The sequence below is a fragment of the Pleurodeles waltl genome, chromosome 1_1, assembly GCF_031143425.1.
Source record: "Pleurodeles waltl isolate 20211129_DDA chromosome 1_1, aPleWal1.hap1.20221129, whole genome shotgun sequence".
Lineage (NCBI taxonomy): Eukaryota > Metazoa > Chordata > Amphibia > Caudata > Salamandridae > Pleurodeles > Pleurodeles waltl.
The window spans coordinates 360,794,156-360,866,244 of NC_090436.1; positions in this window are offsets into that span (position 1 = coordinate 360,794,156).

Here is a 72,089-nt window from a genome sequence, read left to right on the forward strand (position 1 = left end):
TTACAGTGACGTCTTCTGTGTTTAAAATGTGGCAGTCACACCAATTAAACATCCACTTTAGGCAGAAGTGTGTTGGTGGATGAATGTTCTCTTGTCTCATAATTAATTTGAAGTCAACTCATTTTGGGAAAACTGAAAAATGGAAAATCGTTGTCAGGAATAAAGCAGTGCGCGGTCCAGGTCCCTCCCGAAACTCCGCTGCGCACCACTTGTCATCCTCTCTTGTTCTAAAAGTGGTCATCAGTGTCGCCTGCCCTGTGGTAAAGCTCATGTAGCTGCAGGGTCAGGACATTGGTGGACAAGATGCACTTATCAGTGCCATTTGAAGAATGGACTACAATTCCCAGGTTTCTAGAGGCAGCAGCCATCTTGAGGTGTGGCAGGCCTATAAAGCCCAGCCACACCCAAGCACATTGCTCACTATTTTGAAGACTTCGATGCAGTCAGACCTCGTGGGGGTTCCTCTGAAGAAGAGCAGATTTCCTGCATGGCAGATTGACAGTAAATCGGAGTATCCTTGTTTCCATGGTGAATTCAGATACGAGTAGGTCGTACTCGTAGCGGTAAGGTCTTGATGAGCCCAATCTTGAAGGGGGTTGTTACTTCCAAAAGTAAAGTGCCCCTTAGCACAACGAGCAAAGCGTTTTCAGTTCAAAGAGTAAAGCAGCCTTGGCGCGACGATCAAAACGCTTCAGATCACAGGAGTAAAGAGCCTCTTAGCACAACGAGCAAATCGCTTCAGGCCACACTTGTAAAGAGCCCTTGGCACAGCAATCAAAGCGCTTCAGCTCACATGAGTAAAGCGCCCTTGGCACGGCAATCAAAGTGCTTCAGTCAACATGAGTAAAGCGCCCTTGGCACGGGAATCAAAGCGCTTTAGTCCACATGAGTAGAGCACCCTTGGCACGGCAATACAAGCGCTTCAGTCCACATGAGTAAATCGCCCTTGGCATGGCAATCAGAGCGCTTCAGTCCACATGAGTAAAGCACCCTTGACACAGCAATCAAAGCGCTTCAGTCCACATGAGTGAATCGCCAGTGGCACGGCAATTAAAGCTCTTCAGGCCACATAAGTAAAGCGCCCCTTAGCATAACGAGCGTAGCGATTCAAACAAAGCAAGTAAAAGCGCTCTCTGGCATATTGAACAAAGCGCTTCATGTATAACAAGCAAGGCTCTTCGGCACAACAAACAAAGTGCTTCAAGTTCATTGAGTAAAACTTTCAGGCCTAGGTAGTCAATGTGAAAATGTTTCGGAGATAAGCAAATTATAGTTTCATTGTTTTTTGGGAAGCATAATATGTGAGATACATATTTAAGTCTTTGAGAATATGTGAGATACATATTTAAGTCTTTGAGAATTTCTAGGCTGAGATCAACCGTTTATGTTTATGAATGTATAGTGGTTACTTGATTGATATTCAGAGTATGTCCATAGTCCAAGGCTCTGGCCATCTCTAGGTTCAGAGGTTGCAGTTTGTTCTTGTTCCATAATTCAAAGAAGGGGCTACGCCCAATTCACAAATGGTCTCAATCTGTTATCACGGAAACGCCTTTATTCAAGAGTCTATTGGTGAGTTATTCTGTTATGAATGAGTATATGCATATTTGTTCTAACCTTTTCTTTTCAGATCTCTCTCCCTGCAGTTCCCTAACCGAATTCCCTTCCCCCAACCTGGCTTCGTCATAACTCTGTGCTACAATAGCTTTCTGAGTTGGTGACGCCGGGAGGTGGGCCTTTTGTTCAGCAGCGTGCAGATCCCGAGGAAAGGGCACAGTGACAATCGTATAATCAATAATTGATTTCCTACCTATCACAGTAAAGGTGTAATTTGCATGACAATCATGTCTAAATCTGCCATCTAGGTGTCTGAAGCCAAGGGCTGAGAAAAAGAAGTCTGCAGAACCTTTAGAATTATTGTTTTTGCAGCACAAAAATATCCTGTTATTATTACTGTAGGGTTTCCTGAAAATTGTACTATCTGTTACAGCTGATCTAAGATGCATATGAGGATTGGTGACAGAATGTATACATTTACTAAAAGCAATTCTGTTTTGTTCTCAAATTTTAATAAAATAGCTAGTGTATGTTGGATTTTAAAATAAGTTTTGTATTTTTTATCCAGTGTACTGATGATTAGGATGGCGAGTCCACTTCTTTGTCCACTCATACCGCTTTTTGTAGCCCATCTTTCCACTGTAAAATTTGAACTGGGACTTCCTGTTGATTTCCAAGTTTCCTTTGAGCAAGTTATATGACATCCACAAAACTTAGTTGGTGATCCATTCCTGTTGCAGGTAGATGTTTAAATTTAAAAGCACATCTGAAGTGGATCAGAATGGAAACTGTGGGGTTTCGATGAACTATCAGGAGTTATGTTGTTCATAAGGACTCTCTTTGGCTAACCAACATCCCTCGTCTCTCAGGTTTTATGACTGTGATTGTTCTGTTCCTGGTAATGGTATAGATCGCTTTTCTTCTCTGCTGCTTATGAGTCGTATTTTTAAAAAATTTCACTTCATTGGATTCAAGAGCATCCGGTCCTTTGAAAACATGAGATTGATAGTATTCTAGATGCCCAGGAAAGCTCTTCATATCTGACTTACGCTACATGAAAATGTTTGGGTACTTTATATTTAGGATACATTAATGGTATACCCCAAATTACCTGACCATGTTTCCTTCCCCGTACTGGGCTAAAAGTCTGCTTCATTTGATGTTTTTACTGACATTGTAACTAGTGATGAATTTATTAATTATTCATTTGGTACTTAATTTTGCCTATTCCATAGAAAGAATGAAGAATTATGTCCTTCCCATCTATGAGAAGAGCATAAATTAATTGTTTGCAGGTTTATATTATCTTGCTGTTGACTTCTGCCATGTGATTGATGTTTTTATTATTGATGTACACTACATCTGTTTTAAATGGAAAGTTAGGTTTTTCCTGGTCAGTCAACTTTATCACTTTGCTTCCTATATCCATTGTTTTTCTTGTATTTCTTCCTTCTTTATCGTCATTCATACATTTGGTGTTTGAGTATGTGGTTTTGCTTTGAGACTATTTACAATTACAAAAAATCTTTCTACAATTCCTTGTAGTAATTTGTTTCTGCAGGATTCATTTACTATACTTATAGGGCCTTATTACGAGCGTGGCGGTCTATAGACTGCTACACTCGCAGTGGCGGTCTGGACCACCGTTAATGCAGTGGCCCGAGCGCCACATAATAACCCTGATGGCCGGACCGGCCGGTAACTGCCAGCTCTGCCGGGGTCATTGATCCTGCCAGTGGTGGAGATCCTAATCCGCAGGGCAATGATACAAGCAGTGCTGCAGTGGGGATTACAACCTCGTTCTCCGCCAGCAGATTCATTGAGGTAGCACCGCCATGAAACGGCTGGCGAAGAACAGGTGCAGAGGGCCACAGGGGGGCCCCTGCACTGCCCATGCACTTGTCATGGACAGTGCATGGACCCACCTGGCCAGCACCATTGCAATGTTGACTGTCTGTTTTGCACACAGTGAACATTGTGAGGGTGCTGTTGCACCCTGCAGGCGACAGCATTGCGCCGGCTTGATTATGAGCCAGAGACAATGCTGTAGCCTGTTTCCCGTTAGGTGACAAATTAGGTTTCTGCCCGCCTTGCAGGAAACCCACAATAGCTCCAGCACAGAGGTCACCGGGTAGGCGGCAGCCACCCTGTCGGGAGTTTGGCAGAGTTTTTCATCCACCAAATTTATAATGGGGCCCATAATGTCACTATCGTCCAAGTAGATTTCCAGTCTTATATAGTTATCCTGATTTGTTTGTTGATTTACAATACGTGCTTCATTATTTTTTTGGTTTCTTTTGCTGATACTTTGCTTTGTGTGCAATAGAACTCAATTGTCCTTTGTGATGGTCTACTTCTATTAGACACACTTCCAAAAAGGATATTATCATTGTTATCCTGCGGGCTTCCCAAACTTGCATTAATTTCCTGACTTTTTTGTAGGTTTATAATTAGTGTACATAGTCAATGAGTAAATGTGTTTGAAATTTGGCCGTATAAGATTCAGGTTTGGTTTTGGTTGTAGTTTTCCTCTGTAGCCCTTATTTCCAAGGAGATACCCTTTAGAAATATTACTTGTTTGACTGGTTAATAATTGGATCCAGTATTTGATTTAAAGTAGTGCTGATTGCACTCATTGCTTTTAGAATTCAATAGGAGGAACGAGCATTATCAGCCTTGTTATTGTCCTTTTTACCTAATTCCATACTGTTGGTTTGTGTGTCAATATATTTTGTCCGATTGCTTGCACTGACAACGCTATCTCTAATTAGTGTACCAGCCAAGGGCATTGGAAATATGCAACAGAGGAGATCCAAATTATGCTTCAGGTTTGACTAATTTAAGTTGCTATAAAATACAAATTGTGTGGCGTAGTGCAGCATGTTTTGTGATAGAAAAAATACATTATTTTTTTAATTTCTTCACTATTCTTGGCAAAGGTTTCACTTAATTAATTACATATTAACACCTAAAACAGCAATAAGCAACAGAAAGCTTACCAGTCAGCCTTTATGAAGGACCTTCCACTATGCAGCAACATGTGTTGCTGCATTTTTAGTGATGTTTGACATATTTGCGGTAGAGACAAAGGGGGTCATTCCGAGTATGGCGGTAACTGAACCGCCACGCCGGCGGAGGTGCAGACTGCCATATAACAAGTGTGGCTGTTTGGCTTGTGGCAAAACTGCCATTTACCCGTTCCTACCACCAGGGTGGTTGGACCAGCTGGCCTGGAGACGAGCATCTCTGACCCGGTGGGCCATCAAATATGCCGCTGGTATTCCGAGTCCTTTTTCCGTGGCAGTAGCACTGCCCCGAAATCCCTGGTGGAAAGGCTACTAGCAACAGGATTTGCATTCCTGTTGCAGGTAGATGACTTCCCTCCCACTCCCAGCAGTGACCCCCCCGGATCCCTGTACTTAAACCCACCCCCTTCTCCCAGTAGTGACACCCCCACCCCCGATCTCCATACTTAACCCCGCCCCCCACATACACACACACACACACAGACACGCACACACTCAACACCCTTACACTCATGCGCGCACACACGCATCACCATCACCACATTTACACACAGACACACACACGCACAAACATTCCCATCCCCCCATTCATGACATGCATACACACACTCACACACACCCATTCACACATCCCACCCCATTCCCCGACCGCCAAAGTCGGAATAAGCCCCAAAATCTTTTTGTGCTAAAATCTTCAGATTATGCAGCAGAAGATTGATAATATGGCAAATGCAGCAAATACATAATTATGTGAATAAAGCTGCAGAATCACATAATGGTAACAGCTCAGAGTCATCTAGTGTGTCCTTTAATGCTGGGACACTAGTGCTGTATGTATTGGTTGGTGTTAAGTCCCTTCCTTAGATCAGTTCCTTATCAAAATCAGAGTTCATGTCATATTTATTCACAGTTCAAAGTGTAGCTTTATTGTTTATTTTAGCAACTACTGTCATTTTATGGGTAAAATTAGGATTTGTACTGATATTGTCACAATCAAATTCAGATCAAGGTGGGAAATCTAATATAATTACCCAGTGAGAGTTTGTTTTTCCCTGCAGACCTTTGGGTGACAAATTTTGAGTAAGTACTAATTCCCTTGAAATTGCTCTTCCAATGTCAAGTATTCTAGTGTCCTCCGCTTGGTTCGCTACTTCGATTCCATTATCCTTATTCCTTCAGGAGCATGTTATCATTCAAGCCATACTGCCTGAAGCTGAGTTGGTCAGATTCTATAAGAACAAAATCCAAATCCAGATCCTGTCTTAAGTATAATGTTCTAGATTTTGGTAATTCCAGAACGTATGGTCAGGTATTAATATGCTTAATATAGAAAAGCTGGATAACCAATTCATATTAATTAATTATGAGTAATGAACTGTGTAGAATGGTTCTAAAAGAATGTCTCCTCATTGTCATCCTGCTTATGCAATAAGTATTAATTACATTTGTGAGACTGTATTTAGATGTTTGCCTTGTTGCTTGCGAAAGTGATGCTGCTGTGTTAATGGATGTAACACAACCACCTTAGCAGTGGCAGTTCTGGTTTGCAGACCCTTCACCTGTTACTGCTTAGAGCCAATACTTTGTGGCAACAGTAATTAGAGGTCTTTCTGCTGGGCATGGATGTAAAAAGATTAATTCCACTTCTCGTGAAATTGCGGGGGATGCCGAAGTTGCACAGAAATGCACCGAAGTGCTGGGGTTCCAAGTGGGGCAAATAAGGGACCTGCTCACCTTAGTAGCTGGTTCCCTTCAAATTTAAAACTATGAGCAACTATATAATGATTCTGGTTGGAACCTGCACAATGAGCATCAATTTTCTGGATGCAGAATATTATTGATTTTCTTACTGAGGTTTTTGGAACTTTTTCAAATTGTGAAGCTAGCAGGAACTATTCAGCGGTAAATCACACTGAATATGGCAACCACCTCCAGGGATGATTCCAGGCTAACGCCAACCCAACACTGGTATCGGGCTGTGGCCTTCACTGTCTCCAGCTACCATCCTAGCTCCTGCACACCCTCATCTACTCATGACTTGTGCTACCTGCCACCCAGCTTTCCAGATAGTGGGGTTTACTTACTGAAAGACCAACCAGGGTGAAGAGGTTCATGAGCAAAGTTGTAAATCAGACCTAAGTCCACCAGAGATAGCACAGTGTATGGGGAGTCTAGTAGCTCTCAGCACCACAGCTCGTAACTCATATTTGAAACTGTGGGTCTGGGAGCAGACACAGGCAGGAGCACGTCTGGTTACTTTCATGATGTTCTCACTCCTGTGCCAAGATTTCCGTATCCAACAACCAAGACCATCTTATTAATGAATTTAATGGGATTTACACAAGTGAAAAGAGTGTTGTACCAGAATATCATCATCAGAATATTGTCTGAAATTGAGAGTACTACCCCATTAGAGTTAATAATCTAAACTCTAGACCAAATGGGACTATATTCTTGTAAATAATATGTAGAACACAAACTTTATGTCAAATGGCATTTCTTTATACAATATTCTGATATACCACCATTAAAAACAGCAATTGATAATCTCCTACATATTGCTACAACTTTCTTATCCATTTGTTAGGTTTGCCAGGTTGTGTTCCACATAGAACATAGCATTGTTGTACCTTTTTAATTTAGAGGAACTGTGGATCATGCTTCTCAAATTGGTTACAGCACCTTGACAAAAATGCTGCAAATTGTGATTTTGGAAGAGAGAAAGTCTTTTTTACCAGTGTCCTAAAAGTTAGAAGCAGGATGACATGTGGCTATGTCTGCATGTTTGGGAAAAGCCATACATGTTCTGAGGCCTTAAGGCCCTGTGCCCTACATAGAGTTAACAGGGACAGGTGCTTTAGTGGGGAATAGTTCCTCTGTTAAGGGTAGCAATGTGTTTGTGTGAGGAAAACAGTTTCCACACATCAAATACCTTATAACACACCTTAGCAAAGGGTGTGTATATGGTTAGAGATGCCGCATTGTGTAATGTAGGTGTTTGTTAATATAGTAGGTCATTTGCTATAAGAATTCCAGGAATAATGTATTTTAGTGTGTAGGAGAAGAGATTAGGTGAGCTTTGTTTTGTGACATTGTGAAAATCCATGCTATAAGCAAACTAACATAAGTGTGGCTTCCAAGATGAAATGGGGAAAATCACCTGTACGACATTTCGATGGTCTTCAGAAAGGTCCTGAAAGGTGCTGCTTGCTCCTAGCTATTTTACCTGCCTGGCAGCCAATTAACATTGTCTACACCCAAAAACAAAAAGGGCTTTGAGCTGCTGTTTACTGTTTCTAATTGTACCTAACTTCACTTAAAACTCCGGGGGGAGATTTACTAACATTTCAAGCAATGCAGTCCAGCAAGTTAACGCAAGGCAACACAAGCCCTTAGTAAATGTATGTATATGTGTATGTGAATATTAACCTATAGTTTCTTAATATTGTTGATCTAAATATTCGAAGAATGTCTTTTCCTGCTGTTTTTACATGTGTTATGTAATATTATGAGAGGGTCTGGCTGGCTGACAAATGCAGAATGCTTACTATTCTATGGAGGAGATGTCAGAGGTTTAAGGAAGGGTTTAGGAACGGCTAGGGAGGGTGTTAGAGAGGGACAGACACCTGCCCACAAGAGAGTAAGTCCATTCTTATTCACTAACTGCCCTTCTGAAATTGTTAGAGCTAAGAAGGACCCAAACCAATAGTAAATATTCCCCAACTCAGTGGATGGGTGTAGCGCATAACCACAACATACAATTGACTCAATCATAGTAATTTATTTGTGTAACCTTTACTGAGTAAACAACAATTTTTCATGAAACTTGCAATAGCAGAACCATTTTTCATTGTTTCTAAAATGTAAGTACTTTCTGTTTTTGCTGATAGCATAAACTTGCTAATATTATTAACAATTGTTGCATTACATTCATCGTAAAAATTACTTGTTTACATATGAATGATATTTCCAATGGCTTGAAGAATCTTTTGCATTTAAAACTACAGATTATTCCTAAATATTGCATTGAATACAGAATTTCCCATACATATTTCAAGAACGAGTTCTTTTGTTTTATGTACCATCCTGGGTGTGTATAAGACCTTCAAATTGTAAAATATTGATAGGTGTCATAATAAATCCATGTAACTAACCCATAAAAATTGAGTATATGGTAATAATTCAAACTCCTGTGCTAAGTATAGATTATATGTCAAATCTCACTTTCTTAAATTTTTTTGATGATTGCTTTAGATTATATAGATGAAATATTTCAACAGCATTATCTTGATTTCACGGAACTCTGAATGATTTTAACTCTTGCAAACAAGTCTTGCGCACATGCCTTTAAATTGTTATCTGCATATTCAAACTTTCTATATAATGTATAATTGAAATATTAACTGAAATTGAATTTATATTTTCGTCATTATCATTTCTAAATCATTGTCTATTACTTTAAATGTTCCTTGAATGTTTTCTTCATTTATTTCTCCTAATTTCTTAAGAATTTCTGGAGCAGTTTCCTGTGGTATAGCCAAAGCAGTTAAAGTAAACAAGTCATCTTTCATTCTTTCTTACCATTTGGACCCTTAGGAAAAGCACAAACCTTACAATTTCCATGCAATGTGTTTATGTGTTGTTTCACAGCTTTTAATAAAAATTCATTCACCCAGCCTTAACATAGTGCACCTATGCTATAAAGGCCAATTTGTACTCTGATATACATGGTCCGCTTTATTTGCAAATGGACTTGCTGCCAACTTAACAAATCTGTTATAACATTCATTTGCAAACTAGAAGCACATGTTCTCCTAGATTCATGACATACATTTTCAAAGTAGCATTAATCAGTACATCAGTATGTTTTTCACATTTTCTCTGTCCCATTCATTAGCAAAAATGCTTGTAGGCAAGATGTCATCTAAATCAAGATGAAAAGTGTGTGGAACATGGACAGTTTCTGTTGGTCTAGAACCTGATGCTCCAATTCTTCCCAGTAGACACCATCTAGCAGCAGGGTGATTATAATTTACCCTTGAGATGTGTCTCTGGTGATCTACGTATTTCGTTTTGCTTGTTTAGCTTTTTAGGCATTGCAAATGGATGCTCCACATCTGGAATTAATTTTCCATGTATTGTCCTCACAAAGAATACCACCATTATGAAATCATCTGTAAAATTGATGAGCCAGATGAAGGTGGTTTCATATAATCTTCAATATTTATCTTTAAACATCTTATATTGTGCAAAGCAGGCGTCATTAGCCTGTTCTAATTGACTAGATATACTCTTCAGCATTCATTAAAGTAATTGAATGAAATTGTCACATTCCCCTGTGCTTGAATCTTAGGCAATACAGATACTGGAAATTTCAGAATTTTCAGCTGACTCAGTTTGAAATGGTAGAAGTGGTGCATTTGGAAATATTTCATTATCAACTGTTTTTTCAGTGCTTATGGCTTGTTGATCTATACTTTGGAATGATCTTCAATTTTGTGAAGGAAATTTGACTGGGACACAAAATGGTTTCATGGTGTCCACTGACTCTAGTCTTATCTGTTCTGTTTCTTTCATCCCCAGCACTGATACAGGATCTTTATAGGTTTGAACAAACTCTTCCTTTAATTCCAGAGTCTCTACCATCAGCTCACTTGCCCTTGGTAATCAGTTAGCCACTGGATAGAGCACTAGAGTTGTAATCTGGCTCAGACCATCCAAGGCTTGCTGAAAATCTTGTAGCAAAGTAAAAAAATTATTGATCACGGGGATCTTCCCGTCCCGGAAATTCTGTACATAAAGTTTGACTCTGTACAGCATCTCATGCGCGTTCCGTTAGAAAGTACGTGTCTTGACATATGATTTAAATCTCTCTGTGCACTGTGAATTTTCTGGACCCATGGCTCATCATTGTCTAAGACCCTCACAGTCAAGGCTTGTTTTGCCATACAATTCACTCTACTGGCTACCTCATATGGATTGATCCTAAAGTGGTGTGAAAATAGTAATCTTACTCCCACCTCAGCAGGTGCCTCTGTTATTATTCTAAAAGTAAAAGCTTGTTCCTGATCTGAGTGAAACGTATGAAATCTACATATCACCACTAATTTTAACAAGCCTTTTGTGACTGAAAGACCTGTGACCTAACAATGTGGCCACACCCACATAAAAAACGTGTGTATGAATTAATCATTACCACTATCTAGCTTCTCACGGAAATGGATAACATTGTCCAAGTACACTATTTGGAAGGGATCACTCATATAATATAGGAAAAATATTGTGAACAAAAATATAGGGCCTCATTAGGATCCTCGCAGTCTAATGATCGCCGCCAAGTGGCGGTTCGACCACCACATTACAACCGGGGCGGTAGCGCCGCGGACAGATGACCAGCACCGCCATATACTCTTCAGCATTCATTAAAGTAATTGAATGAAATTGTCACATTCCCCTGTGCTTGAATCTTAGGCAATACAGATACTGGAAATTTCAGAATTTTCAGCTGACTCAGTTTGAAATGGTAGAAGTGGTGCATTTGGAAATATTTCATTATCAACTGTTTTTTCAGTGCTTATGGCTTGTTGATCTATACTTTGGAATGATCTTCAATTTTGTGAAGGAAATTTGACTGGGACACAAAATGGTTTCATGGTGTCCACTGACTCTAGTCTTATCTTTTCTGTTTCTTTCATCCCCAGCACTGATACAGGATCTTTATAGGTTTGAACAAACTCTTCCTTTAATTCCAGAGTCTCTACCATCAGCTCACTTGCCCTTGGTAATCAGTTAGCCACTGGATAGAACACTAGAGTTGTAATCTGGCTCAGACCATCCAAGGCTTGCTGAAAATCTTGTAGCAAAGTAAAAAAATGATTGATCACGGGGATCTTCCCGTCCCGGAAATTCTGATACATAAATGTTGACTCTGAACAGCATCTCATGCGCGTTCTGTTAGAAAGTACGTGTCTTGACATATGATTTAAATCTCTCTGTGCACTGTGAATTTTCTGGACCCATGGCTCATCATTGTCTAAGACCCTCACAGTCAAGGCTTGTTTTGCCATACAATTCACTCTACTGGCTACCTCATATGGATTGATCCTAAAGTGGTGTGAAAATAGTAATCTTACTCCCACCTCAGCAGGTGCCTCTGTTATTATTCTAAAAGTAAAAGCTTGTTCCTGATCTGAGTGAAACGTATGAAATCTGTCTATCACCACTAATTTTAACAAGCCTTTTGTGACTGAAAGACCTGTGACCTAACAATGTGGCCACACCCACATAAAAAACGTGTGTATGAATTAATCATTACCACTATCTAGCTTCTCACGGAAATGGATAACATTGTCCAAGTACACTATTTGGAAGGGATCACTCATATAATATAGGAAAAATATTGTGAACAAAAATATAGGGCCTCATTAGGATCCTCGCAGTCTAATGATCACCGCCAAGTGGCGGTTCGACCACCACATTACAACCGGGGCGGTAGCGCCGCGGACAGATGACCAGCACCGCCATCGGTCTGGTGGTGCTGGCAGTCGTAACCGCCAATGCAGCACCATCCAGGGGAATACGACCCCCTTCTTCACCAGTGGTTTCATATCGGTAGCACCCCCATGAAAAGCTTGGCCCAGACGGGGTTCAGGGTGCCCCAGGAGGGCCACTGCACTGCCCATGACCTTGGCATGGGCAGTGCAGGGGTCTCCCTGGCCAGCCCCATTGCAAAGTTCACTGTCTGCAATGCAGACAGTGAGCTTTGCGACGGGTGCTAGTGCATCCTAAGAACTGCAGCATTGCCACCGGCTCGATTACGAGCTGGAGACAATGCTGTAGGCTGTTTCCCGCTGGCCCAATGGGTGGAAACTTTTTTTCCACCTTCTGACCCAGGGGAAAATTTGTAATGGCTCCGGTGGGGAGGCAACCACATTGGCAGAAACCTTCCCATCGGAACTTCGGAGGATGGGATTGTCCATCCGCCAAAGTTGTAATTAGACCCTCTGTGTCAAAAATATTGATTACAAAAATATTGTTTTCCTATACTTATAAAGGTAAGTACAAAAACAGCACAAAAGTTTGTTTTACACTGATAACTTTAAAAACATACAAAAAAAACTTTTTTTCATACATATAGTTTAAAATAGTAAATCTTAAATATTTCAACATATAACATTAGTATGATGTCAATTAAATAAATGGTACTAATATTTAATACTATATTTATTGATTTCAGAGTTTTATATAGTGCTGACAAGACCCAAAGGTTTCAGAGTGCTATACAACATTGTCATGGCGATAACAGCACCAATTAGTTTAAGAAAACATCTGTGTCGAGAGTCGAACCAGGGACTGACCTAGAGAGAAACACAGAAAAAAGTAAAAAAATTACAGGGTGGTGAAAGCCTATAGTGCTAGGTGATTGTTATCCAGCATATACTTATATAAACACACACATACATACATATGTGCGCGTGTGTGTAAATTCATATGTACACATATAAAAGTAACACTAGTTTTAAAAACATATTTTGACATTATATTACATTTTTAAAGTTATTTTTAGTATACTGTTATAAAAATATATATATATATATATGCATGTGTGTGTGTGTGTGTGTGTGTATATCATAGGTAGGTACATATAGTTAGGATCTAGGGCTAGATGTATCACATAACAAAGCTGTTTGCATTAGCAAACGTTACGAATCACAAAATTCTACCATTTGCAAATGCAAGAATGCCTTTCAAGATTTATGAAAGGCATCCGCAGTGCAATTTCAAGGAATCGCTAAAATAGCGATTCCCTGAAATTGCGACTCCATTTAGGGAATTGCAAATTGTGATTCTCTAAATAGGAAATCGCAAATAGGGAATTCCTATTTGCGGTTTCCAAAGCACATGTATCATGCATTTCCTAAACGCGAATTGGGCATTTAGGAAATGCAATTACCACCAAATCCAATTTGGTGGTAGCCATGTGCAATTTTTAAAATGCATTAAAAATGCATTTTTAAAAATGACATGTATTCACGTGTCCACTGATATTTTTTTGGGGTGCATCAAAGGGGGCCTCAGTCCCCCAGCACCCTGGGATTTACATTACCTAATTTGCGAATTCCTAACAGGAATTCATAAATTTGGAAATGCAAAACCATTCGCACCTATGAATGGAGTCTCATTCCCTAATTGCGATTCGGTAATAGCGATTGCGACTTTTAAGAAATCGCTATTACCGAATCGCAATTTTCATACAGCCCATTTAGCATTTCTTAAATAGCGATTCCTTAAAAATTGCTATTTAGGAAATGCATACCGGGATAATGATACATCTAGCCCCCAGTTTCCGTAGAAAAAGCGTTTCTTGACTTGTCTATATCTTTGGCACTGTTTGACGAATCTTCACAAAATGTTCCCAAAAAAGTGCTCTCTAGAATCTTGTTGTGCATGGAACGTTTCAGGGTGATCCATCAAGTGGGTCCGAGAAAAAGGGAGGGGGGTCAAAAATTATTTTACTCATGTTAATTCCCATAGACTCTTTACACATGCATGCAGTCCGAACCGCTGAATGGAATTAAACCAAATTTGGCAGAAACATAGCTTTCGGTCCACAGATGTGTTTTTTTTATATTTGGTGTAAATCAATTCAGTACTTTAGAAGGAATTAAAGGAAATGCACATTTGTATATCTAGGGTTGTGACAAATTTGTGAACACTGCCGATCTTGTGCAGAGATCTAATTGGCTGCCCACACTTTAACCAGGAAGTGTCTGTAGCCATTTTGAGACTCAGCTTCAGCCGGGTCTAAAACAAAATGAAACAAAAAAGAAAAGGAGACAGGGTACTCTTACCCTAACCCTTTAGCCCCCAGGGATAAAGAGCATTTTTTTAAAATCCACAGTGAAAATCGCATATATTTACTATTTTTGCTGTGATTTAAAAAAAACAAATCACCCAAACCCAGGACATAGCTATTTGCTTTTGCTTGGCTGGAGCTTTGACAGATCCCACCAAGCAAAAGCAAACACTCCGGTTCCAACGGTCGGGAGCTGTCAAAATGCTCCCTCCTGCTCGAATAGGAGGTTTCATTTCTTTCCCTTACGGTCCCGATCCTCCACACTGAGTGCCAAAGGGCACCCGGGAGACATTGCCAGGCCCCAGGGGATGGGGTAGAGGGGACAGAAATCAGCCTCTGGAAGAGGGGCATGCGGCCCCTTTCCCCCATTAAGTGCGTTTTCTCAGCGATTCCATATTGGAAAATTATCTGAACTCCTTTGTGGAGATAAATGCATCATTGATCCATTGAAGCACAATCTGTCTTAGACTGTGACGAGTGGGTTCTTTCTTGTCCTCTCCTGGTGAGAGCAGAGTCCATGGTTCTCTTTTTAAATTGCTATGAGTATGCAAATGTGCAAAATGCCTGTGGACAGCTTAGCAAAGGGACCCCAGTGCATTTTCCACTGTTTTGGTGGCACGTTCTTGATGCTGAGGAATACTAGGACATCTCCACAAAACAAAGATGCACTTACGTTATATAGATAATAGGAAGGGCCCTGGTTTTGGTGGAGATTTATGTCATTGGCCTCTCGATACGAGGATTCCTGTTATCACATATTTCTGGGTGAACATGCACCAGGAACAATCATATTGCCAAAACGCACACAAGGTCACTTGTGCTCCTTTACACAACTGTAGTGTAGAATACATACTGGAAATTTACCCAAGGAGAGCAGAGAGAACTCTTCTTGGGTAGATATTTTGTGCAAAACTGTGAACTCTTGTTGGATAAAAAGGCAGGTGAGGTTATTTTGTGGCGAATCACTCACAAAGCTACTGACATACCCACACCGACATTCACACCCACTCACAGATGCTCTCAGACACTCACACACCCACTGACGGCCGGCTCATACATTCACGCACCCACTCATAGATGCACTTAGAGATTCACCACCCACTCACAAACCCACTCAGAGACTCATGCACTCACACACAGACACACTCAGAAACTCATGCACTCACTCACAGATGCCCTCAGAGACTCAGTACCCACTTACAGACCTACTCAGACATGCATGCACCCACTCACAGACCCACTTAGACACTCACACACCCACTCACAGACCGACTCAGAGACTCATAGACCCACTCACAGACCCACCCAAAGACTCACTCACTCATAGACCCACTCAGAGACTCATGCATTGAATCATAGACTTAATCAAACAATCAAGTATCTACTCACAGACCCAATTAGACAGTCATGCATCCACTCACACATCAACTCAGAGACGCATGCATCCACTCACAGACTCACTCAGAGACTTATGCATGCAGAGTTTGGTGGTTGTAGGGGGTTGGTCTCAGGCCAGGCCCTGTGGCCAACCCCCACTGTGCATGGCCAAAGGGCATGAGTGGCGCGAGGTTGGGTGGTGATAGGGTGGTGGCCAAAGGCTGTGTGTGGTGCGGGGGATGAATAATTATAGTGGGTTGGCTGCAAGGCCTGGCCACATGCCAGGCCATGTAGCCAACCCCCACCATGCACAGCCAAAGGCCATGCATGGCATTGGTTGAATTAACGTATACCAATTAAAATTACTTTACGCTTACAAAAACATAGAAATTCACTGAAAAAACTAAAGGTTATAGGGACGTTATAGTTAGGACCTGAATTTACTTGCACAAAACCACAGAAATTCAGCAGTTATAGTTATGGTTAACTCAAGTAACTATAACTCGTGTCCTAAGATAACTATAACTCGGCATCCACTGCTAATTACCCCACATATCACATCACACATGACATCTTTGATAACATCATTGATAATATCAAAGTAACAATTATAGTAAAATTATTTAAGAGAAATCTTCAGGGCGTGGACGTGAGTTCAAAAACCAATCTGTACAACAGTATGGAAAGTACTGGAATTCGGTAGGATTACATTTCCTATTACCACTCCTGTCTGTGCAACAGTAGGGAAAGCACTGGACTTCAGAGGGGTTAAATTTACTATTACCACTGCAGGCCATGCAAAGGTAAGGAGGTTGTTGGACTTTGGAGGAGTAAGATTTAGTATTCCCACTCCAGTCTGGGCAACAGTAGGGAAAGCGTTGGACTTCGGAGGGCTAAAGTTTACTTTTCCCACTCCAGTCTGTGCAACGGTAGGGAAGGTGTCGGACTTCAGACGGGTCAAATTTACTACTCCCAATCCAGTCTATGCAACAGTAAAGAAATTACTTCACTTTAAACTCAAAACATATCTAAATAACCCTATTAGTTTACAACTAATATAAAACTCTTAATAGGAAAATTATCAATCAACGAAAAAATTAACTGTATATAAAAATACAGAAAACATGTATATGATTATTAATTAATAATTGCTTGAATAATTATAAATGACTTGATCATTAATTGTTAATTATTACTTAACATCTCAATGTATAACCCTACAAACCCAGCAACCTGCACCTAATATATAATTTTTTTTAAAAATTACACAATTAACATAATTATTAATCAATTGAATAATTAATAATTAAGTAACATGAATTGTTAGTTAATTAGGCTGAATTAACCTCCCATCCTACAATCCTACACAACTACCAACCCACGGAGGACACTATAAATTACTATTAGCAATTAAGTTAAAAAATGTAAATTACAAACTATGTTTAAAATTATGATTTTACAACAATATTAACACATACAATTTATGTAGGAACTAAAACACATAAATATAATTAGAAAATTATATTGTTGACAACTATGCTATTGAAAACGTTACTAACAACAAAGATATTCCTGAAAATGATATTAATGACCTAAAAAATGATATTCTTGACAACAATATTTATTCATCAGGTAGTTTTGTATTAAAATATTTTTTCCAATATTTCTGCAACTCGATATTTACAACTCAATATTTTGTCAAAACACTATTTGGAAGTGATGCACTGCTTTCTTCAACTGAATTTGGGGAGGTAATGCAATTGTAGTTTTTTTTTTTTTTGACAAATTTCACATTTTAGTACATGCAGCTTGGCTTGCTCCTGAACTAATGGCCACCAGTGATACTCATGTAGGATATGCAATGTTCCATACACCCCAGCATTCACAGTGCCTGTTTCTTCGTGAGTGGCTTTTATTAGGTTTAATTGAGTAGTTATGTAGTGTTCCCCTGCTTTAGGTATGCTAACTGTAGGAAGCTTATCCTGTCCTGGAAATAACTGCACTTCTCCGAAAAATCAAGCCCGGTCGATCATCGTTTTTGACTTGGTGATCGCTGTAACCTCCATCGGCATGGCAGATTTTGCAGCCTGGTCAGTGGCATAAATGACTTTAGAATAATCTCCCTCACTTTGGCCTGCCAGTGTGTGCTGGACCTCCATCAGTGGAAGCTGTTGTCAGAAAGAAGCTGTACAAGCCCAAAGCTGCTTTGATTCTATTGTATTTTTCTGCGAGTTATATAATCATTGATCTTCGAGTGCTTTAAGTCAGCATTGCATCTCAGCAAACACAATGATGAATCAGAAATGATTAGGTAGGAAATGATTTGTCAGCTTTCTGCAATGTCAAAAGAAGTGCATTTAATTTTGTAATCTGTGCGGTTGAGTCACCCAAGGGATTCACATATATGAGTTCAATTTTAAATTCTGAGCCCTCAAATTTTCCCTGCACTGCTGCATAAGCAGCAGAATATCACTATTTCATGCTTGTTGTTGACAAAGCTGACCCATGATACTCATGCAACAGTATCACAGGCAGAGGAGCCTTTTCACAGACTGCATTTTGTAGTACCTTATGTAGAACTACAACAGTAATCGTAGTGTACTGCCAAACTGTATTCACAAACCTATGTGCAGATGTTTCCTCTCTGCCTTTCCTCTTTTTCTGTGTGCCTCTCTCTTTAACGACTGTGGAGTCTCTGCACACCTAAATAGATGTTTTAGTAATAAAAGTGGAAGGCACAGAGATCGGTGGCTGGAAAGTGAGAAATACTTACTATTAAAGGAAAGGCATTAGTGAAGAAGTAAGAAGGGGTTACAAGGGACTAGGGATCGGTCTAAGGCGGGACATACACCCACCCACCGACCATGGAGTAAGCCCATTCATTTTGCAAACTGCACTTCTAAAGTTACTAGCCAAATAAGTTCCAAACCAGTAGTAAATGTAATAATAATCTAAAACACTGGAGCACACTAAACTTTTGTTTCTTAATAATAATGTTCCGAAAATATACTACATGTGTTTTCTTTTTCCTTACCACTTCAGTTAATGTGGATGGTCTTCTTTGGCCAATACAATTCGATATCTGACAGCCAGATGCAGTGTGCTCCAGTGTCTTAGAATATTATTGCTCACAGCCATCTACAGAAACTTCCAGCCCCAACCCACCAACATCGACCACCTCCTGGCCCTGACAAACGACTACCCCAACCACCTGATTATCGACTGGAAGACACTTTCCATCCAGGACACAGCAGCCTTTATGTGTGGGACCTACTCCGTCTCACACGGTGACCCATGCCCCCACTACATCTCCAACCTGGGCCAGAAGGAAATCAGTATTGTCCTCTCCCCAAACCTCAACACCTCCATCAGGACAACCATTATTCCTCCTGAAGCATGGAAGCGAGCAGAGATCATCCCACTCCTCAAGAAAACCTCCGCCAACCCCAGCAAGCTAAAAAATGACTGCCTTATTTGCCTGTTTCCCTTCCCAGCCAAGGCCCTAGGAAGAGCCATCAATCAACAGCTCTCCAAACACCTGAAAAAACACAACCTTGCGGACCCCTCCTAATGCAGTTTCCGCACCAACTACAGCACAGAAACTGCCCTCATCATTACAATGGATGACATCTGGACCCTCCTCGACTACAGAGAAAAGGCCACCCTTATCCTCCTGGACCTCTTTGCCATGTTCAACACCATTTCCCACTACACCCTCACCTCCAGACTCCACCACATCAGGATCCGAGGCAACGCTCTCAAATGGATACACGCCTTCCTAATGGGATGCACCCAGAAAGTCCACCTCCCACCCTCGGCCATTGGCGAGGTGATCATCTTCTGAAACAACACATCCTCCTGGAATGATTCCTGGTGGTCCTCCAGACTCAGACAACTCTCTACCCCATCGGACTACGCCCCCAACCTCGGCATCATCATCGACAGCAAACTCACATTCAAGCGCCAGATAAACTCAGTGGCCTCCACCAGTTTCCGCAATCTCCGCTTGCTACGCAAGATCTTCAGATGGATCCCCACTGAATCCAGAAAGACTGTGACACAAGCGATGATCACCAGCTGATTAGACTACAGAAACACCCTCTATTTCGGACTCCCTGCCCAGCTCCTCCACCACCTCCAGACTATCACAAATGCAGCAGCAAGACTCGCCCCGGACCTCCCCAGGTAGATCAGCAATACCCTCCAACTCAGAAGTCTCCACTGGCTGCCCGTTCGCAAGAGGTGCAAATTAAAGGTTCTCATCCTCGCATACAAGGCCCTCTGTAACATCAAACCCAATCTCATCAACCACAGACTCTCCTTCCACCGGCCCACTAGGGAACTCCGATCCTCCTCCCTTGCCCTTGCTCAAGTTCCAAGAGTCCGTCAGAGCCGCTACAGTGGACGCAACTTCTTCCACCTCGCTGCCAAGCTCTGGAATTACTTCCCCCTGCCTGTGTAGCACCCACAACCTCCTCAACTTCAGGAGGAAGTTCAAGGCCTGACTCTTCGACAAGTAGCCACCAATGCACTGCAACCTCCTACAGGTCCTGGTTACCCTCCTGGGTGAGAATTCGCACTTTACAAATCCCTTTATTGATTGATTGATTGTGTTTTGGTTGTGGTATACAATTAAGTATACAACTCAAGTGGTAGTGGGATGTACTGACACTGTTGTTAGCACCTGACATTTATTACATTTTTCTGAATGTTGGACTTTGCGTTAGAATTGGATTCACTTAACTCTTTACTCATCAGATGTGTGATTGTTTTGAACTTCGGCTACTGATAAATGTGTGATTTTTCCCTCAGTAGTAAAAGTACTCCAGCTCAGAGCTCGACTAATTTTAGTACCATACATGCCCAACCACTGGTACTGCAACACCCTCATATAGAAAATAGTGGAAATAGGGAGTTAAAATGAAACATTATAGGTAACAATGTCAAATTAAATAAAGGGTGTCAGAGCACTTTATAATAGAAATTTGGATAACTGACAGTAAAAAGCAAGGGTAACGAGAAATGATCATAGACAATACAGAACAGAAGTAACCACATTACAACAAAGTAGTGATGGTAAAACAACTTCAGAACAAAGTCTCTTTAAAAGCACTGGAGAAAGATGGAGGGTAAATAGAAATAGAAACTTCATGAAGCAATTGACGATTGGACCGCCGCACTCCAGGTGGTCCGACCATCCAATTACAACCCTGGTGGACGGATCCACCAGGGGACCGCCGTCCCCGCCAGGAACATACATGACAGCAGTCAGAGTTGTACACAGTCAGGGTGGCACTGAACTCAGCGCCGCCTGGCTGATTACAACTCACCTCACTGCCAGCCTTTCCATGGTGGTCTGACCGGCATGGAAAGGCTGGTGGTGACAGTGTGCTGGGGGCCACAGGGGGGCCCCTGCACTTCCCATGCCCATGGCCCTGCTGCCTACCTCCATTAGAATGTGCACTCTGCTTTGCAGATAGTGCGCATTCTAAGGGTGCGCATTCCGAGGGTGCTGGTCGGCCCCCTCTGTGCTATGAGATAGCACCCCGCTGTGCTATGAGATAGGATTTGGCTCCTTTAAGGGAGCCGAGTGCTACCTAGTAGTACTGTTCCTGCCAGTGTGACCAGTGGGAATGCTCTATTACAATGTTGCCAACGGTCAGACCGGCAGAAACATTGTAATAGGGCAGGGGGGGTATGCCACCATCATGGCGATGGCGTCCTCCCCACGAATTTGGCAGTCCCACGGTGGGACCGCCAAACTCTTAGTGAGACTCTAAGTAATCCACAGTGCCTTTATGAAGGACTTTGTGTGTGATGTAAGCAACTTTGAAGATGCCTTCAACTTTTGTGGGGAGCCAGTTGAGGGTGATGAGCACTAGAGAGATGCTATTACATCATCTTGCACTTGTGATGAGTCTAGCCACAGAGTTCAGGGCTGAGCTCAGGGAACTAGATGGGTCTTGAGGCGTCCAGTGAGTAAAATATTCCCATAGATCATTCTAGAGATAACAAGTGATCACACTACTTTTATGAAGTCAGAAATAAAAGGTTTAGGGCCAGATGTAGCAAGCCGTCTGCATGTCGCAAACTGCGAAAATCGCAGTTTGCGCCATGCAAACGGCCTCCCGCGATGCACATTCACAAATTGCGAGTCGGTACCGACTCGCAATTTGTGAATGCGACTCGCAAATAGGAAGGGGTGTTCCCTTCCTATTTGCGACTCGCATCGCAATTCAGAATTGCTTTGTGACCGCGAATGCGGTCGCAAAGCAACTCGCAGTTACCACCAGTGTCACACTGGTGGTAACTCATTCGCAAAAGGGAAGGGGACCCCATGGGACCCCTTCCCCTTTGTGAATGTCGACAAAAATATTTTTTCAGAACAGGCAGTGGTCCTATGGACCACTGCCTACTCTGAAAAAAACGAAACCAAATGGTTTCGGTATTTTTTTCATTTTGCAACTCGTTTTCCTTTAAGGAAAACTGGCTGCAAAATGAAAAAAAAAACTGCTTTATTTAAAAAGCAGTCACAGACATGGAGGTCTGCTGACTTCAGCAGGCCACCATCCCTGTGAGTGCAGGGACTCGCTATGGGGTCGCAAAATGCGACCCACCTCATGAATATTGATGAGGTGGGTCTTTGCGACCCCATAGCGAGTCGCAGAAGGTGTCTGAGACACCATTCTGCATATGCTTTTGCGATTCTGAAATTGCGAGTCGCACCGACTCGCAATTTCAGAATCGCAAAAGCATATCTTGCTACATCTGGCCCTAAATTCTTCACAGCAGAACAAGCTTGACCAGGACATTCTTCATTAAGTTGTTAACGTGTGTTTGGTGGTTAAGGTTCTTGTGGAGGATTGTCCCAAGGGATTTTGAGCAAGCAATGATTCTGGGGTGCAGTCTACTTAGTTTAACAAGTTAAGGCATTTTTGCCCTGGGGAAAAGCATTGGATGGTGAGATGAGGAGGCATTCTGTCTTGAGATGATTAATCTCAAGGTGTTTAAGGTGGAGCCAAGCCTGGATGTCTACAAGGGTGTTGTTCAGTTGATGAATACTCTCTGGAGACTGCCACTTTGAGATAGAGCTGTGTCATCTGCATAGAGATTATAAGAGATGTTTGCCTATTTTAGGATGGTTTTTAGAGGTTCCATGTACAGACCAAAGAGAAATGGTGAGAGAATGGTGCCTTTTGGTTCTCTCTGTGTATTGGTTGTAGAGTCAGCTAGGTACCTGTCCCTTCTGACTTGCTGCTGTCAGTTGTCTAGGTAGGAGGAAGAGCAGCTAAGTACTATTCCATTTAGCCCCATTCTCTCCTCTAGGGCATGAAGGGGAATTTTTAAAGTAAAATGTAAAACCTGACTGATATAGAGCTTGTAGATTGTGCTTCTCAATGTGTTGTCTAAGTTGGTCTGTGATACAGCTTTCAAGTGTTTTAGCTAGGAATGGGAGGTTATCAGAACGAAATTGTTGAAATCCTCCAATTTGGCTCCTGTGTTTTTTCTGAATTGAAGAAAATTGACCCAATTTCATGCACTCAGAAACTTCATCCTGTGCAAGTGTTAATAGGCTGAACCAAGTGGGGACCCTCCTCAATCTTCCCTGCGCTCTCCCTCCTCCTCATGACTGTGTCTGAGGCCAACTGATGCATATAGGTGACCTACACACCATCAATGCTTGCATACAAAAGGCACATATAATGTGTGATGTGACAAAAGGAGAGTGTGGCAGAGTTGCAGTGTTGACTGGCAACCCTGCATTGGTGTGGGTGATGACGGAGGTGTTGATGTCTCTGCATATGCTTCCTCTTCCTGGATCTGATCCCAGGACACTCCCAGGCTGAGTGAAGTATTCTGTCTGATTATCGCGGAAAAGTAGACATCCCTTTCCCTACACTCACACAGCCTGTGATTACACACTTTGAATAGAGAGCATACTGCAATTATCATTGTACTCAGAATATGGAGATGCTGTATGCTACTATCAGATGTTTTGTTCCTTTGGCTAGCTGTCTAAAATGTTAATAAAGGCATACTTAAATAAAAAATAAGCTGAATCAAGTAACCTGTGTTGTAGCTGAATTATTTGACTACGAGGAGGAATAATGGGTCTGCAAGGTGGGTAGATGGTTTAGTGCTTCTAATGGTCAAGCAAACTCTCTTTCCTGAACTGGTCTGAAACTTTCCAGAACATGTTGGTTTTTGGAGTCAGGAGAATGGTTTATTAGAGCAGGGCTTCTATGTACAGAAAGCTCCTTGCTTTTGTTTTAAGAAGGACCGGCTTTGAGTTTCATCATGGGGGTTGGGTTGAAAATGATATCATAAAGTTTTTTTGTCTTATTCTCTCTTGGTCTACTTATGACCTGAAAATTGAAGCTTTGGTTTAGAAAATGTTGGCTTTGTACCTGCTATATTGTGTTATAGTTTCATATATCTATATATATATATATGTATATATATATATACATATATATATATATATATATGTGTAAGGAAATACCTCCTTGGCATGGTTACCCCCTGACTTTTTGCCTTTGCTGATGCCAAGTTATGATTTGAAAGTGTGCTGAGGCCTGCTAACCAGGCCCCAGCACCAGTGTTCTTTCCCTAACCTGTACCTTTGTTTCCACAATTGGCACACCCTGGCATCCAGGTAAGTCCCTTGTAACTGGTACCCCTGGTACCAAGGGCCCTGATGCCAGGGAAGGTCTCTAAGGGCTGCAGCATGTCTTATGCCACCCTGGAGACCCCTCACTCAGCACAGACATACTGCTTGCCAGATTGTGTGTGCTGGTGGGGAGAAAATGACTAAGTCGACATGGCACTCCCCTCAGGGTGCCATGCCAACCTCACACTGCCTATGGCATAGATAAGTCACCCCTCTAGCAGGCCTTACAGCTCTAAGGCAGGGTGCACTATACCATAGGTGAGGGCATAGGTGCATGAGCACTATGCCCCTACAGTGTCTAAGCAAAACCTTAGACATTGTAAGTGCAGGGTAGCCATAATAGTATATGGTCTGGGAGTCTGTCATACACGAACTCCACAGCACCATAATGGCTACACTGAAAACTGGGAAGTTTGGTATCAAACTTCTCAGCACAATATATGCACACTGATGCCAGTGTACATTTTATTGTGCCATACACCCCAGAGGGCATCTTAGAGATGCCCCCTGAAAACATACCCGACTTCCAGTGTGGGCTGACTAGTTTTGCCAGCCTGCCACACACCAGACATGTTGCTGGCCACATGGGGAGAGTGCCTTTGTCACTCTGTGGCTAGTAACAAAGCCTGTACTGGGTGGAGGTGCTTCTCACCTCCCCCTGCAGGAACTGTAACACCTGGCGGTGAGCCTCAAAGGCTCATCCCCTTTGTTACAGCGCCCCAGGGCACTCCAGCTAGTGGAGATGCCCGCCCCCTCCGGCCACGGCCCCACTTTTGTCGGCAAGGCCGGAGGAGATAGTGAGAAAAACAAGGAGGAGTCACTGGCCAGTCAGGACAGCCCCTAAGGTGTCCTGAGCTGAGGTGACTCTGACTTTTAGAAATCCTCCATCTTGCAGATGGAGGATTCGCCCAATAGGATTAGGGATGTGCTCCCCTCCCCTCAGGGAGGAGGCACAAAGAGGGAGTAGCCACCCTCAGGGCTAGTAGCCATTGGCTACTAACCCCCCCAGACCTAAACACACCCCTAAATTGAGTATTTAGGGGCTCCCAGAACCTAGCAAGATAGATTCCTGCAACCTAAGATGAAGAAGGACTGCTGACCTGAAAGCCCTGCAGAGAAGACGGAGACACCAACTGCTTTGGCCCCAGCTCTACCGGCCTGTCTCCCCACTTCAAGAAAAACTGCAACAGCGACGCGTTCCACAGGGTCCAGCGACCTCTGAAGCCTCAGAGGACTACCCTGCATCTAAAAGGACCAAGAACTCCCGAGGACAGCGGCTCTGCTCCAAAGAAGAAACATCTTTGCAACAAAGAAGCAACTTTTAAAAGACCACACATATCCCGCCGGAAGCGTGAGACTTTATACTCTGCACCCGACGCCCCCGGCTCGATCTGCAGAGAAACAACACTACAGGGAGGACTCCCCAGCAACTGCGACCCTGTGAGTAGCCAGAGTTGACCCCCCTGAGCCCTCCCCAGCGACGCCTGCAGAGGGAATCCAGAGGCTCCCACTGACCGCGACTGCCTGCTTCAAAGAACCCGACGCCTGGTAAAGACACTGCACCCGCAGCCCCCAGGACCTGAAGGATCCGACCTCCAGTGCAAAAGCGACCCCCAGGTGGACCTCCCCCTGCCCAGGTGGTGGCTACCCCGAGGAGCCCCCCCCTTGCCTCCCTGCTTCGCTGAAGAGACCCCTGGGTCTCCCATTGAAACCTATTGCAAACCCGACGCCTGTTTGCACTCTACACCCGGCCGCCCCGTGCCGCTGAGGGTGTACTTTTTGTGCTGACTTGTGTCCCCCCGGTGCCCTACAAAACCCCCCTTGTCTGCCCTCCGAAGTCATGGGTACTTACCTGCTGACAGACTGGAACCGGGGCACCCCCTTCTCCATTGAAGCCTATGTGTTTTGGGCACCACTTTGACCTCTGCACATGACTGGCCTTGAGCTGCTGGTGTGGTAACTTTGGGATTGCCCTGAACCCCCAACAATGGGCTACCTTGGACCCAACTTTGAACCCTGTAGGTGGTTTACTTACCTGCAAAACTAACAAACACTTACCTCCCCCAGGAACTGTTGAAAATTGCACTGTGTCTAGTTTTAAAATAGCTTATTGCCATTTTTGTGAAAACTGTACATGCTATTTTGCTAATTCAAAGTTCCTAAAGTACCTAAGGGAAATACCTTTCATTTGAAGTATTACTTGTAAATCTTGAACCTGTGGTTCTTAAAATAAACTAAGAAAATATATTTGTCTATACAAAAACCTATTGGCCTGGAATTGTCTTTGAGTGTGTGTTCCTCATGTATTGCCTGTGTGTGTACAACAAATGCTTAACACTACCCTCTGATAAGCCTATTGCTCGACCACACTACCACAAAATAGAGCATTAGAATTATCTCTTTTTGCCACTATCTTACCTCTAAGGGGAACCCTTGGACTCTGTGCATGCTATTTCTTACTTTGAAATAGTACATACAGAGCCAACTTCCTACATTGGTGGATCAGCGGTGGGGTACAAGACTTTGCATTTGCTGGACTACTCAGCCAATACCTGATCACACAACTAAATTCCAAAAATTGTCATTAGAAACTGATTTTTGAAATTTGAGCTATTTTTCTAAATTTTTAAAAGTCCAGCTAGGGCCTTGTGTTAGTCCCTGTTAGCATTTCTTTTAGAGTTTAAAAGTTTTGTAAAAGTTTGGATTAAGTTCTAGAGATAGTTTTAGATTCTTAAAAAGTATTCCAACTTTTAGAAACATAGGGGGTCATTCTGACCCTGGCGGTAATTACCGCCATGGCGGAGGTCGGCGGTAGCACCGCCAACAGGCTGGCGGTGCACCGCTGGGCATTCTGACCGCGGCGGTTCAGCCACGGCCAGAAACGGAAAGTCGGCGGTGTACCGCCGACTTCCCGCTGCCCTTGAGAATCCTCCATGGCGGCGCAGCACGCTCCGCCGCCATGGGGATTCTGACACCCCCTACCGCCATCCTGTTCCTGGCGGGTCTCCCGCCAGGAACAAGAAGGCGGTAGGGGGTGCCGCGGGGCCCCCGTAAGAGGGCCCCACGAAGAATTTCAGTGTCTGCTTTGCAGACACTGAAATTCGCGATGGGTGCAACTGCACCCGTCGCACCTTCCCACTCCGCCGGCTCCATTCTGAGCCGGCGTCCTCGTGAGAAGGGTGTTTCCCGCTGGGCTGGCGGGCGGACTTTCGGCGGTCGCCCGCCAGCCCAGTGGGAAAGCCAGATTGACCGCCGCGGTCTTTTGGCGGGAACCGCTTGGCGGGCGGCGACCGCCGTCCGCCGCGGTCAGAATCACCCCCATAATGTCTACTGCAGAAGAGATAGTGATGGAACTCAACCTCACCCCTTACCTGCATCTTAGGATGTCAGAGTTAAGGTCTCTCTGCAAAATAAAAAAGATAAAGACTGGTTCAAACCCTACCAAAGTACAGCTCCAGGAGCTTTTGGCAGAGTTTTCTAAAAACAACCCCTCTGAGGATACCTTCCCAGAGGGGGAAGCTAGTGATGTGGAGGATTTCCCACCTCCAGTCCTAGATAGGGAGCCCAGGGACCCTCAAACCCTGTCTCCACAAGTGATAGTCAGAGATGCTGCTTCTCTCACAGGAGAGTCCAGCAACTCTGGAAGCATTGAGAGCAGCCTCAATGAAGATGACCTCCTGTTAGCCAGGATGGTCAAAAGATTGGCTTTGGAAAGACAGATCCTAGCCATAGAAAGGGAAAGACAAGAGATGGGCCTAGGTCCCATCAATGGTGGCAGCAACATTAATAGGGTCAGAGATTCTCCTGACATGTTGAAAATCCCTCAAGGGATTGTAACTAAATATGAAGATGGTGATGACATCACCAAATGGTTCACAGCTTTTGAGAGGGCTTGTGCAACCAGAAAAGTAAACAGATCTCACTGGGGTGCTCTCCTTTGGGAAATGTTCACTGGAAAGTGTAGGGATAGACTCCTCACACTCTCTGGAAAAGATGCAGAATCCTATGACCTCATGAAGGCTACCCTGATTGAGGGCTTTGGATTCTCAACTGAGGAGTACAGGATTAGGTTTAGGGGGGCTCAAAAGTCCTCGAGCCATACCTCGGTTGATTTTGTTGACTACTCAGTTAAAACACTGGATGGTTAGATTCATGGCAGTGGTGTAAATGATTATGATGGGCTGTACAATTTATTTGTGAAAGAACACCTGTTAATTAATTGTTTCAATGAAAAACTGCATCAGCATCTGGTAGACCTAGGACCAATTTCTCCCCAAGATTTGGGAAAGAAGGCGGACCATTGGTTCAAGACTAGGGTGACCAAGACTTCCATAGGGGGTGACCAAAAGAAAGGGGTCACAAAGACTCCCCAGGGGAAGAGTGTTGAGGCTTCCAAGGGAAAAAGTAAAGAGTCTTCTATAGGGCCCCAAAAACCTGCTCAGGAGGGAGGGTCCAAAGCCTCTTCACAATCCAATTTTGGGTACAAGGGTAAAAACTTTGATCCCAAAAAGGCCTGGTGTCGTAGCTGTAATCAGCAGGGACACCAAACTGGAGACAAGGCCTGTCCCAAGAAAGGTTCCACTTCTAACTCTACTCCAGCTAACACTGGAATAGCCAGTCTCCAGGTGGGATCAACAGTGTGCCCAGAGCAAATCAGGGTTCACACTGAAGCTACATTAGTCTCTGAGGGTGGGGTGGACTTAGCCACACTGGCTGCCTGGCCCCCTAATATGCAAAAATACAGGCAGCAACTCTTAATTAATGGGACAAGTGTAGAAGGCCTGAGGGATACAGGTGCCAGTGTCACCATGGTGACAGAGAAACTGGTTTCCCCTGGTCAATACCTGGCTGGACAAACTTATCCAGTCACCAACGCTGACAATCAGACTAAAGTACATCCCATGGCTATGGTAACTTTAGAGTGGGGAGGGGTCAATGGCCTGAAACAGGTGGTGGTCTTCTCAAATATCCCAGTAGACTGTTTGCTTGGAAATGACCTGGAGTCCTCAACATGGGCTGAGGTAGAACTCAAAACCCATGCAGCCATGCTGGATATCCCTGAACTGGTGTGTGTCAAGACAAGGGCACAGTGCAAGGCTCAGGGTGAAAAAGTGGTGTTGGAGCCTGGAAAAAGGGCCCAACCCTCCAAGAGAAAAGGAAAGAAGACTGGGGAACCAGCTTCAACACAACAAGAGAAAGAGAACCTCTCTTCCCAGGAAGACGTTCTGCCCTCTGAGGGAACTGAGCCCATGGAGTTAGAACCTTATCAGGTTGAGCTCCTAGGCCCAGGGGGACCCAAAAGGGAACAGTTGTGTAAGGGGCAAGAAACCTGTCCCTCTCTTGAAGGCCTTAGGCAGCAAGCTGCTGAAGAGTCCAAAGGAAAAATCACTGGAACACAGAGTCTATTGGGAAGATGGACTCCTCTACACTGAGGCAAGAGATCCCAAACCTGGTGCCACTAGGAGAGTGGTAGTGCCTAAGGAGTTTAGGAAGTTCATTCTGACCTTAGCTCATGATATTCCACTTGCTGGGCATTTGAGACAAACCAAGACTTGGGAGAGGTTAGTTAACCATTTCTATTGGCCCAACATGTCCCAGAAGGTAAAGGAGTTTTGTGTCTCCTGTACCACCTGTCAAGCCAGTGGTAAGACAGGTGGACACCCAAAGGCCCCCCTCATTCCACTTCCAGTGGCGGGGTCCCCTTTCAAAGAGTAGGTGTGGACGTAGTGGGTCCACTTGAACCTCCCACAGCCTCAGGGAACCAATACATACTAGTAGTAGTGGATCATGCTACTAGATACCCTGAAGCAATTCCCCTTAGGTCCACTACTGCCCCTGCAGTAGCTAAAGCACTCATTGGTATTTTTACCAGAGTGGGATTTCCTAAGGAGGTGGTGTCTGACAGGGGTACCAACTTCATGTCAGCATACCTGAAGCATATGTGGAATGAGTGTGGGGTGACTTACAAATTCACCACACCATACCAGCCACAAACCAATGGTCTTGTAGAAAGGTTTAACAAGACATCGAAAGGCATGATCATGGGGCTCCCTGAAAAACTCAAAAGGAGATGGGATGTCCTCTTGCCATGTCTGCTTTTCGCCTACAGAGAGGTGCCTCAGAAGGGAGTAGGAATTTCCCCCTTTGAACTTCTGTTTGGCCAGCCTGTCAGGGGACCACTAGCTCTTGTAAAAGAAGGCTGGAAGAGACCTCTTCATGAGCCTAAACAAGATATAGTGGACTATGTACTAGGCCTACGTTCAAGGATGGCAGAGTACATGGAAAAGGCAAGCAAAAACCTTGAGGCCAGCCAACAACTCCAGAGGATGTGGTATGACCAAAAGGCTGCTATGGTTGAGTTTCAGCCAGGGCAGAAAGTCTGGGTTCTGGAGCCTGTGGCTCCCAGGGCACTTCAGGACAGATGGAGTGGCCCTTACCCAGTGCTAGAAAGAAAGAGTCAGGTCACCTACCTGGTAGACCTAGGCACTAGCAGGACCCCCAAAAGGGTGATCCATGTGAACCGCCTCAAACTCTTTCATGACAGGGCAGATGTGAATCTGTTGATGGTAACAGATGAGGACCAGGAAGCTGAGAGTGAGCCTCTCCCTGATCTCCTCTCCACAGACCCTAAAGATGGCTCAGTTGATGAAGAGATCTCTTCAGACACCCTCTCTGGCCAACAGCAATCTGACTGTAGGAAGGTCCTACAACAGTTTGCTGAGCTCTTTTCCCTAACCCCTGGTCAGACACACCTGTGTACCCATAATGTGGACACAGGAGACAGCATGCCTGTCAAAAATAAAATTTTCAGACAGTCTGAGCAAGTTAAGGAAAGCATCAAGGTGGAAGTCCACAAGATGCTGGAATTGGGAGTCATTGAGCACTCTGACAGCCCCTGGGCTAGCCCAGTGGTCTTAGTCCCCAAACCTCACACCAAAGATGGAAAGAGAGAGATGAGGTTTTGTGTGGACTACAGAGGACTTAATTCTGTCTCCAAGACAGATGCCCATCCCATTCCAAGGGCAGATGAATTAATTGACAAACTAGGTGCTGCCAGATACTTAAGTACCTTTGACGTGACAGCAGGGTACTGGCAAATCAAAATGGCACCAGGAGCAAAAGAAAAGACAACATTCTCCACACCTGATGGGCACTATCAGTTTACTGTTATGCCCTTTGGTTTAAAGAATGCCCCTGCCACCTTCCAAAGGTTGGTGAATCAAGTCCTTACTGGCTTGGAGTCCTTTAGTGCAGCTTATCTTGACGATATTGCTGTCTTTAGCTCCAGCTGGCAGGATCACCTGGTCCACCTGAAGAAGGTTTTGAAGGCCCTGCAAGCAGCAGGCCTCTCTATCAAGGAATCCAAGTGTCAGATAGGGCAGGGAACTGTGGTTTACTTCGGACACCTTGTAGGTGGAGGCCAAGTTCAGCCACTCCAGCCCAAGATCCAGACTATTCTGGACTGGGCAGCTCCAAAAACCCAGACTCAAGTCAGGGCATTCCTTGGCTTGACTGGGTACTACAGGAGGTTTGTGAAGAGATATGGATCAATAGTGACACCCCTCACAGAACTTACCTCCAAGAAAATGCCCAAGAAGGTAAACTGGACTGTAGAATGCCAACAGGCCTTTGACACCCTGAAACAAGCTATGTGCACAGCACCAGTTCTAAAAGCTCCAGATTACTCCAAGCAGTTCATTGTGCAGACTGATGCCTCTGAACATGGGATAGGGGCAGTTTTGTCCCGAACAAATGATGATGGCCTTGACCTGCCTGTTGCTTTCATTAGCAGGAGGTTACTCCCCAGGGAGCAGCGTTGGAGTGCAATTGAGAGGGAGGCCTTTGCAGTGGTTTGGTCCCTGAAGAAGCTGAGACCATACCTCTTTGGTACTCACTTTGTAGTTCAAACTGACCACAGACCTCTCAGATGGCTAATACAAATGAAAGGTGAAAATCCAAAACTGTTGAGGTGGTCCATCTCCCTACAGGGAATGGACTTTATAGTGGAACACAGACCTGGGACTGCCCATGCCAATGCAGATGGCCTTTCCAGGTTCTTCCACTTAGAAAATGAAGACTCTCTTGGGAAAGGTTAGTCTCATCCTCTTTCGTTTGGGTGGGGGGGGTTGTGTAAGGAAATGCTTCCTTGGCATGGTTACCCCCTGACTTTTTGCCTTTGCTGATGCCAAGTTATGATTTGAAAGTTTGCTGAGGCCTGCTAACCAGGCCCCAGCACCAGTATTCTTTCCCTAACCTGTACCTTTGTTTCCACAATTGGTACACCCTGGCATCCAGGTAAGTCCCTTGTAACTGGTACCCCTGGTACCAAGGGCCCTGATGCCAGGGAAGGTCTCTAAGGGCTGCAGCATGTCTTATGCCACCCTGGAGACCCCTCACTCAGCACAGACACACTGCTTGCCAGATTGTGTGTGCTGGTGGGGAGAAAATGACTAAGTCGACATGGCACTCCCCTCAGGGTGCCATGCCAACCTCACACTGCCTATGGCATAGATAAGTCACCCCTCTAGCAGGCCTTACAGCCCTAAGGCAGGGTGCACTATACCATAGGTGAGAGCATAGGTGCATGAGCACTATGCCCCTACAGTGTCTAAGCAAAACCTTAGACATTGTAAGTGCAGGGTAGCTATAAGAGTATATGGTCTGGGAGTCTGTCATACACGAACTCCACAGCACCATAATGGCTACACTGAAAACTGGGAATTTTGGTATCAAACTTCTCAGCACAATAAAGGCACACTGATGCCAGTGTACATTTTATTGTGAAATGCACCCCAGAGGGCATCTTAGAGATGCCCCCTGAAAATATACCTGACTTCCAGTGTGGGCTGACTAGTTTTTCCAGCCTGCCACACACCAGACATGTTGCTGGCCACGTGGAGAGAGTGCCTTTGTCACTCTGTGGCTAGTAACAAAGCCTGTACTGGGTGGAGGTGCTTCTCACCTCCCCCTGCAGGAACTGTAACACCTGGCGGTGAGCCTCAAAGGCTCACCCCCTTTGTTACAGCTCCCCAGGGCACTCCAGCTAGTGGAGATGCCCGCCCCCTCCGGCCACGGCCCCACTTTTGGCGGCAAGGCCAGAGGAGATAATGAGAAAAACAAGGAGGAGTCACTGGCCAGTCAGGACAGCCACTAAGGTGTCCTGAGCTGAGGTGACTCTGACTTTTAGAAATCCTCCATCTTGCAGATGGAGGATTCCCCCAATAGGATTAGGGATGTGCTCCCCTCCCCTCAGGGAGGAGGCACAAAGAGGGAGTAGCCACCCTCAGGGCTAGTAGCCATTGGCTACTAACCCCCCAGACCTAAACACACCCCTAAATTGAGTATTTAGGGGCTCCCAGAACCTAGCAAAATAGATTCCTGCAACCTAAGACGAAGAAGGACTGCTGACCTGAAAGCCCTGCAGAGAAGACGGAGACACCAACTGCTTTGGCCCCAGCTCTACTGGCCTGTCTCCCCACTTCAAGAAAAACTGCAACAGCGACGCGTTCCACAGGGTCCAGCGACCTCTGAAGCCTCAGAGGACTACCCTGCATCTAAAAGGACCAAGAACTCCAGAGGGCAGCGGCTCTGCTCCAAAGAAGAAACATCTTTGCAACAAAGAAGCAACTTTTATAAGACCACACGTTTCCCGCCGGAAGCGTGAAACTTTACACTCTGCACCCGACGCCCCCGACTCGACCTGCGGAGAAACAACACTACAGGGAGGACTCCCCGGCGACTGCGACCCTGTGAGTAGCCAGAGTTGACCCCCCTGAGCCCCCCCCAGCGACACCTGCAGAGGGAATCCAGAGGCTCCCCCTGACCGCGACTGCCTGGTAAAGACACTGCACCCGCAGCCCCCAGGACCTGAAGGATCCGACCTCCAGTGCAGAAGCGACCCACAGGTGGCCCTCTCCCTTGCCCAGGTGGTGGCTACCCCGAGGAGCCCCCCCCCCCCCCTTGCCTGCCTGCTTCGCTGAAGAGACCCCTGGGTCTCCCATTGAAACCTATTGCAAACCCGACGCTTGTTTGCACTCTGCACCCGACCGCCCCCGTGCCGCTGAGGGTGTACTTTTTGTGCTAACTTGTGTCCCCCCCGGTGCCCTACAAAACCCCCCTGGTCTGCCCTCCGAAGTCGCGGGTACTTACCTGCTGGCAGACTAGAACCGGGGCCCCCCCTTCTCCATTGAAGCCTATGTGTTTTGGGCACCACTTTGACCTCTGCACCTGACCGCCGCTGAGCTGCTGGTGTGGTAACTTTGGGATTGCCCTGAACCCCCAACGGTGCGCAACCTTGGACCCAACTTTGAACCCTGTGACTTTTTTTGCCTAAGGGCAGCTGATGACATAATCGCTGTGTACGCTTCACGTTTTTAGCAAACACGGAATTGTATTTTATTTTACATTAGGCTAATCGGACAGTTTAGGTTTGAGTACGTCGTCATTGAAATGCAAACCGCAATGTAAAATTGCAACATGCAAGAAACGATCGTTTCCCAACTCATAGTAAACATTCATATGCACGCATAGCATTATTTATTACGCTCCCCTTATATCAGTTAGGCACAAGCCATACAATGGGATGTCTGATTTCTCGTCAGCTCTCCTGTGTGCGACAGTGCAATGAACTATCCTATATCAGCACAATATTCATTGAGAAATACCTTTAATTTCCATATTAGTTCTTGTTTAATAGACAAAGAAGGCATAAGTCAAGATACATCTGTTTTATAAGCATTAGAACTCATTTATCACGGGCTGCAAAGCCCCTGCAAAGACGTTTGCAACAAAAAAACGTCCTGCTCAATAGACACCACATTGGCTCGCGCCCGTTTCCATGTGTGGACTACGTCATTCTCGCGGGCGCTCGCTGTTACTAATGAAGATTTATTATTGCTAAGCTCCTGTAGATATACCGGACATTTCAGAGCTCATTTATTAAGGGGTGCAAATCCTTGCAAAGCTGTCTCTGATAGGAATTTTCTTGAAGCTTGACTTTTTAGACCTTTACAGCCAGAGCCCATATTTGTCAAGTCGCTTGCAGAGAGTGTGAAGCAGTGCTGTGATTCATATAGCCACCGACTCCCGCCCCCCACTCCCCTCTACACACACACACCATTCCCCCCACCCTCCGCGGATAATGCACCACAGCAATCTAACGCAAAATAATTACCAAAGCGCCCCCGCCCATTTGAGCGCACAAATTCACATATATGTCTAGGTCAAAAAAAGTGATTGCTTTCTTGTGATAGGACAGACATGATCCTCTACATTGCGATGACATTTAAAATCATAATAATAACAAAACGAAACTCACGTGCCCTTAAGGTACGATTGACTGAATGTGTTTCAGATTAAAAGTTCCAGCATTTGACATGAATCAAAAACACACTTCAAAAAGTAGGATTCTCTCTGCATCAAACTATTTCTTGTGGCACTCACAACAGTGTCATAAATCTCAACTAATTTGCATTGCTGAAGGGTGTTATTCATACAAGCCTTATTTTAATTGTCATGTCTTTTCTATTTATTGATTGATTGAATAATTGTATGTGATCTGTATGGGTACATTTCGCCATGAATAGTTGCAACGCTGTAAGGACGATGCACCACTGTGTATATGGCTGACAAACTCCCCATCTCTGATGACTCTCTGCACGCCTGCACCCAGGACACCATCAGACCGGAGACAAAGAAGTGCATGAAAGAAAATAAAAGGAAAATACAAGGCAGCAGACTTTCTGTCTCTGTGCACACAGGAACAGGAATTAGACCCCCAGGTCAGGATTTCCCCAAGCCCAATTCTATTTAGGAAAGAGCTGAAGCCAGATCTTTTTAATGAACACTACATCATAATGCAGAAATTGTGCACTATCACTCTTAGCAACATGCTGTCCTCTTTCTCATGTTGACTGTATCTTTACCTTTACCACTGTATATACAGTGTTCTACTTCCTTTCGGATAGGTTTACGCCATACAAACACCATGTAGGCACATACATACAAACTGAGGACACGTGGGCCCCGAAGATTACAGTGCAAGCAGGATTGAGAAGCAGGATGGCGAAGGCCACTGCAGCTATATTGCAACTTCACAGAGTGGGAAAAGCCTCAATTTGGGTCCAGTTTTGTACACTTCCTCATGTCCACCTCACAGTGAAAGCTAATTATTTGAACACTTTTCTAGAGGCCGGTGAATTTAAGGTAAATATGTGTCATCAGCTACTTAAGTGACTTATAATGGACTCCTCAACCTTTAATCTACAAGACAACACTAAACCTGCCTCGATTGGCACTCCATCATGTGGGTACTTCCACCACCATCTCATGAAATTCGGGCACAGGTGTGGGCATTACATAACCAAAGAACCAAAAGGGAAGAACTGCCTTTGTGTACTAACAGAATCCTCACAATCAGAAGCCATCCCACCAGAAAGGGTCGGTCAAGTACAAAACACTAGCACACAAGTGCCCGCCTCAATTATGCTTCATCTCGAACTTCAGTCAGAGCATGATTCCTGAGAAGATATCCCAAGCTTTCATGAAAGCACTGGAGGCGGGATAGCCACTGAAAGCTCAACCCAAGCTGGAGCCTGCAGCCTGGTTTTGCTCAGCTCGAGGTCTTGTTGGAACCATGAGCCTATAACGAGCTGAGCTTTCATGTGGCATCTGCTTGCATCCCTGTACTCAGGAACTGGTGTTACAATCAGAGCTGCTGACTGTGGAACTGGGGAAAAAAGTTTGAGTCTTGGCATCGGCTTAACAGCCTGTGATTCAAGGTAAATCACTTAGGGCCTGATTTAGAGTTTGGCGGCCGAGTTACTCAGTCACAACAGTGACAGATATCCTGTCCTCCAAAATATATATCCCATTATATCCTATGGGATTTATATTTCGGCGGACAGGATATCTTCTACCGTTGTGATGGAGTAACTATGGGCCAGATGTATGAAAGCTTTTTGCATTCGCAAACGGTGCGAATGCCCGTTTGCGAATGGAAAAAGCCATTTCAGAATGTATGAAAGGCATTCTGAACGCAATTTTAAGAAATCGCTAAAATAGCGATTCCTTAAAATTGCGACCCTGTTTAGAGAGTCGCAAATTGTGACTCTCTTAAAAAAGAAATCTCAAATAAGGATTCCTTATTTGCGATTTCTAAGCACATGTAAGAAGCAATTCCTAAATGCGATTTGGGCATTTAGGAATCGCTATTTACCACCAGGTTGAACCTGGTGGTAACCATGTGCAAATTTTAAAAATGCATTTAAAATGCATTTTTAAAAGTTACATGTAAAGCACACATGCCCTTTTGGCATGTGTGCACCTTACATGTTGCAAAAAATGATTTTGGAGTGCAACAGAGGGGGCCTTAGGCCCCCAGCACCCTGGGGTTTTGCATTTCCAAAATTGCGATTTCTGGTTAAGAAATCGCAATTTTGGAAATGCAAAAAATTCGCAGATATGGGCCCATAGGTGCGAATGGGGCCGGTATCGCAATTTGCGATTCGGTAATAGCATTTGCGATTTTTAAGAAATCGCTATTACCGATTCGCAAATGTGATACATTGCATTTTGCAAATCAGAAATAGCGATTTCTTAAAAATTGCTATTTCCGACTCGCAAAAGGCCTCCTTGATACATCTGGCCCTATAAACAGTGGTAAAGGTAAAGATACAGTCAGAGCCTTGAGACCCTCACGGGTGAGTAGTGCGCTTTACAAATTCCCTGATTGATTAATTGATTGACTTGTCCGCCAAACTCTAAATCAGGCCCTTCATCTCCACGTGCCTATAAATAATGTGTGTTTCCTTGTGTACTGTAACTGGTGCTCATGTAGAGTTCTGCAATACCTTCGGGTTGAGTTTGCGCTACATTTTTCAACAGTGCACTAAGAGATAAAACCAAATCCTTAACATAATGAAAGTCAAGAAGATGCCCATTTACTAGCTAATTTGTTCAAAGTGAAACCTGGATAAATCACAGTTTCCCCACCTTAATTGTGTGACCTTCGGCAAATATTGTATTCCATCAAAACTCTTTTTCTTCATTATGGCATATGAAGGCACTTTTAAATATGTGAGTTCCAACTACCAGTTGTACAAAACTATCACTTTAAATAGGTACTCCTCACTGCAGTGCTATGATGTCCCCTATTATTGTCAAAGCCTCCATATGATAAAGAAATACACTTTTTAATTTTGAATTGACTTTATAATATTTGATGTTTACATGAGGTTGGAGTCTATTTTACATACCAAGTATTTTCAAGGTTCAGCTCATGTATGGGATCTAAAATGCGAGCCAGAACCTTTATTGATTTGCCCACCTCTAGAAAGCACAAACTCTCATAATTATATCCTAAGGTCTTGGCCTGAACTCTTGAAATGATACTCACAAATAGTAAAAGCATATAACCTCTGACAAGACTACCCTGCTACATGCCACAAAGTAAGTAAAACATGGGTGACATTTTCAAACAGTATTAGTTTAAATCTGGTGAAATGGGATTACCTGAGACTATGTACAATTGGATTCTGAGTTTGGATATATTGTACCTTCGAGTTGTTTCACCTATACTGACATTAGGAGTGTGCTTTGTTCTGGATTATCTGTGAAGGTTGGTGTGCAGTAAAATGTGTGCTTTATGCTGCATTATCTCTGACAATTGATCTCCAGTGAAAATGCATGATAGGTGACAGTATTCAGTGGTCTGATTCTATTGTCCCATTTCTGTATGCTGATTGAATGGCCGAGCTGAGCCACCTTAGAATGTTGGGTCTGATTGCATTTAACTTAGTTGAAGACTGGAGGTGAAAAAGAGTGGATTGAAGAGAGGAGACTGGCTACAGAGATCCAGAACAATGGCAGGTCCTCCACTATGGCAGAGGAGCATCGCAGCTGCAATCCTTTAACGATTTTATTATCGTTTTATTGTTAAACGAGCGGGCCATGGGATGTGACAGGGATAGAGGAATCCTCTCAGTGCGCATGTGTGTTTGGCCAGCCATCTTTGGCCGGCCAAACACACATGTGCACTGAGCTCTCTCCAACCCGGCACTCTGTTGCCGGGTTGGAGACAGCAGCAAGAGGCTCCCAGTCTGCCTCGGAGCGCCAAGTCAGGGTGCTCCAGCCAATCCTAATGCTGCTTTCATGCTGCCAGCAACATGAGAGCAGCATTAGGATTGGCCGCAGGGTAGGCTGGGAGCCTGAGCCTGCGCGGCGTGGTGGCACTCAGTAAGGTACGTTTAAAATATATATATATATATATATTTAGGCCCTCATTACAACCCTGGTGGTAAATCCCGCATACTGCCGTGCTGACGGCTGTCAAGATACCGTGGCCGCGGCGGAATGCCGCTACAGGTATTACAACCCACATCTAGAAATCTGCCACAATACAGACACCCACACAAATCCGCCACACCAAAGGTCAGTGATAAACTGGCAATAGCAAAACCTACACCGTCACGCCAACAGAACTACGCCCACACTATCACGACCCACGAATCAACACGGCGGTCATTCAACCACGGTAATCCATTGGCAGTACACACTGCCACGCTCAAAATACATACACACTTACAAAACACAACCACATTGGACAATTCAAAATACACACACCTGATACACATACACACACCACACCCACACACCCACAACACTATAAAGCACACACCCACATTATCCACAACCCCTTAGAATGACCCGTTTGGAATAAGCCCAGAGAGAGAGATAATCAAACACAACGCCATCCTCCAGAGGCACACAACACCATCACTCATGCAACATCCACACACCTCAAACAATACACCCCAACACATCCCCACACACATCACAACATACAGCACCTCACACATCACCCACACCACATCATGGCATCGCAAAGACACCCCATGTTCTCTGAGGAGGACCTCAGGGTCATGGTGGAGGAAATCATCCGGGTAGAGCCACAGCTATTCGGATCACAGGTGCAGCAGACATCCATTGCAAGGAAAATGGAGCTATGGCGGAGAATTGTAGACAGGGTCAACGCAGTGGGACAGCATCCAAGAACACGGGATGACATCAGGAAGAGGTGAAACGACCTATGGGGGAAGGTGTGTTCCGTGGTATCCAGACACCAGGTAGCTGTACAGAGGACTGGCGGTGGACCCCCACCTCCTCCCCCACAACTAACAACACGGGAGGAGCAAGTCTTGGCAATACTGCATCCCGAGGGCCTCGCAGGAGTAGCAGGAGGACTGGACTCTTGTAAGTCACATCTTTACTACTATATCCCCCATCCGTACCTGCATGCCATCATAAACTCTTATCCCTACCCTCACACCCATCACCCCAACACCCCACAGATACCCCACTATCACAACCTACACATCCCAATCCCAAGGCCTGCACGTCACACCAATGCATGGACACCCATTACCAAAGCATGTCCAGTACAGATACACAAGCAGGCCCCAAAATTCACAATCACACAAGGCCAAAGACAATGAGCCAAGCACAGGAGTGGAGGGTAACTCACACATTGGACAAGAGGGCACACACAGATACAATAACTATGCATTTACCCCCCCAACAGGACCCCTATCCAACGTCACCAGACAGGAGGTGCCAGCCGCATCCATTCCCCCCACAGAAGAGGCCCACAGTGACGACAGCAGCTCTGCACGCCTGAATCAAGATGACCAGCCCAGCCCATCAGGGACCTCAGGACAGTCGGTTCCCCTGCCACTGTCACAAACAACCACAGAACCTCCTCCCTTAGGAAACACCCCACAGCACCCACTCAGCGGACCCATGCCACTGTCCCCAGGACACGTCAAGCAGCAGTGTGTCCACCACTAAAGGGACCCCAGGCAACCCCACTAACCCAAGACAATCAGGGACCTGGGGTCAGTGGCAGTGGGCACATGGTTCAGGGGACGGAGGCACAGGAAAACAGGGAAGCTGTGAGGACTGCTGTGCGACAGGGGGAGGGCAGGACCAGGGAACCCACTCTCCATGAGGCACTCTCCAACATCATTGGAGCATACCATCATTCCCAGGAGACCATGGGCACGGTACTGGCCAAATTTCAGGAGACCCAGCGGCTGCAGGAGGAACACTGCCTGGGAATCGGGAGGACTTGAAGTCCATTAACAACACCCTGTTCACCATTTCAGGGGTGCTGGCAGACATCGCCAACACCAAGAGGGACACAGTGGCACACCAACGGGCCCCTGACACTAGCTTGAACGATGAACAGCCCTCCACCTCTGCCGGCGCTAGCGGACAGGAGATCCCGCCACAGGACCAACAGGGCCACCAGCACCCCACCCCTTGCAGATAGAGAACCACCCCACAAACGGTCCCTGAGATCCAGGCACAAGACAGAAAACGTTGCCAAGACCCCAACTAGGAAATAAGACTCTCCTGATTGTCACCCTGTCCACGTTCAACTGCCATTACTCCACTTCCTATGCCCCCTTGGACAATGCACCTGTGATGCCAATAGACTGGACTCTATCCTGGACTTTCCTTCACCATCACCCCAGCCCATTGCACAGCCCCTCCACTTATTAGCACATAAATAAACACCCTTGAATCACAAATCAATCTGGAGTCAGTCTGTACTTTCACAAATGTGTTATTGCAAACTTTCTGAAAAATAGCAATGTCAATGTTCATTTTCACATACCAATGTTAGACAGTTGTTGGGCAGCAGTAAACATAGCAGAAGGCACAAAGTGGTTCACAGATCTGTAAAGTGGAAAGCCAAAGTGAACTGTCAGGGTCCATACACAGAGGCAAAAAGGCAGAATCAAGCAATGTCCTACAGTAGTCTGATATGAGGGGAGCAGTGCCAGTCTCTTACCTGTGTCTCACTGGAAGTATTGCATGATGATGTTGTTTTGGTTGTCTATATCTTCTTCTTCTGCCTCCTCTTCTTGACTGTCCATAGGCTCCTCAGCTGCCACAAGACCATCATCAGGCCCATCCTCCTGCAGAAAAGGCACCTGACGTCGCAAAGCTAGGTTGTGCAACACACAGCATGCCACGATGATCTGGCACACCTTCTTCGGTGAGTAGTATAGGGAGCCATCTGTCAGATGGAGGCATCGGAACCTGGCCTTCAAGAGGCCGAAATAACGCTCAATTATTCCCCTAGTCTGCCCATGTGCCTCATTGTAGCCCTTGTCCTGGGATTCCTCACTGGGGTCAGTAGCCATGACAGGTTGGGGTAACCAGAGTCACCTGCAAATATAGAGGGACAACTGGGTGACATACACCAACCATTAGGGACTCTACTATAGCCAGACACCTATGTAATCTGTGTTGGGACCTTGGGCTTACCTATTAGCCACACCCAGAGGCATATTTATACTCTGTTTGCGCCAAATGTGCGTCAAAAAGTTTGACACACATTCGGCGCAAACCCTGACCCATATTTATACTTTGACGCCCGACCCCGCGGACGTCAAAATCCCACCATGTGCATCATTTTTTGGAAGGGGGAACCTGCCTTGCGTTAATGATATGCAAGGTAAGCGTTCCCTTCCAAAAAATGACTTTAAGGCCTGTGCGCCTTATTTACACCCCAGCGTCATTTTGACGCACAGGAGGGGGTGGGCCTTAAGAAACGGCACACAGCCTGTTGTGCGCTGTTTTTTAACGCCTGGGTCAGGGCAGGCATTAAGGGACCTGTGGGCTCAGAAGGAGCCCAGAGGTGCCCTCCACTGCCCCCAGGGACACCCCCTGCCACCCTTGCCCACCCCAGGAGGACACCTAAGGATGGAGGGACCCTTCCCAGGGAAGTAAAGGTAAGTTCTGGTAAGTATTTTTTTCAGTTTTTTTTAAGTGGCATGGGGGGGCCTCATTTGGGGCCCCCTACATGCCACTATGCCCAATGACCATGCCCAGGGGACAGAAGTCCCCTGGGAATGGCCATTGGGCAAGGGGGTATGACTCCTGTCTTTGCTAAGACAGGAGTCATGTCAATAGAGGTTGGGCGTAAACAAAAATGGCGCAAGTCTGGTTTGAGCTCTGATTTTTGCCTCAGACCTGACTTGCACCATTTTTTGACGCACAACCCCCATTTTCCCATACGCCAGCGCTGGCTGGTGTGAGTAATTTTTTTTTAAGCAGACCAATCCGCAGCGCCGGCTAACATCATTCCATAAATAAGGCGCCCGCATGGCACGTTGGAATGGCGTTAGCCGGCTGTAAAAAGTTTTACTCACAACTGTGTTGGCGCAGTTGTGCATCAAAAAGTATCAATATGGGCCCCAGTGCCTCTGGAGTTTCCCCATCACATAAGGGATGCTGCTATTCCTTAAAATGTAAGCGTCATGCACTGAGCCAGGATACTTGAAATTCACATGGGCGATGTACTGGTCTGCCAAACACACCATCTGCACATTCATAGAATGGTAGCATTTGTGGTTTCTGTACACCTGTTCATTTCTGTGTGGGGGGACAAATGCTCCATCAATGGCACCAATGATGTTGAGGATATGTCCCAGGGCATAGAAGTCACCTTTCACTGTGGGCAAATCCTCCACCTGGGGGAAAACGATGTAGCTGCGCATGTGTTTCAGCAGGGCAGACAACACTCTTGTCAACACGTTGGAGAACATTGGCTGTGACATCCCTGATGCCATGGCCAATGTTGTTTGAAAGGACCCACTGGCCAGGAAATGGAGTACTGAAAGGACCTGCACTAGAGGGGGGATTCCTGTGGGATGGCGGATAGCTGACATCAGGTCTGGCTCCAACTGGGCACACAGTTCTTGGATTGTGGCACGATCAAGTCTGTATGTGATGATGATGTTTCTGTCTTCCATTGTCAACAGGTCCACCAGGGGTCCGTATACCGGAGGATGACGCCATCTCATCATCTGCCCCAGCGGACATGCCCTATGGAGGAGAAGGGTGAGCAGAGGGTCATACACCACATAGGATTCACATGGGGGTTTAGAACAAATGTGATGTAATCTGTGTTTAGCACTGTATGTCCGTATTCAAGCACAAAAGTGCTGTGACACAGTTATTTTGCCTGCCATGTGGCCCCCTGAAATGGCGGCTGCCTGGCCTGTAAGGAGGGACAAGAGGAAATGAGGTAACTGCGCTGGCGTTGTGCAGCGTTGCGGTAGGCGGACAAAGACCGCGGCGCAATTCAGCATTGGTTACCGTTGGGCCCTATGGGTTCCAGTAGCCAATGACGATGTACGCCAACGTGATAGTACACACCACCGTGGACGTAACCGCCATTTTCTATCTGTTCACTCACTTGATACCTGACCTTCAACAGGAGAGGACCTACACTGCAAGTGCTGCTGTGACCTGAGTCTGGAAGCGACAATGGGTACAGTGTCTGGGGAAAGGGCCCCTGCCTTCACTGCGGAGGAGTTGGACAAACTGGTGGATGGGGTCCTCCCCCAGTACACGCAACTCTACGGTCCACCAGACAAACAGGTGAGTACACTGTGAGCATGATGGATGGGCCTTGAATGTATGGAGTGGCGTCAATGGAAGATACTGGTGGGGGGTGGGCAGAGGCCAGCAGGTGAGGATGGTCAGTGTATGTGTTTGTGGGCCAGGGTGGGTGGTTGTGGCCAATGAGTAAGAATAACTGGACTGGGTTTTAAAATCCATTCCTACTTTACATTTCCTCTAGGTCAGCGCCCACCAGAAGAAGGGTATTTGGCGTGCCATCGCCAAGGAAGTGCGGACCCTGGGGGTCTACCATAGACAGAGCACCCACTGCTGCAAAAGATAGGAGGACCTGCGCCGCTGGAGCAAGAAGACGGCGGAGGCCCAGCTGGGGATGGCCTCCCAACGTGGAAGGGGTGCCCGTCGCACCATGAGCCCCCTGATGTACCGGATCCTGGTGGTGGCATATTCGGAGTTGGATGGGCGCTTGAGGGCATCACAGCAGCACAAGGGGGTGAGTACTGTCTCATGCAGCTGACATGGCGCGCTTTATGAGGTTTCTGGGTGTGGGAAGAGGGCTGTGGGTTCCCCAAGGGCAGGGCAAGCATGCCAGGGTAGATCCATTGATAGGCAGGCTCAGTGCCAGTCCAACCCCAAACGTGGTAGTGGCCCTCTACACCTAGTCAGTCTCCTGTGGGTTCCAGGTGTGCATCAAATGGGTATAGGCACAGTCCACCATGGGCATGTGTTTCCCCCTGAACTGTTAGTGCATGGCCTAGTGCGTAGGGCTGCTCCCTGTGTGTTGTGTCTGCCAACGGGGGTGTTGTTGCAGCCATTGACCATGTCTCTCCTCTGTCTTCCCCCCCTTTTTGCTTTGTCACCCTGTCCTTGTGTGCATTAGCATCATCTGGCGGAGGAGCAGTGGCACCGGAGCAGGAGGGAGCTGCAACCCACATGGCCCTAGAGGGTGAATGTACGGAGTCTGAAGGCACTAGTGGGACGAAGGGCGAGGGGAGCTCCACGACGGGGACAGGAGGAGACACCATCGACAGCGACTCCTCCTCTGATGGGCTCTCCCTTGCGGTCGCAGGCACCTCTGTGCCCACCGCAACAACAGGTACAGCCTCCACCCCCCTACCAGCTCCGCCCTCCCAGCAGCCCCTCATCGTGTTTCCCGTGCCCGCTCACCCACGAGGGTGGGCATCTCCTTCGCACCAGTCACCTCAGGCCCTGCCCCAGTCAGCCCTGCTGCCCTCAGTGAGGAGGCTATTGACCTCCTGAGATCCCACACTGTTGGGCAATCAACCATTTTGAATGCCATCCAGGGTGTCGAGAGGCATTTCCAACAAACAAATGCATACCTGGAGGGTATTCATTCTGGCATGGCGGCCCAACAGAGAGCATTTCAGGCTCTGGCCTCAGCCCTGATGGCAGCCATTGTCCCTGTGTCCAGCCTCCCCTCTCCAACTTCCACTACCCAGACCCAATCCCCTCTACCTCTGCCTATCCCAAGCACACCATCAGACCAGCATGCACACTCATCAACACACAAGAGTGGACATGGCAAACATAAGCACCACACATCCCACAGGCACTCACACAAGCAACATCCCCATGCAGATACATCAACATCCACTGCCTCCACTGTGTCCCCCCTCCTCCATGTCCTCCACCTCCCTCCCTTCTCTTGTCTCCACTCACACCTGCATGCACTACATCCTCAGCCACTACCTCCATCGCCAGCATGCCCATCACCACACACCGCTAACGTGCAATCACCACCCCCACCAACATGCACATATCCCCTGTATCCTCTCCCAGTGTGTCTGTGAGCCCTCCTCCCAAATTGCACAAACACCTGCACACACCCACTCAACAGCCATCCACCTCACAACAGCCTCCAGCCCATGCACCATCACCCAAATTCAGCAGACGTATACCTCCTACAACCACTACCTCTTCCTCCACTCCCAAACCCCGTCCATCTTCCCGTCCCAATGTGTCTAAAAAACGTTTCCTGGCTAATATTGACCTCCTCCCTACACCTCCCACCCCCCATCCTTCCCCTAGGGCCAGGATGTCCAGATCCCAGCCCAGCACCTCAGCCACGAAATCCTCCGTCACTGTGGTCCCTGCAAGTCCTGTAACATTGCGGGCCGCACCCATCAGAGCTGCCAGTGCTCCACCTAATGAGGTCAAGGATCAACCTATTCCGCCACCTGCCAAGGTGAAGAAGGGGACAACATGCCCTAAGGATAAGCCACACCAACCAAGCAGCAAGGGACATAAGGCTAAAGGGAAGGCAGCTCAGGGCACGGAGCCTCAGGCTGAGGGACTGGTGACACCCCTTCTGCAGGTCAGAACAGCAACCTGTACTACGGTGGACACTGCCGCAACCACTGCCACCTGCACCGCCACCTGCACGCCTGCTGCCTCTGCTCCAGTCCCCAGCATCATCCCCAGTGGGCAGCCGTCCGAGGCTGCAGGAGACGTCCTGGTGTCTCCCTCCACAGGTGCTGACACATGCACCACCGCCAGCATGTCCTCCGCTGACACCGCCACAACCACCGCCACCTGCCCCGCAACGTACTCAGACTTTGCCACCACAGCCGACATGGACATCATCCCCAGTGGGCAGTCGTCCGAAGCTGCAGGAGACGTCCGGGACCCTGCACAGCGTACATGAGGCACCACAACCACCACTGGCAGTACCAGCGGTTAGCAGGCTGAGTCACGACAGGGTGGAGTGTGTCTCTGCCTCCATGGAGTATCATGCCACCTGTTCCCAGGAAATCTTGTGGCTCTGACACCCATGTGCGGGAATGGGAACTGCCACACACCATGTGAAGCACTCTGGGCACCAAACCCCCTCCAGAACCAGTGGGGAAGAGCATCCACTCACCCTATCCTTGGCAGGATGAAGCACTCTGGGCACCAAGCCCCCTCCAGAACCAGTGGAGAAAAGCATCCACTACCCCAGTCCTTGGCAGGATGAAGCACTCTGGGCACCCAGCCCCCTCAAGAAACAGTGGAGAAGAGCATCCACTCACCCTATCCTCGGCAGGATGAAGCACTCTGAGCACCGAGCCCCCTCCAGAACCAGTGGAGAAGAGCATCCACTCACCTTATCCTTGGCAGGATGAAGCACTCTGGGCACCGAGCCCTCTCCAGAACCAGTGGAGAAGAGCATTGACTCACCCTATCCTTGGCAGGATGAAGCACTCTGGGCACCGAGCCCCCTCCAGAACCAGTGGAGAAAAGCATCCACTACCCCAGTCCTTGGCAGGATGAGGCACTGTGGGCACAAAGCCCCCTCCAGAACCAGTGGAGAAAAGCATCCACTACCCCAGTCCTTGGCAGGATGAAGCAGTCTGGGCACAAAGATCCCTCCAGAACCAGTGGAGAAAAGGATCCACTTGAGAGACTGTGGCATTGCACTCCCCAGGACCAATCAGTGGGCAAACCACCCACTTGTGAGACTCGTGAGACCGTGGCTTTGCACTCCCCAGAACCAATCAGTGGGCAAACCACCCACTTGAGAGACTTGTGAGACTGTGGCTTTGCACTCCGCAGGACCAATCAGTGGGCAAACCACCCACTTGAGAGACTTGTGAGACTGTGGCTTTGCACTCCCCAGGACTAAGCAGTGGACAGTGAACCCACTTGAGAGACTTGTGAGACTGTGGTTTTGCACTCCCCAGGACCAATCAGTGGGCAAACCACCCACTTGAGAGACTTGTGAGACTGTGGCTTTGCACTCCCCAGGACCAATCAGTGGGCATGGAGCCCCCTCATGGAGCAGTGGTGTCGTCCCATCATCCGGCTGAGGTTCCCCCTCCCCTTCCCCCTGAGGTGCCTGTTTATTTTCGACCTGATGCCCCAGCAGTGTTCTCTCCGTTTCGAGGCAGGTATCATTTGTGGGCTTTGCCCATGCATTTTGGGACCACTGGTCCACGGACAATGAATGGAACACTATCCAGACTTGTGTAGTTGCTGTACATACTTGTTTATACTGATCTGTTACGGACCTGTTTCCATATCTGAATTTTAGATGATTACACTTGTTACAATCATTTCCTTTTGTCCCTGCGTTCTTCCAGAGGGTTACGGGGTGTAACTGTAATGTTGCTACATGTATTTGTGTGTATGTTGTTGTGGGTGAGGGTGGGGGGTGGAGGTGTTGCGTGTGTGTGTCACTCTCTTTTTCCTCCCCCCTCCCCTGTGTACTAAGTGCAGTACTCACCGTGTTCGTCACCGCCGTCTTTGCTGCTCCTGGTAGAAGAGGAGGTAAATCAACGTTGGCAACACCTGTAACTCGGGCTCCATGGCGTCCTGGTTCCTCGTTGGGTGTCGAGAGGTTAATGGTTTCCATTCCAAAGACAGTTTCTACTGTGCTTTCGATGGAGTTGGTACCGCCCCGGAAAAGCTGGCCGATTGGTGCCTTGTAATACAGTGGGCGGTACATTGTGTGCCACCTGTCTGTTGGCGGTGTTTGTTTCTACCGCCGTGGCGGTCGGAGTGTTAAAGTGGCTGTCTGTGTTGGCGGTTTCCGCCATGGTCGTGATTCCATTTCTTTTACCGCTGGTCTGTTGACAGTATTACCGCCGCTTTAACACCAACCGCCAGGGTTGTAATGAAGGCCTTAATGTTGTCCCATTCGTTTTGTGTGTGTAACCCCCCATTGGCCACTTCGCGCCTGCCCCAACCCTTTACTGCACGGCGAGCCACAACTGATCCAGAATCTCAAACTCCGAGAGATTTAGTAGTAAGGCATTGCTAAGGAAAAGACTGTCATCCAGAATGTCTTCCATTTTGAGACTTCCTTTGGCCATGAAACTACGCCGGTCTAGATGTACAAAGCATTTTAGCAGTCTGAAACATTCCAGTTTGCGACCATTAAAATGCCTTTTCTTAGGTTCTAACTCAATTTCAGGAGTTGAAAAAGTTTTTCTGACTCATAAAATGGGATTCTAAATGGATAATGAGTCAGTATCTGGAAGGGGAGTGTTGAAGACGTCTCTCCCAAATACTGAACCTGTATCTTATGTATTAATGTTTTCTGACCGAATTTTGGTTGAAGTACATTTTACAGAAATCTGAAAGGAGGTGATGGTACCTTTGCAAAAAGGAACCATTTTCACTTTTTTCCAACTCTTAAACAAACTATAAAAATGTTAATATTTTTTTTAAACACAGTCTTTCTTTCTTAAAAGAAAATCATCTAAATGTAAAACAAAAGTGTGCTTCATTAAAAAGCAATCACGGGGGATAGAGCTAGGTGCTGACGGTGACAGATGGTGGAGCTTCTATCGAGATCCATGACCTCCTGCCTCGGGGGATCCATCACAGACCATATACCATCAACTAGAATGAGTCCTGTCAGAACCCCGTTCAGAGGGCCACAAGACAAACAGGAGCAACTGGGCGCATCCATGATGACTGAGGTCTTTTACTCATGATTTCCTGGGAGATGACTTATAGATCCTGAACAACTGGGCCAAGTGCCCCCTCAGTCGGGTTTTGGGCCTGCTCTAGTAACTACGGCGGCCTCCTCCTCACGACAATGGTCTCAATGAGACCAAACTCCTTGCCTTGTCCTGGTGACCACCCCTTGCATAAGGGGGTCGCAGGCTCCACTCTGTGGATGGGTTACAGCTTGATCGGCAAAGCAGGAATCTTCACAGCAACCTCAGGTGGCAGACAGGGGTGCTGACTTATCTCCTCACACTGTCTGTGGCTGGTAGGCACAGCAGCCTTTTTTCACGGCAGCCCTACCTGGCATACAGAGTCTCAGACTTTTCCCTGAACAATGGAAACAACCCGATCAATGCAGCAGCCATGTCCTCACTCCTCGCTACAGGGATACAATTGACAGGATCCTCCTCTGGACCTCACTCCCTTCAGTGCTCTCCTCTTCCACACAGGTCACACTGGTCTTAGCAAACAGGCACACCTTGGTGCTCCAGGCTCCAGGGGCAAGTTGGTCAAAGACCCTGGGTGATGTCCACTCACCCAGCTGGGAGACAGGCAGGTCTTGACCCCCAGATCTGGTCACAGGCAAAAGTCTTGCAGAGCTTCTGCTCCTTGCAAACCCAACTGGGAGCTTGACAGTTGACAATTTTGGAGACCTGGAGCTCCTCTTCTTACACTTCATTTCTAGACACTAAGGCCATTAATTATGAGCTTTTGGCACAGGGTAGCACAGCAGGTCACCTTGGTGTGCTGCCCTGCGTCAAAAGGGAAAGGGAAGGAATGTGCTGTATCTCTGGCATATGGTGCATTCCTGTCCTTTTCCACTGTGCTGGTGGTGTTTCGGCAGCCTAGCGCCAATGCAGGCTCCCATGCAGCATGGTGAAGGGTGTCTGTGTCGTAGGCAGGATTATTTTGTGCAGGAAGAGGCACCTTCTCTCACAAAAACAATCCTGAGAGGCTATTTCCTCTTTATATGTGTGCTGCAGAATGCACCACACATATCAAGAGGAACAAAAGAGAAGAAATAAAACGATTTCTCCTCGTTATGCCTCCCCTGGGGAGGCGTAAGGTTTTGGCACATCCCCAGGTTTACAAGGTCTTGTAAATCTGGGGATGTGTGAAAATTCATGGGTGTTGTGTTGGAACAACCACCGCAACACCCATGAAATGCCTCACTTGCACAGAGTAAGGCAAAGCAGCAATTTGCGCTGCCTTGCTTTACTACATATCTATGAGGGCATTCAAAGCCACACAAAGTGGCTTTGCGTGGCCTCATAGATATGATTTCATGGTTTGTGCTGCCGTTGGTTCATAAAAAGTGATGCAACTGAAGCGTGAGGGGCTTGTAAATATGCCCAAAATGTGAGTTAGAGCCTGAGGGCTTGATTTAAATCTTGACAGAGGGAATATTCCATCCCATGACGTCCACTCACCCGGCTGGGAGCCTGGCAGGTCTTGGCCCCCAGCCCTGGTCACAGGCAGAAGTCTTGCAGAGCTTTTCCTCCTTGCTAAACCGACTGGGAGTTGACAGCTGACAATTTTGAGGACCTGGATCTCCCCTTCTTATAGTCCATTTCTAGATTCCAAGGCCATATTTATGGGCTTTTGGCAAAGAGCAGTGCAGTAAGTCATCTTGATATGCTGCCCTGTATCAAAGGGAATGGGCAGAAATGTGCCGTATCTATGGAATATGGCACATTCCTGTCCTTTCCTACAGCGCTGGCATTGTTTTGGCAGCCTAGCACCAACCTAAACACCCTTGCAGCATGGTGCAAGGGTGCCTGAGTTGTAGGCAGGATTATTTTGTAGAGGAAGGGGCAAAGAAACACTCACTGCAACGTCCATGGAATGCCTCAATTGCACAGAGTAAGGCAATGCAGCGATTTGCACTGCCTTGTCTTGCTCTATATTTATGAGGCCATTCAAAGCCATGCAAAGTGGCTTTGCGTTGCCTCATGGAAATGATTGCAAGGTTTGCACAGCTGTTAGACCATAAAAGTGATGCAACAGCAGTGCAAGGGGCTTGTAAATATTCCCAAAAATGTGAGTTAGAGCCTGAGGGCCTGATTGAGATCTTGGCAGAGGGAATACTCTATCACAAACGTGACGGACATCCTGTCCGCCCTATTATAATCTCCATAGTGTACTATGGGATCGTAATACGCAGACGGGATATCCGTCACGTTTGTGACAGAGTATTCCCCTCCACTTAGATCTAAATCCAGCCCAGAGTCTTTGAAGTTTATATGGTGGCTCTGCTTCCTTTTGAAGTGCCCTCTTCTCTTCCCTTCCTCCAGAAAGCAGTCTGTCACAGCAGAAGCGACTCAGGATCTAATATCCACAAACACTGGTCAAGGGAGTGACTAAATGTTCATACCTGGATGTCAGCCACAATGATGTGTATATCAAAAGATTGTCTCAGAGCCTCAGCCCTACTCTTTATGATTCGCTTATAAGCCCCATCTCCATCCTGAGATATGCCCAGGCCCCTTCTTAGTGATCTCTCAATCAAAAAGCACCTTTTAAAGTGTACTGAGAATCTGTCTCTCCCTTCCTTAAGTGTGTCCCAACCAGCTCTCAGGAATGCAGCAATCCACAAACCCTCTACCTCCTCTTGTTCCTCCAGATATCCCTAGGTCTCCCAAAATAGAACCCAGAATTTACTATGTATTGTACCATTCAGAGGCACATATACACCCAGCATATGCATATAATATAAACCTAATGCACGGCACTGCCCCATCCATGTCTGTACCATTCACAGGCACACATACACCAAGCACTGCACACCAAACTGATGTAGGCCAAAAGTGAGCTAAGCACACAGCAGCAGAAGTTTAAATGCGTTAGCATCTAGTCCTTACTCCAGTGACACAAGTTAATAAAAAGGACCTGTTCACTTCTACTGATCAGCACACGGAGGGCAGCGGCAATTGGAAAGGAGAACACAGGGCTCACAGAGACCTGACAGCACTCCACAAAGGATCACAGACTCCCAGAAAAGGGCCAGTGGGAGGAGTGCGCTTGAGGCACCCTGACAAAAAGGTATTTTTACCCATGATTAAAATTACCTGCCCTTTTGGGCCCATAAAGAACTCCTAGGTGAGAAGAAACATCTTCATAGAAAGAGGATTCATGGAAGCCATCTTAGAATAACAAGCTGATGTCACAACTCCACATATTTGCAGCCTACTTATTTAAACCAACTAGCATACATAATAGAGACACAGATTTGCTCATAAAAGCCATGAACAAATATTGTGAGTCACTCATCCACATGTCAGGGGGCAAGATTCACAAAGGTAAACTTACACTTTTGTGTAAGTTTGTGATTGTTTGATAATCACAAAGGTATTTTACTAGTAGTATCTTTACGATTACGGATTGTCCGCACATTTTAAATCAGAGCTAGTCCTCTTGAAAGGGTGTTCTCCTATGGCTGCAATAATAGTGCATTTTGTGATTAGGAATGCTTTGCATTTTCCCCAGTTAATTTTATAACCTGAGAATTTCGAGAAGTGTGTGATGACAATCATGAGTGCGCTTATGAATGTTTGCAGTTTGGATAAAGTTACTAGAATGTAATTGGCATAGAAGAGGACTTTATGGTCCCCCGCAGAGTCTTTATGATGTGATGTCTTTATTGTGTTGAATGACTCTTGCAAGGGGCTTTAGAGCCAGTGTGAGAAATTGAGTTGTTGTTTGAGAGGAGCGAACCCTACTCAAGCAACAACCTCAATCCTTGCCCGGGTGAACCACAAACATTCACTAAGTTAACCTGTGCTTAACTCTCTGGTAGCTTGGCACAGGAGCAGTCAGGTTTAATTTAGAGACACTGTCTAAAGTTTTTATGTAGAACTCAAACAGCGTGCAGTGAGAACACAACACAAGTAAAATCCCTCCAAAATTTAAAAACAGAGTAAAATGTAATACATTGACACCAAAACAACAAAAATCCAATTAGTACAAATGGAGATATGGGATTTTAAAGGTTAAGGTAAAAATAGTGCTTGAAAACAGAAAGCCCCTACTATGCTTATCTGGTCGCGCTGGACCAGAACAAAGTCACAAGTTTAAGCCAACTATGATGGAGTGCAGGCTGGATACCGGAACCAGGTTAGGCCCACTGAGAAGTCTACTTTCTGAGGAGGAGCTGCGAGGGCTGCGATGCGATTTCAAGTTGCATTGCACTGTGTCGGTTCAGATGAGGAGCTGGGAGGGTTGCCCTGGGTTGGGTTGCATTGTGTAGCATTGCGTCATGTCGGTTCTGATGAAGGACTTCAACTGGGCTGGCAGAGCACTTTTAGTCATAATTCCAAAAGTCCAGGTTTGGGGAGGCACCATTTGGGAGGGGGTTGGGGGGTCAGGACTCACAGCAGGCAGAGTCCAGATGCAGGGTTCAAGATGGTTGGGGCCGTATTTATACTCTGTTTGCGCCGAATTTGCGTCGTTTTTTTCGACGCAAATTCGACGCTAAACTAACGCCAACTAACGCCATATTTATACTATGGCGTTAGAGGCGTATAGCGCCAAAGTTCCCGGAATGTGCGTCATTTTTTAGCGTGAACCCCTTCCTTGCGTTAATGATATGCAAGGGAGGCGTTCCCGTCTAAAAAATGACTCCCAGGCCTTTACGTGGTATTTATACTCCCGGGCAAAAGAGACGCCCGGGAGTGGGCGTGGCTAAAAACGGCGCATTTGCGCCGCTTTTTAACGCCTAGGTCAGGCATGGCGTTAAGGGACAAGTGGGCTAAAAATGAGCCCAGAGTGCCCTCCCCTGCCCCCAGGGACCCCCCCTGCCACCCTTGCCCACCCCAGGAGGACACCCAAGGCTGGAGGGACCCACCCCAGGGACATTCAGGTAAGTTCAGGTAAGTATTTTTTTTAATAATTTTTTTTGGCATAGGGGGGCCTGATTTGTGCCCCCCTACATGCCACTATGCCCAATGACCATGCCCAGGGGACAGAAGTCCCCTGGGCATGGCCATTGGGCAAGGGGGCATGACTCCTATCTTTACAATGATAGGAGTCATGTTGATGGGGGATGGGCGTCGAAAAAAAATGGCGCAAGTCGGGTTACGACGATTTTTTCGACGTAACCTGACTTGCCCCATTTTAAGACGCCCATACGCCATTTTCCCCCTACGCCGGCGCTGTCTGGTGTACGTGGCTTTTTTCCACGCAAACCAGGCAGCGCCGGTCTGCTTGCGCCGGCTAACGCCATTCCATAAATACGGCGCCCGCATGGCGCTTCAGAATGGCGTTAGACGGCGCAAAAATTTTTGACGCTAAACTGCGTTAGCGCAGTTTAGCGTCAAAAAGTATAAATATGGGCCTTGGTGTCTCTGATCAGAAGGCCAGCCAAATAGCCCTTGGAGTCACATTAATGGTCCTGGGATCCAGGTGCAGGTCCAGTCCTTTTTACTCAGGCAGCAGGACTGCAGGGCAGCAGACCGATGGACAGCAGAACACTCCTTCTTACAGCAGGGCAGCAGAGCAGTACTTCTGAGTCTTCCACTGGTCCAGGAGCAATCTAAAGAGTGGGTTTGAGGGTCCAGTGTTTATATCTGGTGCCTGTCTGGTGGCACAATAGGCTAGTGTGAAGTCCTTTGTATGTGAGCTGACCCAGTGGCCTTGAAGTGCAAGTGTGGCATGTGACTTCTCTGCCCCCTATCAAGTCAGAGATGGCCCATCCGGCCAACACCAGACACTCTATTGTGGTGCTGTCTAGGAGGAATGCACAATGGCCAACCACACCTAGTCAGGTGATCCAGGAGTAGGCTGCATTCCCTCACTCCTCACATAGGGCCTGCTTCACAAAGGACCTTGGCACTCATGACGGCAGCCACACTGTCGTGGTGGGGGCCCCCCACTCATGACAGGGGTCCCACAATCATGGTGGGACCTCCATAATGCATTTGCCCATTGCAGAGGTCTCTCAGGTGGATCACAAGTGCAAAATTCCATGCTTATCCGAACATGCTGAGCCTCAATGTTCCCATGGGAGGTTACAAAATAAGGAGGTCCAGGCTGATCTATATGGTATTATGGTCTCAGACATTTTTCAGCAGAATATGCGCATCTGTTATTCCATTCAAAAGTCTCACTGAGGCCAAGGAGTAGTCTATGCATGTACATGTACTATGTGCACAAGAGGTGTAAGTATAATCTCTGTCATTCTGGTTTAACAGTCTCCAGGTTTCTGAACATGAACATTTAGTCATTTGGGTGCATTGCATTGATTCAAAAGAGTCTGTGTTAAATGCATATAGATAGGGAGTGGCTTCTATTAGGGGTCCTGATGATGTCATGTTTAGTAGTGAGAGGCTGGATTGTGTTCCCACAAAACCCATCGGAATCTAGTGCCAAGTGTGGAAATGGGTAATGAGAATGTCTGCAGAGGGTGTCTCTCTCTGAGGAGATGGCATGTGCATTAGATGGGAGACTTAAGGCCTGATTCATGAAAAGTTAGCACCACCTTTGAATAATTTGTTTGACGCAAAGCAGTGCAAACATACAAAATATAATTATGTTTTGTACGTTTGCACTCCTGATTTATGAAAAGTTAGCGCCGCCTTTGCATCATTTTTTGACGCAAAAGCGGCGCAAACGTACAAAATAAGTTTGCGCAATGATGCAAAGGCGGTGCTAACTTTTAATAAATCAGGCCCTTGGTGACCACAGGGGTTGATGTCTGATCTCGGGGATACTAACATGGTGTAAAACTCTCCGCTCAGCAGTCATTGTGGGAGATGGGGTGTTGGGTTTGTACCAGGGTGTTGTGCGTATGTCATGCTAGCATTAAACTGAGGTGTCCAAAGGCTAGGTGAGTCAGTTATGTCCCGTCTGTAGGTTATTATGGTGTTAAAGTGGGTATAAGTTGGTGCATGTCAGTTCTCCAGAGCTAGCTTCCTATCACTTCTAAAGACAATTGTGTGTTGGAGCCCGGAGCGGATGTAAGGGATGGGAGAAACAATCATTGTAATATTATTGTATACGGGACTTAGCATAGATTGCAGTTGGGCCATAAAGTCATCCTTATCAGAGAGCTCCTGTTATTCCTCTTGGCACGAGGTGAACGATGGATGATAAAGTTCTAACTGTTTCAGTAATGGGAAAGGTGCGCTCACAGTCCCATGATTTTTCATGTGAGTTTTTAGGACTCCTTCAATGCTTCAGTGTCTCTCCGGGAAGGTGGTTTGTTAATATATTTCCTTTCCTGATCCTATGGATTATTGTCTGGTGATTTTTTCTCGACATTTCATCTCTTCCGCTTACGGCTCAGACGGTTGTACTTCTGTCTGTGACTGATGGGTTCTTGCTCGTCTCACCTCTAAGTGGAGCCCATTTCAAAGTCTTCTATACAGTCCAGGAAGCCATCCAGTTGGCCTGGATTACTATGTTCAGAGGTTTTATTCCAGTGTGTGATGAGCATTTGTGCCGGATCTAGTATGCCACACCTAATACCCATTTTTTTTAGATGGGGCCACAATGCTAGGAAATGTTTCAGATGTTGCCAAGTTTCCTGTGAGAAATCCTGGGAGACAAAGACACGGTGTTCACCAAACATAAAGCAGCTGCGTCGTCCTCATGAGCGATCAGCCTTGTGTGCAGGTGCTGAACGAAGTAGGCAATCATCTGAAGCGGACCATTTTGGCTAGTGGATTGATAGACCCTCAGTATATGGGCATGTTGTAGTTCAAGTGGGGGGGTTGATTGTTTGATTCTTGAATTCTGTGATAAAAGGGATCATATTTCCTCTTTCCTGATGCTCCAGGGTCCCGAATGAGGTTGCCCTGGCAAATTCTGTCTTCTAGCTCCACAATTTTCCTTTGCAAAAGCCAGTGGTCTTACTCACAGTCCGTGGAGATTCCTAGTTTTTGTTCAGCTTGCGTAAGCCCCTTCCAAGCCTCTTGTAACTTTTTCTTAAGGGATGCAATGGTGGCCCTCGTGGAGAATTGTTCCCTAGACATTTTAATGGTAATTTCTTGCACCATGCTATCCTCAAAGCTGTGATCTCACTCAGTATCACTTCCAGTGTAGTGTCTTGAGCTGTCTCGTCAGTGATAACATTGTGCCAGTTTGGGTGTTAGCTGTTGAAGTACATGCCTGTTTCAGGGAGATTTGAGGATATTACCAGAGGAGTACCAACAGGTGTTTCCAATCCCATCCTGTTGGCAATTTAATACACGTGGCACAGAACACATACTATCATGGGAATCAACACCAGATTACACATGTAAGCTCCAACTGGAGTAATGGGGCTATAAAAATGGCAGAAGACAAAGTGGCCTGGGAAACATTTGAATTCCGAGGAAACAAGAAACTTAATCCCATTTTACAAAAGGGTAAATTAAAAACCTTTGGCATGCTGCAAGAACCATATCAGTTCCAACTTCCATTTTTGAAACAACCAATGGCTAACTCACTGCCTGCATAAAACCCTAGGTCTATCCCCCATTGAGCTACAAGATTCCACTATCCTCAAATATCTATAAACATGGGGCACAGGTAAAGGGATAATATCAGGAATGTATAAGCTTATTTTGGGTAATCTATTTTCAGCACTGATTTCCCATCAGCGGAAAGACTGGCTGTCACAACAATTACAAATAGACTACTCAGACGATTATTGCAACTACATAAAGCCCATATGAAACTGAGCTACTATAAAACCTTACACAGCTGGCATTGGTTTCCCAAGAAGCTGAGTGATGTGAGGCTGTAACCTGGGGCAATGAGGTGGCACCGAAAGCATGTCAACAGTGATATAATTTGTTCTGGGGCTGCTCCACACTGACCCCCTTACTGGTCAAAGGTATGGGATACAGGGCGACAAGCCCCTAATTTACTGGGATCTCCGACAATTCAAACAGTCCTACTGCTTGACCTTAACACCTAGTCAGAGCTTACATGTCAACAGGTGAAATGGTTTGTAATGGCTAAAGCATTAGCAATATTATGAGGATGATTTAGAGTTTGGAGAGATTACTCCATCGCAAAGGTGACAGAGTACCCTCTCCACCAAACTAAAGGACCACCCACCTGATTTACAGATGGGCGGACCTTCAATATACCTGCAAGGGAGACTACTTCACCTCCATCACTAACATACACCTCCGACGGCCCAATGGACAAAGGGCAGTCAGAGGTTTGACTATTTGACCACCCACCCGATTTAGAATGGACAGGCAAATGGAAAGTTTTTACTGCCCCTTACAGCTGTGCAAAACGTTGCAGGAAGGGACAAAAAAAACATTTAAATAACCCCCACACCATGATAGAAAACTACCATGGTGTGGGGAGGGGGTCATTAGTTTTTGTTTTAAAAAAACAAAGGCCCTCATTATGGCATTGGTGATAAATTCCACTTACCACTACGGTGACAGCCGCCAACATACCACTGCAGTTCTGATCGCCATATTATGACACACACACACCAATCCGACAGAATACTGCCACATACACAAATCTGCCAGCCCAAAGGTTAGTGGTAAACTGTTGGTACCAACACCCATATCATTACACCAACAAAACAACGCCCACTACATCATGACCCACGAATCACCACGGCAGTCATTCAATGGCGGTAAACCATTGGCGGTACACACCGGCGCGCTCATAGTAGATACCCAAATACTAAACTGCACAACTGCACAACATTGGCCAATAACAAAAACAAACACCTGACACTCGTACACACACCACACACACCCACACACAGCACTATAAAACACACACATCACACACAACCCTTTACGAATACAAATTATTGCCACCAGACTGACACCAAGACCACTGTGACAACTAGACACACAGACCACATACTCCCATACATCCCTCATGCACCCCACTACGCAAACCCAACCACAGTACCCAACACCCACACACTTACACACACCACACAACACCCATGTCCATACAAAGGCACCCCTGTTTCACAGATGAGGAGTTGAGGGTCATGGTGGAGGAAATAGTCAGGGTAGAGCCACAGCTGTTTGGAGCACAGGTACAGTAAATATCCATTGCCAGGAAGATGGAGCTCTGGCGGAGAATCGTGGACAGGGTGAACACCATGGGACAGCATCCAAGAACAAGGGACGACATCAAGAAGAGGTACGGAGGAAAGTACGTTCCATAGCAGCAAGGCACCAGCTCGCCATACAAAGGACTGGCAGTGGATCCCCACCTCCTCCCCCACAGCTCACAGCATTGGAGGGGCAAGTATTGGCAATACTGCATCCTGAGAGACTCACTGGAGTTGCCGGAGGACTGGACACTGGTTTACTACTTATCAACCCCCATACCTGCATGCCATCTCACATCCTCACCCTTACTCCCATCACTCCACTCCATCTCACACACTGCACCTACACATATGACTAACCCCAATGCTCAGTCCTGCATGCTATACCAATGCATGGACAGCCCTCCCAGCCCTGCATGGACACCCATCACTAAAGTATGCACAGCATAGGGGAATTAACAATCCAACATACACAAACCAAGGTGGCATGGCAACAGCAACGATAGAGGGGAAGCTAGGGATGTACAATATGTCACAGACATGAAGCATAATACATCAATTACATCCCCGCAGGTGCCCAACCCAATGTCAGCGGAAAGGAGATGCCACGACAAACCAGTCCCCCAACAGAAGATGCCCCCAGTGATGACAGTAACTCTGGACTTCAGGATCTGGATCAACAACGTGGCCCATCAGGGAGCACTGGACAGTCGGACACCCCAGCCCACTTCCAGTCCACCACAGAGCCTCCCCCATCAGTATCCAACACCACAGCACCCACCCTGTATCCCCACACCTCTGGCCCCAGGACACTGCAATCAGGAGTGTGCCCACCTGTACAGGGACCCCAACCACACCTCACACCCAAGACAATCTGGACCTGGGGTCAGTGGCAGTGGGCACACCGTTCAGGAGACAGAGGCACAGGGGAACAGGGACACTGGGAGGACCGCTGTACACCAGGGGGAGAACAGGCCCAGGGAACCGACTCTCCAGAAGGCACTCACCAAGATCCTGGGTGCCTACCAACAATCCCAGGACACGATGGGCCAGATCCTTGACAACATGTAGGAGAACAATCGGCTGCAGGAGGAACACCATAAGAGATCAGGGAGAACTTGCAGGCTCTCAACAAAACCATGATCTCCATAGCAGTGGTGCTGGCAGACATGGCCAACATCATGAGGGAATCAACAGCACACCAGAGGGCCTCTACCACTAGCCAGTCTATTGACCAGCCAACCACTTCCGCTACAGCTAGCGGGCAGGAGGCCCTGCCACAGGCCACCAGCACCCCCCCCCTGCAGAACGTGAACCACCCCGTAAACGTTCCCTGCGACCCAGACAGAAGCCAGAGACAGTTGCCAAGACCAAGACCACCACCAGGAAATGAGACTCTCCTGATTGTCCCGCTTGTGTCCCACCCTGTCACCTTGTCCACTTTGAACTGCCTTTGCTCCCCTTCCTTTGGCCCCTTGGACACTGCAACTGTGCTACAAACAGGCTGGAACTATACCCTGGACTTTCCTCTACCATCACCCCATTCCATTGCACTTTACACTCAGTTTTATAGTACTACAATAAATACCCTTAAACACAACTTGACTGATAGTATTTTGGGGCATATTTATACTCCGTTTGCGCCGAATTTGCGTCGTTTTTTTCGACTCAAATTCGACGCAAAACTAACTCCATATTTATACTTTGGCGTTAGACGCGTCTAGCGCCAAAGTTCATGGAGTTAGCGTAATTTTTTTGCGTGAACACCTTCCTTGCGTTAATGATATGCAAGGTAGGCGTTCCCGTCTTAAAAAATGACTGCGATGCATATGCGTCGTATTTATACTCCCGGGCAAAAATGACGCCCGGGAGTGGGCGGGTCTAAAAAACCCGCATTTGCGCCGGATTTTAGCGCCTGGGTCAGGGCAGGCGTTAAGGGACCTGTGGGCTCAGAATGAGCCCAGAGGTGCCCTCCCAAGCACCCAGGGACACCCCCTGCCACCCTTGCCCACCTCAGGAGGACACCCAAGGATGGAGGGACCCACCCCAGGGACATTAAGGTAAGTCCAGGTAAGTATTTTTATTTATTTTTGTGGCATAGGGGGGCCTGATTTGTGCCCCCCTACATGCCACTATGCCCAATGACCATGCCCAGGGGACAGAAGTCCCCTGGGCATGGCCATTGGGCAAGGGGGCATGACTCCTGTCTTTGCTAAGACAGGAGTCATTTCAATGGGGGATGGGCGTCGTAAAAAAATGGCGCAAATCGGGTTGTGGTGATTTTTTTGCCTCAGCCTGATTTGCACCATTTCTGGACGCCCATACGCCATTTTCCCCCTATGCCGGCGCTGCCTGGTGTACGTCGTTTTTTTTAACGCACACCAGACAGCGCCGGCGGCTGACGCCGGCTAACGTCATTCAATAAATACGGCGCCTGCATGGCGCTTCAGAATGGCGTTAGCCGGCGCTAATTTTTTTGACGCAAAACTGCGTTGGCGCAGTTTTGCGTCAAAAAGTATAAATATGGGCCTTTATGTGTTGAGAAAGTGCATTCAGGGGAACACTCACATCTGGTGCAAATTATATGAGCACTGTGATAGCATACAATTAATTACCTGTAACTGTGTGTAGTAATCACATCAGGACACTGTTGTCACATCACCAACATCTGTAAAATGACAAGCCATTGGTGACAGTAAGTTGAGATGCAAAGGAAGCAAATGCCATCATGCTACAGTCACACAGATGCAATCAATAGTCAGAACAATGATCAGTTCCACTGTCTGACCTGTGTCATTGAAAGTATTGACGTATAACTGATGTTCTGTTGTCCACATCCTCATCCTCTGCCTCTTCATCCTCACTGTCCTCAGGAACCATTGCTTCCACAGGGGCATCTCCAGTCTCCTCCTCCTGCAGAAAAGGCACGTCGTCTGAGGGCCAGGTTGTGCAACATGCACACATGCCACTACTATCTGGCAGACCTTCCCGGGTGAGTAGCACAGGGATCCACCTGTCAGATGGAGGCACCTGAACCTGGCCTTCAGGAGGCCGAAGGTCCTTCCTTTTATTCTTCTGATTCGCCCATGTGCCTCATTATAATGGTTCTCAGCCCCTGTCCTGGCATTCCTCACAGGGGTCAGGAGCCACAATAGGCTTAGGTAGCCAGAGTCACCGGCAAGTATTGAGGGACAAACATTAGCCGAACACAATGCTATGGGGATAACACCTGAAGGCCTACACTGACATACAGTGGGTAGGGGCTCTGGCTCACCTATTAGCCACATCTTGTGCCTCTGTAGTTGGGCCATCACATTTGGGATGCTGCTATTCCTTAGGACAAAGGTGTCATGTACTGACCCAGGATACTTGGCAGTGACATGGGTCCGCCAGGCACACCATTTGCACATTCAGTGAGTGGAAACTCTTCCGATTCCTGAACACCTATTCATTCTGATGGGGTGGGGGGAAACAAATGCAATATGTGTACAGTCAATCGCCCCAATAATATTGGGGATATGCTCCATTACATAGAATCCTGCCTTCACAGTGGCCAAATCTTCCACCTAAGGGAAAACAATGTAGCTGCACATGTTTCACCAGGGCAGACAAAACCCTTGCCAGCACGATTGAGAACATTGGCTGTGACATTCCTCCTGCCAAGCCCACTGTCACTTGGAAAGAACAAGTTGCCAGGAAAAGGAGCACTGATAGCACTTGCACAAGAGGGGGGATCTCAGTGGGATGACGGATGGCTGATATCAGGTCAGGCTCCAATTGGGCACACAGCTCTGTGATTGTGGCCCTGTCCAGCCTATCGGTGAGTATAATGTGCCTGTCCTCCAGTGTAGCCACGTCCACAAGGGGTCTGTACATGGGGGTTTGTCTACTTCTCCTATTCATCTGCAGTGGTAGGTATCTAAGGGACACAAGAGTGAGTAGGCTGTCACAATTTGAACAATGGAACCACAACCCCCGTGTACATACAGCTTCAATGTGATGGGACAGTGGGAATGGCAATGTATGTGCAATTTTAGGCAATGACACGCAGTTATGGTTTATCTGATTGGTGTCCACCACCTTGAAATGGCGACTGCCTGTCCTGTATCTTGGGACAGGTGGAAGTGAGGTAACTCTGCCGACGTTGGGCGCATGGCAGAAGGCGGTCTTGTACTGCCGTGCAATTCCTCATTGGCTAATATGGGGCTCTATGGAGTACAGTGGCCAATGGAGATCAGCACCGGCGGTGACGGTGTACATCGCCGTGGACGTGACCACCATTTTCTATGTAAATCCTCAATTGTTTCCTGACTTTCCACAGGCCAACATCTTCACTGCGTGTGCTTCTGTGACCTGTGTCTGGAGCCTACAATGGCCCCTGTGACTGGGGAAAGGGCCACTGCCTTCACTTCAGAGGAGTTGGAGCGACTGGTGGATGGGGTCCTACCCCAGTATGGACTTCTGCATGGGCCTCCAGAGCAACAGGTGAGTACACCCTGGGCACGATGCATGTGGGAAGGATGCATGGAGATATGTGTGCAAGCATCTTGTAATCGGGCGGGAATGTCTGGTGGTAGTGTACATGGTGGGGCAAGACGATGTGTGTGCCAGTGGTGATGGAAACGGGATTGGTGGCCATATGTGTGACAGGCTGGATTGTATGTGTAATGGTGTCCTCCTGTCTGCATTCCCTCTGCAGGTCAGTGCCCATCAAAAGAAGGGATTGTGGTGTGCCATCGCCAAGAACGAGCAGACCCTGGGGGTCTACAGCAGGCGGAGCACCCACTGCAGGAAATGGTAGGAGGACCTGAGACGCTGGGCATGGAAGACCGCGGAGGCCCAGCTGGGGATGGCTTCCCAACAAGGAAGGGGTGCCTGTGAGAACCTGATACCCCTGATGGCCCGCATGCTGGGGGTGGCCTACCCAGATCTGGTTGGGCGCTTGCTGGCATCACAGCAGCCACAAGGGTGTGAGTACAGTGGGCGTTACTACAATAATTGGTAGGTGGCATGGGATCTGAGTTGTGCATGTGAGTTAGTGGGTGCCTCTCAATGCCAGGCCAGACATTGCAGTGTGATCCAGCTCAAGGGTAATGAGTGTATGGCAAATGCAGGCAACCTAACTCATTTGCATTTCATGTCAGTCAGGGCTTTGTGGGTCCCAGGAGGTGTGCAGTTGTCGATGTTTGGCCCTCATCTTGCTGTGCATCCAGCCAAATCAATGCCAGTGCAATGCATATTACTCAATCCTGATCCCTGTGTGTGACGGTGCTGTGTATGCCAACTGTGGTGTTGGTGCTGTAATTGACCCAGTGTTCCCTTTCTCTCTCTCAGGCACCTCAGGTTCTGCCCCAGTGAGCCCTGCTGCCCTGAGTGAGGCGGCTATTGACCTCCTGAGATCCATCTCTGTAGGGCAGTTAACCATTGTGAATTCCATCCAGGGGCTGGCATCCCAGATGCAGCAATGCAATGCATTCCTGGAGGGCATCCACGGTGGATTGGTGGCCCAAGAGAGATTGATTCAGGCTCTGGCCTCCTCTCTGATGGCAGCCATTGTCCCTGTTCCTACAGTCCCCCCTCCAACTACCACTTCCAAGTCCCAGTCTCCTCAACCCCAACCCATCCCATGCACACATGCAGACGAGCATGCATACAAGACAACACACAAGAGTGGCACAGTCAAACACACAAGAGTGGCACAATCAAACACAGGCACCACACTTCAGTCCACAAGCACTCACGCAAACACCAGACAGTTGCACACACAACCATTTCCACTGCCTCCACTGTCTCCCCCTCCTCCTCCTCCTCCACCTCTCTCACAGTCACATCCACACTCACACCTGCATGCACTGCTTCAACAACCACCACCAGCATCACCACACCAAGCAGCACACACACCTCACTGGCAGACACCTCCAGAACATCCATTCATGTGTCCCCTGTGTCCTCTCCCACCATGTATGTCCCCCCTCCTAAAGGACACAAACATAGGCACTCGGACACCCAACAGTCATCCACCTCACATTAGCACACTACCCTTACACCTGCACCAAAGTCCAGCAGACGTACTCCTCCAACAACCACTCCCTCAACCTCAATTCCCGTCCCTCCACCCTCATCCCGCCCCACCATCCCTAAGAAGCTTTTTCTTGCCCAACTTGATCTTTTCCCTCCCTCTCCCTTCCCCGCCCTGCCCATAAGAGCAGGGTCCCAACGACCCAGCCCAGCACCTCAGGCAAACAGTCCACGAGGAAAGTGGAGGCAACTCCTAAGAGGCAAGACAGTGAAGGATCCCACTCCTCCAGCCAGGAAGGGGAAGGATCCACTCCACCAGACAGGAAGGGGAAGGATCCCACTCCACCTTCCAGGATGGGGAAGGATCCCACTCCAGAAGCCAGGAAGGGGAAGGATCCCACCCCACAAGCCAGGAAGGGGAAGGAACCCTCACCTCCTGCCATGAAAGGGAAGAAGCCCACACCTCCAGCTGAGACACAGCAGCCCTCACCTCCAAGAGAGGCTGCCCATGAGGCCCCTTCCCCTGCTGAGACACAGCAGCCCTCGCCTCCTGCAGAGGCTGGCAGGGTACCACCACCACCAGTGGGCAGGGGGCCCTCATCCCCTGCTGAGACACAGCAGCCCTCACCTCCAGCAGAGGCTGCCTAGGAGGCACCAACCACAGCTTAGACACAGCAGCCCTCACCTCCTGCAGAGGCTGCCCAGGAGGCACCTTTACCAGCTGAGACACAGCAGCCCTCACCTCCAGCAGAGGCTGGCATGGTACCACCACCAGTGGTCACCGAGCCCTCACCTCCAGCTGAGAGGGTGCACCCCTCACCTCCAGCAGCGGACATGTAGGCCACCCTCCAGGGACTACTGTACAAGGAGCCCTCTCCAGAAGCAGTGGGCAAGTTTTCCACCTCAAAGACTGTGACCTTGCACTCTTCAGCATTGGGAAATGGGCATGGAGCCCCCTCCAGAAGCAGTGGGCAAGTTCCCCACCTCAAAGACTGTGACCTTGCACACCCCAGCAAAGAGAAATGGGCATGGAGCCCCCTCCGGAAGCAGTGGGCAAGTTCCCCACCTCAGAGACTGTGACCTTGCACTCCCCAGCAAAGAGAAATGCGCATGGAGCCCCCTCCAGAACCAGTGGGCATGTTCCCCACCTCAGAGACTGTGACCTTGCACACCCCAGCATTGGGAAATGGGCATGGAGCCCCCTCCAGAACCAGTGGGCATGTTCCCTTACTTCAACTGAAGTGCCCCCCACCCATTTCCCCCTGAGGTGCCTGCCCACTTCAATGATGATGCCCCTACACAATTCTGTGATGATGTCAGGAAACAAGTTGGGTCTTGGACTGTACCAGGTGGCCATCTGAGCCCTTAGTAATTTGTACTGGGCATTGGCCCTTTGTGGACAATTGTACATATCTCTTTGTTTTCAAATTAATTCATGGGATGGCTTTTGCCTTGCAAATACATTTTCAGTACTTCCGAACTCTAATCCTTGTATTATTATGCTGTGCGTCATGTGCCATTTTTTTTCGTGCACAGCTGGTTGTGTGTATGGTGTCTGTGTGTCTGGTATGTGTCGCGCATGTGTGCATCACTCTCCTTTTCCTCCCTCCCTCCCTTGTGTGCTAGGCGGCTGCACTCACCGTCGTCGTCTTGGTCAGCGTTGGTGTTCCTGGTGGAGCATGGTGAATAAGAGCATCAAGAAGACTTGCAGTTCCGGTTCCAGGGCGGCGTTGTTCTTCCCTGTGTCTCTGATGGTGAGTCTTTGGTCTTCTGTGCAGTGTTTCCACCAGGCTTTTGATGGCGTTGGTTCCGCCCTGGAAATCGTGGCAGATTGCAGTGTCATGATATGGTGTGTGGTACTTTGTCTTCCGCCTGGCTGTTGATGGCTACCGCCATCATGCATGGTGTTAACGCCACGGCGGATGGTATGGTACATTGGCTGTCTATGGGAGTTCTCACCACCATGGTAATTACCGCCAGCCTGTTGGCAGTATTTCCATCACTTTATCACTCACTGCCAATGTCATAATGATCATCAAAATCTCTACTGGAGTTTTGTTTTTGAAAAAGCAAAACCTTGGTAAATGTTGGATGGACAGTACCATCCTTTTGATGGTGTTGTCCGCCAAACTTTTAATATATTGACAGGGACCACAGTGACAGTGGTTCCTGACAATGTTTAGACTGCTCTTTAGGATTGCAGACAACTCCAAATTTTGTGGACAGAGGACTCTCAGTATGGTAGGAGTAAAGTAAAATCTACTACAACTTACTTCTGTGCTTGACAGGTTGTGAGAGTAATACGTTACACTGTGTAAGGCTTCCATTTCTGGTTCCCTATAGGATAATGGCACACCCACAGTAACTGAGGAAGCATATGTTTCGACTAGGAACATTTACTACTTGTGCAGATGTAGGAGTCTGAGAGTGGAGGTTGATAATACTGTTTCATGTTAGTTACCCCTTTGAAATAATGTTACTTTCTTGTTCAAGTTGACAATGAGCAGAATGATGATGGAGGAACACTCAATAAAATGCTGATAAAATTACCTTATTTAATATGGAATTGCATTAAAGAACAGTAATGTGTAGTTAGTAAAGTGCCACTGCACCTGCTGCACCTTTCAAATCATGCCCCTTATAAGTGCAAGGTAACCACAATTGTAGCTGCCTGTTTAGTAGCAAGATATATCAATATTTGGTGATTAGAGGAGTTATGACAACTTTCGGCCCCAGTGCCATCGCACCTGCTGCACCATTCAAATCATGATCTTAACTGCACTTGTGGCTCCCTGTTTAGAAGTAAAATGTTAGTAATAATTTGTGTTTAGTGGGGTCCTAGAGCTTTTAGGTACAGTGCCACTGCATCTGCTGCACCATTCAAATTATGACCCTAATGCCTGCAAGGTAACTGCACCTATGACTGCCTGTTTAGTAGTAAAATGTAGCAATAATCTTTGTTCAGAGGGGTTCTGAACCCTTGTGGCACTGGTGCTTAAAACCATGACCCCCGTACCTGCAAGATAATTGCACTTGTGACTGCCTGTTTAGAAGTAAAATGTAGCAATAATTTGTGCTTAGTGGGGTTCCTAAAGCTTTTGAGCACTGCACCTGCTGCACCATTCAAATCATGACCCTAATGCCTGCAAGGTAACTGTGCTTGTGACTGCCTGTTTAGTAGTAACATATAGCAATATTTGGAATTTAGAGGAGTTCTGACAACTTTTGGCTCTGTTGCCACTGCACCTGCTGCACCAGTCAAATAATGACCCTATTGCCTGCAAGGTAACTGTACTTGTGACTGCCTGTTTAGTAGTAAAATTGAGCAATAATCTCTGTTGAGAGGGGTTCTGACACCTTGTGGAATCGGTGCCACTGCACGTGCTGTACCATTAAAACCATGACCCTAGTGCCTGCAAGATAGCTGCATTTGTGACTTCCTGTTTAGTAGCAAAATATAGCAATATTTGGTGTTTAGAGGAATTCTGACAACTTTTGGGCCTGGTGTCACTGCACCTGCTGTACTATTCAAATCATGACCTTAGTGCCTACAAGATAACTGGACTTGTGACTTCCTGTTTAGTAGCAAAATATAGCAATATTTGGTGTTTAGAGGAATTCTGACAACTTTTGGACCTGGTGCCGCTGCACCTGCTGTACTATTCAAATCATGACCATAGTGCCTACAAGATAACAGCACTTGTGACTGCCTGTTTAGTAGTAATATATAGCAGTATTTGGTGTTTAGAGAGGTTCTGACAACATTTGAGCCTCGTGCCACTGCACCTGCTGCATCATTAAAACCTTGACCCTAGAGCCTGGAAGATAACTGCACTCGTGACTGCCTGTTTGTTAGTAAAATATAGCAATATCTGGGTTTTAGAGGAGTTCTGACAACTTTTGGGCCTGGTGCCACCACACCTGCCGCACCATTCAAATCATTACCCTACTGCCTGCAAGATAACTGCACTTGTGACTGATGGTTTACTTGTAAAATATGGTAATACTTGTTTAGAGGGGTACCTAGAGTTGTTTTCCACTGTGCCACTTCACCTGCTGCAACACTGAAATCATGCCCCTAGCACCTGCTTGATAACTGCACTTGTGACAGCCTGTTTAGTAGTAAAATTTAACAATAATCTGCGTTTTGAGGGGTTCTGACACCATGTGGCCCCAGTGCCACTGCACCTAGTACACCATTCAAATCATGACCCTAATGCCTGCAAGGTAACTGCACGTGTGACTGCTTGCTTAGTAGAAAAATATAGCAATACCCTGTGCTTAGAGGAGTTCTGACAACTTAAGGCCCTGGTACCACTGCACCTGCTGCACCATTCAAATAATGACCCTAGTGCCTGCAAGATAACTGCACTTGTGAATGCCTGTTAATAGGTCACTGAGAGAATAACAATTCAAAATACAATGTTGCCCAATTATACAAATGACTTCTTTAAAAAATGAGTGAGTGGTAATTTAAATGAATACACAAATAATTTTAATATTTACAACTGTTGTTCATCAGAAATGTAATTACAAAGCAATGAAAAACATATCATAATGAGCCCATTCAGTGCTTGCTTTACATCTGCACTCAATACTCCATTGCAAGGTGGCTAACATGTTTACACACATTTCAATGTAAATGGGCTTCCCTTCAGTTCATCTTTTTGAATACGTTTTTGCATACAAACACTAACAAATAACCAATTACCAAAAATCGGAAGGTGTACTTTGGCTACACTCCACGCCCTGGCAAAGGCAGAACAGAAAGCAGAACAGAAGAGCAGGAAGTGACCTGACAGCCAATAAAAAGCAAGTAAATTCAAGCGATGTTGAGCGAAATTTGAATGAACAAACGTGAAGTTCAGGTAAGTAAAGGGTGAAGTGTGGGAGGGTTATAAGTCCCTTTAAATAATTATTTTCAGTAACATAAGACTTTGCAAGCACAGTGCAAGCAATGTGCAGGCGAAACCTAAAAACAATTTAGTTGTAGTAATTCCAGAACCAAAAATTTAGAAAAGAACATTCATACACTCTTCCACCAGAACAAAATTCTAGCCAGCCCAGTGGAAAGTGAAGGCCGACCCTCATATTTTTTGCTTTTTGTTACCGATATGGTTTGTTGAATTTTGGGAGAGTATGGTATTGGCATTATGGAGAGGGTGGGCATACATTTATGGGTATGATATATTTTCGGCATTGCAGGGCATGGGTGTGTTGTGATTCGAACAAGGTACGCTTAAGGATTAGTTATTGTTCAACAAATATACTTTGCAAACCCTAATAATTGTATCCTTTTTTCCAGATAAAAAAATGTAATTTAAAAAAAATATAAAATAGCATTTTGTAGCTTGAAAAAAAACATTTACAATGGATATGGGAAAAAAAGATTACTAAAGATTACTGCTATTTCATAGTATTGCATTTAGCATTTTTATAGGGCACTCCTAAAACTTATGAGACTCCAAATTGGTATCTAAGTACCAATTCAGTTCCTGTGCAGTGTTAGCAGTGTGTTAGTTTGCTGACTTGTAGGGTAACCCATGAGTACTATGTTTGATGTTATAAATAAAGCGTGCATGTGAGTTCCAGTCGTGTTGCGCTTAAGCAGAGAGAAGCAGGGATGTTAGAGTAATGTTTGCATTTCCTTATCTGCAATACGAGTCACAGAAT